The sequence below is a fragment of the Hemiscyllium ocellatum genome, chromosome X (genome assembly GCF_020745735.1).
Source record: "Hemiscyllium ocellatum isolate sHemOce1 chromosome X, sHemOce1.pat.X.cur, whole genome shotgun sequence".
NCBI classification, from domain to species: Eukaryota; Metazoa; Chordata; class Chondrichthyes; order Orectolobiformes; family Hemiscylliidae; genus Hemiscyllium; species Hemiscyllium ocellatum.
The window spans coordinates 22566852-22638940 of record NC_083453.1 but is presented as its reverse complement, the minus strand read 5'-3'; the positions used below and the strand labels follow the sequence as shown (position 1 = coordinate 22638940).

General features: G+C 43.1%; 2 protein-coding genes across 2 annotated transcripts; both read right to left on the bottom strand.

The window, feature by feature from the left end:
• Window positions 1–23649: 23649 nt before the first annotated feature.
• On the bottom strand, window positions 23650–38226 carry tsfm (Ts translation elongation factor, mitochondrial). Its single transcript, XM_060820912.1, has 6 exons — window positions 38059–38226; window positions 31684–31839; window positions 27379–27507; window positions 26786–26908; window positions 25436–25520; window positions 23650–24168 (listed from the first exon to the last, which is right to left on the bottom strand). Exons 1-6 carry the CDS (start codon window positions 38116–38118, stop codon window positions 23750–23752), a joined length of 972 nt encoding a protein of 323 aa, XP_060676895.1. The 5' UTR covers window positions 38119–38226; the 3' UTR covers window positions 23650–23749.
• A 5327-nt stretch (window positions 38227–43553) lies between these two features.
• Window positions 43554–55507, bottom strand: LOC132805762 (EEF1A lysine methyltransferase 3-like). Its single transcript, XM_060820994.1, has 4 exons — window positions 55467–55507; window positions 53652–53924; window positions 51125–51236; window positions 43554–45775 (listed from the first exon to the last, which is right to left on the bottom strand). The coding sequence occupies exons 2-4, from the start codon at window positions 53820–53822 to the stop codon at window positions 45372–45374; spliced, it is 687 nt and encodes a 228-aa protein (XP_060676977.1). The 5' UTR covers window positions 53823–53924; window positions 55467–55507; the 3' UTR covers window positions 43554–45371.
• Window positions 55508–72089: the final 16582 nt, after the last annotated feature.

Here is a 72089-nt window from a genome sequence, read left to right as displayed (position 1 = left end):
TAGATTAGATTAGATTAGATTACTTACAGTGTGGAAACAGGCCCTTCGGCCCAACAAGTCCACACCGACCCGCCGAAGCGCAACCCACCCATACCTCTACATTTACCCCTTACCTAACACTACGGGCAATTTATCATGGCCAATTCACCTGACCCGCACATCTTTGGACTGTGGGAGGAAACCGGAGCACCCGGAGGAAACCCACGCAGACACGGGGAGAACGTGCAAACTCCACACAGTCAGTCGCCTGAGTCGGGAATTGAACCCGGGTCTCAGGCGCTGTGAGGCAGCAGTGCTAACCACTGTGCCACCGTGCCGCCCACTGTGCCACCGTGCCGCCCCCTGTGCCACCGTGCATGGTAGATTCATTTAAGGTGCGTCTGAACAGATGCATGAGGAGGTGGGGAGCAGAGGGATACAGATCTTTATGAATTGGACAATAGGTTCAGACAGTGGATTTGGATCGGCACAGGCTTGGAGGGCTGAAGGGCCTGTTCCTGGGCTATAAATTTTCTTTGTTCTTTGTTTTTCCCAACTTCTATCCCTCACAGAACGAAATTCTGGCCGTAAGCTTGTCTTACACACCAGCATGTATTCATCTGCTAATTCTGCTGCCCTTCTCACTTCCTGAACTTTCTGTTCATCCGTGTGAATTCTTACCATCTCTGGAAGTGCGTTTTTAAACTCCTCCAGCAGAATAATCCCTCTTAGAACCTCATAGGTCATATCTATCTTTAAGGCCCGCACCCATCTATCAAAATGACTGTGTTTAATTCTTTCGAACTCAACAAAAGTCTGAATTGGTTCCTCTTTTATGTTTTTGAACCGCTGTCTGTACACTTCTGGTATCAATTCATAAGCACTTAAAATAGCCCATTTGACCTTTTCATAATCTCTTAACCCCTCATCTGACAGTGCGGCAAATACCTCATGAGCTCTGTCTACCAGTTTAGTCTGAACTAGCATTATTTATAAATTCTCGGACCACACCATCTGCCTAGCCAGTTTTGCAAATTAAATGAAGAAGGCTTCAACAGCTTTCTCATCAAAATGTGGCAGAGTTTTGACATACTTGTACATATCACTATCTTACTTTTAATCTCCATCCTGTTAACTTGACTTTGATGATTAAGTCGCAACTTCAAATTCTCTCTCTTTTTGCTCAGCTAAGAACCATCTCTCTCTTTTTCCTCTCTCTCTTTCTCTCTCCCTTTTTTCTCTCTTTGCTCAGCAAAGAACCTTCTCTGTCTCTCTCTATCCCTTTTTTCCCTCTCTCTCCTCTCTCTGTCTTCTCTCTCCCTTTGTTTATCTTCTAACTCCATTTTCCTCAATTGTAATTGTAAGTTTTTTTTTACCTCTACTGCGCTTGTCTGTTTCTCTGACACACCTAAGTGTTTGAGTAACTCCCTTACAATTTCAGCTTTACTTCTGTCCTTAGTTAAACCCAAATCTAACTTATTTGCTAACTCTAAAAGTATGACCTTTCTTTCCTTCTAAACGTTCTTGGCAAATTTGAGAATCATCTTTAAACCCTAGAACCTCTTTAAGAGCCATTTCTCTCACTTTTAATTGAACCAACTACAAGTCACTGAAATTAAACAATTTGTCTCACCTACGTTTTACTTAAAGATCTAGGACACTAACCTGCAAGTGTTTAAACCTACTGGGCTTTAAAGTACCCCAAATCTATTCAAATCTCAGACTGGATCTGTCTAAACCTGTTCAAATGGTGGACAAAAGCCCTGAAACTGTTATGACATGGGGTAAACCCCTCTGCCTATTTAAACCTAACACACAGAGAATCTTACCTAGCGCCATAACCTGTTGAAATTCGAGAGGCAAAGAACTGTCCCAGATTTAAAGTAAAAATTAACAACTTTATTCTTTAAGTCCAACAGAGAATATTAAAACCAGCAACTATTTATACCTCCTTTCTCTTAAACCTATCTTTTACTTCTAACCTACAATACTGGTCCGATTTTTTAAAAAATCCCTAGTAAGATTTACAAAAAAAAAATCACGTTTCAAAAAAACCGGTCAGCTTTGTCGATTCTCCTTTGTATATTTTCCTCTGTAGATTTTCTCTATGTCGGTTTCGATGTTCTGTTGCACAATCTTCTTATAGACAGGTACTTTTCAGAGAGCTCTTCAGCAAGCAGTCTATATTTGTGGATGTCCTTGGCAGTTCTTTATTTAATGGTTCAAAATGTCTGGTTTTATCCCCAAAACATTGTATTGTTTCATTGATTTTAATATTATCCAAATATTAAATTCAAATTTGATTGGATTTTGGTATTTCAGCGCATAATTTAAATTGATTTGTCGAATTTGACTTTGTTTTTGTTTCATGGCAACTCACTTGCAGCTATTTGTTTCGACCAAGTGTTACTTTTTTACATTGTTCAGGACTCTCTGTGTTTTGTCAGTCCTTGCTAGCTTTTCAACTCTCTTAAAGGCACATGCACACCTGCATCTTCATAACACTCCAATGCGAAAAGCCCTATAGTTCCCTCATGAGACATGAGACTCTTCGTGAGACATGCCTTCCAATCCAGACAGCATCCTGGTAAATCCCCTCTGTACCCTCTCTAAAGCTTCCACATCTTTCCTATAATGAGGCAACCAGAACTGAACACAATATTCCAAGTATGGTCTAACCAAGGGCTCTAGAGACCTGCAGCATAACCTCGCGGCTCTGAAACTCAATCCCCCTGCTAATGAAAATCAACAGACCCTACGCCTTCTTAACAACCCTATCAACTCGAGTGGCAACTTTGAGGGATTTATGGACATGGACCCCAAGCTCCCTCTCTTCCTCTACACTGCCCAGAATCCTGCCTTTACCCCTGCATTCTGCATTCAAATTTGACCTTCCAAAGTGAATCACTTCACACTTTTCCAGGTGAAATTCCACCTGCCACTTATCAGTCCAATTCTGCATCCTGTTAATGCCCCGTTGTAATCTACAACAGCCCTCCACACTATCCAACACTCCACCAACCTTCACATCATTGGCAAACTTACTAAACCACCCTTCCACTTCCTCATCCAAGATGTCTATAAAAATCACAAAGAGCAGAGATCCCAGAACCGATCCCTGCAGAACACCACTGGTCACCAAGCTCCAGGCTGAATACTTTCCATCTACTAACACCCTCTGTCTTCTGTGGGCCAGCCAATATCCAGACAGCCAGATTTCCCTGGATCCCATGCCTCCTTACTTTCTGAATGAACCTACCATGGGGAACCTTATCAAATGCCATGCAAAAATCCATGTACACCACATCCACTGTTCTACCTTCATTAATATGTTTTGTCACATCCTCAAAGAATTCAATAAGGTTTGTGAGGCATAATCTGTCCCTCTCAAAGCCATGCTATCTCTAATCAAATTATGGTTTTCCAAGAGGGAATAACATTTGCCACCCGCCAAACATCTGGCATTACTCCAGCAGACAGTGAGGAGGCAAAGATCATGGCCAAAGGCGCAGCAATCTCTGTAGTAACCAAGGGTATATCCTGTCTGGCCCAGGGGATTTATCTATCCTCATGTTTTTCAAAATCTTCAGCACATTCTCCTCCTTAAAATCAACCTGTTCGAGCATATCAGTCTGTTTCAAGCTGTCCTCAGAAACTTCAAGGTCCCTCTCAGTAGTGAATATTCTTCCGACTCCAGGCGCAAGTTCCCTCCACTATGCCTGATCGGTCCTACCCTCACTCTGACCATCCTCTTGTTCCTCACATGCCTTAGGATTTTCCTTAATCCTGCCCACTATGGCCCCCTTCTAGCTCTCAAGTCCATTCATCAGTTCCTTCCTGGCTACCTTGCAATCCATTTGAGCCCTGTCTGATCCTTGTCCCATCAACCTTAACTCGGTTTCCTTCCTCCTCTTGACTAGATGTTCCAGGTCCCTTGTCACCCAAAGTTCTTTCAACTTACGATCCCTTCCTTGCCTCAGTGGGACAAACCTGTTCAGTCCTATCAGCAAGTGCTTACTAAACAACCTCCACATTTCTGTTGTGCATTTTCCTGAGAACTTCTCTTTTCAATTTCAGCTCCCCAGTTTCTGCCTTATAGCATTATAATTTCCCCTCCCTCAATTAAATACTTTCCATACCGTCTGCTCCTGTCTCTCTCCATGACTGTAGTAAAGGTCAGGGAGTTGCGATCATTATCACTGAAATACTCTTCCACTGAGAGATTGACACCTGGCCTGGTCCGTTGCCAAGCACCAAATCCAATATGGCCTTCCCTATCTACATATTGAGTCAGGAACCCTTTCTGGATACACATGACAAAAACTGTTCCATTCAAACTCTTTGAACTAAGGAGGTTCCAATCAATATTAGGGAAGTTAAAGTCACCCATGATAACAACTGTTCCAAAATTTTCCTCTCAATCTGCTCCACCATGTCTCTGTTGCTATTGGGGAATCTATAGAAAACTCCCAATAAAGTAACTGCACCTTTCCTGGTTTGACTTCCACCCATACTGACTCTGGAGACAACCCCTCAATGACCACCTCCCTTTCTGCAGCTGTGATTCTATCCCTGATTAGTAATGCCACTCCTCCACCTGTTTAACCTCCCCCACCACCACCACTCCATTTCTTTTGAAACATTCCTTTTGTGTTAGTGGAGAGGGAAATGAAACAGTGACTTCAATCTTGCTAACATTTAATTAGAGGAAACGTCTGCTCATCTAGTATTGCACTGGTTGAATTGTAAAGGTCCCTTCATGATATCCTTGTTCACTGCCCCCCTGGACAGGTACAACCCTGCATTAGAGTAAAGATCCCTGTTGTTTTTGTTGATCAAGTATGTGAACTAAAACGGCTGAAGAAACATGCTCTCCAGTTGACCATTCTGATGTATAATGTCTCAATTCACATGTGAAAAATGGGCACTGGGTTAGATGCCAGAGAGACCGCTCACAGAAAATGAACTTGAACATCATCCCGAGATGCAGCCCCCAAAGTTTTAGTTGCAGCCTCAACAAAATCTCAATTGAGAAGTGTAACTTCAGTATTGATTTTATCACTGGATTTGATGGCAGTGTCTTTCCAAGGAATCTCTGGGCTGCTTTGGGTGTATTTATGTGGTGAGGAGGAATGTGATTTAAAGCACAAAAGCTACATTAAATACGTGAGATGCTCATTTAAAGCAACTGCAACTCATTCTGGCTGCCATTCTGTGTAAGCGACTCTGGCATTTATTCTTGGGCCCGCAGCACTCCCTGGTGGAACCTAGTATAATATCACTCTGAAGACTTGACAATAATTTACACTGTAATTCAAGTTGCACAGGAACAAGCAGATGCTATAGAACTGAGTAATGTCTAATCAAATATAGGGTGGGGAAAAGAAGCATTGCAAGGATTTATTGTAAGATGCATCTACTCCCTCAAGTTAAAGAGACTACCCTTTATTTATTTAGTGTGTGCATAGTCACAGAGTTGAACAGTAGCCTCATCAGTAGCTAGATGGCATTCTTTAGATCTACCTTTAAATTTAGTAAGTGGACACTCTACAACAGCGAGAGTCATTGTTTGGTCTGTTCCCGAACTGCAGTCTGGATAATCTTGGCAACCCCACTGAAGGGTGGCTACTCAAAGGCTTTGGTCACTGTGGAATCAGTTTAACAGGGTCCATTGATGCTGTGGAAAATCAAGGCAGGTGGTTAAGTTGCCTCGACTACAATAAGAGAGTGGTTTCTGATGGATATTTTCTATTGCTAAACTTTCTACCATATGTCCTCAGCTATTACTCCTTGGTGCAGTGGGTTTAACTGTATAGGATGGTGTGAGGGAAGGCATAGTATTGGTGAATTGAGGTAGTCATTGAATAAGGGTAGACTTGCGTTAGCACAGGCTTTCTCCAGCATACTTATTTCAGTCACCCTTCTGGTCTGGGGAGGTGGCAGTTTTACTCACAATTCTGTATGCAGTATTCTAAAAATGGCCTCACCAATATCCTGAACAGCTGCAACGTGACATCCCAATTCCTATACTCCATGCACAGACCAATTGAGGCAAGAGTGCATAACGCCGCCTTGACCCCCCTGTCTTCCTTCGACTCCACTTTCAAAGAATTTTGCACCTGCACCCTCGGTCCCTTTGGCAACATTCCCCAGGGCCCTACCATTAAGTGTATAAGTCCTGCCCTGGTTTGCCTTACCAAAATGCAACACCTCACATTTATCTAAATTAAACTCAGTCTGCTACTCCTTAGCCCATCAGTCCATCTGATCAAGGTCCCATTGTACTCTGAGGTAACCTTCTTCACTGTTCACTACACTACCAATTTTGGCCCATTCCCCCTCCCCCCCACCTCTCTAAATGAGGGTGTTGTAGGAATTTGCAAGTCTTCCCCCTGAAGACATGGGAGCAGAAGTAGGTCCATTGAGCAGCAGCAGTGCCCACATTGATTATCTTTGTCCATCTCCCAGGGTGGTGAAGTGTTCAGAACATGTTCCAAATTTCTGGTGCCTACGGAAGAATCACCACTTGCTCTGGATTTTCTTCACATGAGAATGGCACCTCTGGTGGGGGTGGAATCAATAAAGCAGATTGTTGGCTGCCTAAATGGCATTTGCAGATATGAGGCTTGGCATTAATAGCCTCTAGACTGCTTTGAGGCGGTGGTGGACTCTCCAACCTTCCCAGCTGAGGGGGTGAAGTCTTCCTCATCTGGTGTGGTGAACACAATCCAGAAATTTAGTCAGATAGTCTGGGTCGTCTGGAGGACTCATTATTGGAGTAAAGAGGTAGACTCCTCATGCACAAGACATCACCGTTGAGTTGTTCTGCTGGATCTGCAGAAATGACTATTCCAGCAGTAATGGGATATTTTGGGATGATGTTGTAAGTTTGTAAATGTAATTATTTCTTCGAGTAACAGAACTTTTCATAAGCACAAAATTTGCAAAAGGATTTGTAACCAAGCAGTGGTGGGGAAGTGTTGGAGCAGCTGAGCATGGAAAGGGTCAAATGTATTGTTTTTGGGAGACTTTAAAGTCTGGTTGTACTTTTAATTTACTAGGATTAAGGTTAGGTTAGTGTTCTGACATGGAGACAGACAGCCAAAACAGATGGACCTTTCCATCTCTTTATTTGCAATACAGTAAAATTAAAAACAAAATTGGTATAAATAATGAAACATCTGTAAGGATCTTAATACTGCTAGATTTCAGGGTTTTTTTCAATCTACCTAAGTTGTTTTGGTTTATATGCAGGTTCAGCACAGAACCAGTTTATAGCCAAGTCTTGTGGAGGAATATCTTCTGTTTGCTCTTCTGCTGCTTTCCCATTCAAAACGTAAGCCAGTTTCCAGAAGATTCCAAACTTGCAGTCCCACCAAAGGAAAGTAGAGTTGTCTCCAAGGCAAGTGCACCTTGCTCCTTTTTATGGTCGGTCTCCATCATTCTTGCTCTTCCTGTCCTCCACCAGATTCCTCCCCTGCCCCCTCCTTAGGGTCAGCTATGGCTCAGTCAGTTGCTCTCTTGTCTGAGTCATAGGTTCTGGTTTTGAATCCTACTCCAGAACTAAAGCACAAAAATCAAGGCTGACATAGTGATATATTGAGGGAGTGCTGCACTGTTGGTAATGTAGCTTCTGAGATGCTAAACCAAGGTGCTGACTCTGGCTTTGTGAACACTCGTACCTCAGTTAAGTGGTACCTCAGGGGAGGAAAAGTTGGTTGAGCCTTATCTTCTACTGTCCCAATAGAGATTCACTTACTCTGTACAGATTGGGACTTGAGCCTGGAACTTTCTAGGTTTATAGAAAGTTGCAGCATGAAGAGAGTCCATTCATCTCAGTAAGACTGCCCCAGCTCTTTGCTCAAGCCATCCAAACCTAATCCTACTGTTCTGCTCTCTCCACACAACCCTATACTAATGAATTTTTGTTCACACAGTCTCTCCATTCTGGTATCTTTCTTGGCTGTAAATAGCTATCTAGCTTTTCATTTGAGATTCAATAGTTTCAGCATCAACTAGTTTTTAAAAAAATACTTGTCCATAGGTTGTGGGCTGGCTAGGCCAACATTTATTGCCTATCCCGAATGGCCCTTAAAGTTGGTGATTAGCTGCCACCTTGAACGGTTAAAAGTCCATGAAGGATAGATGCACTGTCTGTGACAAGGCAATTATACTCCAAATATCCTCTGTTTGAAACATTTAAGTAGAGAAAGATTGCAGAATTTGGCTGTACAGAGAGATTTGGGTGTTCTTTTAAATGAATCTCAAAGTTAGTTTGTGGGTACAGCAAATGATTAGGAAGGCAAATGTAATATTGGCATGTTTTGTGGGGCAACAAGACTATAAAAGCACCAATGTTAAAGATGATGTGAAACTTGAAAGGGTTCAGAAAAGATTTACAAGGAAGTCGCCAGAGTTGGAGGATTTGAACTACAGGGAGAGGCTGAACAGGCTGGGGCTGTTTTCCATGGAGCGTCGGAGGCTGAGGGGTGACCTTATAGTGGTTTACAAAATTATGAAGGGCATGGATAGGGTAAATAGGCAAAGTTTTTTTCCCTGGGGTCGGGGAGTCCAGAACTAGAGGGCATAGGTTTAGGGTGAGAGGGGAAAGATATAAAAGAGATTAAGGGGCAACCTTTTCACGCAGAGGGTGGTATGCATATGGAATGAGCTGCCAGAGGAAGTGGTGGAGGCTGGTATAATTGCAACATTTAAGAAGCATTTGGATGGGTATATGAATAGGAAGGGTTTGGAGGGATATGAGCCGGGTGCTGGCGGGTGGGACTAGATTGGGTTGAGATATCTGGTCGGCATGGACGAGTTGGACCGAAGGGCCTGTTTCCATGCTGTACATCTCTATGACTCTACAGTTGTACAATATATTGGTAAGGTGACATCTAAAATGCTCTGGTTTCCTCCTACAGTCCAAAGATGTGCAGGTCAGGTGAATTGGCCATGCTAAATTGCTAATAGTGTTAGGTGCATTAGTCAGAGGGAAATGGGTCTGGGTGGGTTACTGTTTGGAGGGTCGGTGTGGACTGGTTGAGCTGAAGGGCCTGTTTCCACACTGTAGGGAATCTAATCTAATCTAAAATAGTGTATGCAGTTTTGGGGTCTCAACTTCTATTCACTGCTTTTAAACAAAAAGAGGTTTATTCAACTTCATCCTGGAATGATGGACTTATTTTATGAATAAATGTTGGTTTTTGGAATTTAGAAAAATAAGATGCATTTATCGAAATAAGGTCCTGAGGGAACTGAATTGGGTAGATGCCAGGAGAATGATTCCTCTTGTGGAGGAGACTAGAAATAGGGGCAATAATTTTAAAATAGGTGGGCTCCTTTTTATGAGAGATGTAGAGATTTTTTTCTGCAGGTTGTTAGTGAGTGGAAAGCAATAGTCATTTTAATTTTTTTAATTCATTCATGGGTTTTGGGCATCGCTGGCTCAGCCAGCATTTATTTCCCATCCCTCGGTGCCTTTGAGAAGGTGGTGGTCAGCTGCTGCCTTGAACTGCTGGAGTCCATTTGCTATAGTCACACATGCTGTCAAGCAGGCAGTTCCAGAATTTTGACCAAGTGACAATGAAGAAATGGTGATATCCTTCCAAGTCAGAATGGTGTGTGAGTTGAACAGAAACTTGCAGGTGGTGATAGTGTTCTCAAGTAACTCCTGCCCTTGTCCTTCTAGATGGAAATGGTGGTGGGTTTGGAAGTGATGGGGGGAAAATTACCAGCCTCTGAGTCAGAGTCGGGGTTCAACGACAGAGTTTATTGTACAAGGAAATACCGGAGCTCTGGGGAGAGAAAGACACCAACAACACAGTGGTCAGCTGTGATTCTTCTCTCAACCTGGAGCACATGTCAAGATACTTTTATACATTTTGCGATATAATAGGTCAGTGATGATGTTATTGTCTCTGTAACATTGTTTATTGTAAACATTGCAGAATCGTTGATAGTTTTGATGCAGTCATTGTCCGTTCTAGCGCAGCCTGTGTTAATTTCAGTGCAGTTGTTGTCACTTTCATTGCAGACATTGTCAGTTTCAATGTCTGTGCAGAAGTCCATTGCTGTAGTAATGGGTGTTGATTGCTCTTCCTGAGAAGGATGATTACTGCAGCCCTGGCTATTAGCACTTTGTATTGAGTCCATATCAAAGGACCCAGACACTTCAGCGAGCAGCATATGCTACTATGTGTATTCTCTCCCCCACCTGCTTTAAACTAATCAGCTAGGTTGTGAGTGTATTGTGCTGGCATTCTGGTGGTCCCAGGCAGTATCTGTGTTTGCTTTGCTGTCTCTCTCCATAATGTGGTCTGGTGGCCATCTTGTGTGTCAAGTGGCCAACTTATGGTTCAGCAGCATCTTGTGTGTCCATGTGCCTAGTGTCACCCTGCCCCATGCTATCTCCCACTTCAGAACATACTGTCTGAGGAACTTTGTTGAATTTCTAAAGTGCATCTTGTACACATTGCTGCCACTGAGTATCGATGGTGAAGTGACTGACTGCAGATGTGATGCAAATCAAATGGGCTCCTTTATCTTGGGTGATGTCAAACTTCTGGAGTGATGTGGAAGCTGTACCCATCCACGCAAGAGGGGAATGTTCCATCACATTCCTGACTTGTGTTTTGAAGATGGTGGACATGCTTTGGGGAGTCAGGTGGTGAATTACTCACTGCAAGATTCCTTGCTTCCAACTGGCTCTTTAGCCACAGTATTTATATCGCAATGCAGTTCAGTTTCTGGTCAATGGGAAGTTCCCAGGATACTGATAGTGGGGAATTCAGTGATGGTAATACCATTGAATGTCATGGGGCAGTGGTTAGATAGTTTTTCTCTTATTGGCGATGGTCATTGCCTGGAATTTGGTGTGAATGTTTCTTGCCACTTGTCAGCTCTAGCCTGGTTACTATCTGAGTCCTGCTTCATTTGGACATGGATTGCATCAGTATCTGAAGAGCTATGAATAGTGCTGAACGTTGTGCAATCATCAGCGAACATCCCGACTTCTGGCTTTGTGATGTAGGAAAGATCATTGATGAAGCAGCTAAAGATCGTTTGGCCTAGGTCACTACCCTGAGAAACTCCTGCAGAGATGTCTTGGAGCTGAGATGACTGACTTTCAATAACCACAATCGTCTTCAGATGAGGCAGTTATGAATCCAACCAGTAGAGACCTCCTCTCCAAATACCCATTGATTCCGGTTTTGCTTAGGCTCCTGGATGGCACATTCGGGGAAGCTATGTTAGGCCATGTGGTTGCAGATTGTGTTAGACTACAGTTCTGCTGCAGATGGTTCACAGTGCTTCATAGATGCCCAGTCTTGAATTGCTAGATCTGTTCAAAATCTGACTCATCTAGCATCTCAACACAATGAAGAGTATTCTAAATGTGAAGATGGAACTTCATCTCTTTAAGGACTTGTGCAGTGGTCATTCTTATTGATTTATTATCCTGAACAGATGCAACTGTTGCAAATTTAGTGAGAATAGGATCAAGTATGATTTTCCCTTGTTGGTTTCCTCACCACCTGCCACAGTCCCAATCTATCAGCTGTGTCCTTCAGGACTTGACTACCTTAGTAGTGGTGTTGCCAAGTCACTTTTGGTGATGGACATTGGACATTGAAGTCCCTCGCCCAGAGAATATTCTGCACCCTTGTAATATTAAAAGATTAAATTGTACTCTCTCTCTGGACATTAGTGTAATATTACAGGGTTAAACACTGCACTGTTTTTGGGTGGGGACGACATTCATGCAGGAATGCAAATGACTCCCACTCCAATTAGACAAGTGATTTGCTACTACCCTTCCCCCCTACTATTAAACTATCATTCAATCTCTTCCATTCAGAAATGCTTTCGAGCCATCCTCTGAAGGTACATTGTCTTGGGGAATCACTGAGTCAGGAAATCGTCTGCATAACAATTCCCCAGGATTAGGCATTTACATTTGCATTATCTCTGAGGATGATTTCATCCTACCATTGTACCTGGGGTAACATGTGACTGAAGGAGTGGCTGGGGGGGGGGGTTGTCTTGAGTGGCCAGAGTATCTGTGAGCATGACCAACTGATCTGGATAAAGGGGATGTGTTTTCTTTGTTCAGGGCTTCACTTTGACTCGACTTCGCATGCATGCGAAGAGGGTCAACGGGGTCACCTAGTTTGTACAAGCTTTAATAAACTTTAGCTGTTTGCTGAAGATGGAGTGTGTGAATTGCATCTTGTGTGTAAAACCTCGGGAAAAGAACCTAACACCCTTGGTGCTTCCTCCAAATGGCCTTCAACATGGAGTACTGATTCACCAGCCAAAGGAGGCTTCCTTGTTTGTATTGGCCTGTTGCTATGAGACTTTGTGGGGTCTGGAGTCATTGTTGAGGACTCCTAGGGTAAATTCCTCCCATTTGTATAGCACTGTGCCATCATCACTGTTGGGTCTGTACTTCTGATGGGACAGGACATACCTACAGCCGGTGTTATCTGGAACATAATCATAATCACAAAACTGTACCCTACAGACAACGTCAGGCTATTGTGTGACTAGTCTGAGAGAGCTCTCCCAATTTTGGCACCAGCCCCTAGTTAATGAGGACTTTGCAGGGTCAACAGAGCTGTTTACCATTGTTGGTCGATGCCAGGTGATCAGTCTGGTTTCAATCCAAGTGGTTGATGCAACTGGTGTTCCAGAAGGCAGTTAAGAATCAATCATATTGCTGTGCGTGTGGAAGCCAGACTGGGGAAGGATGGTAGTTTCCTTCTCAAAAAGACATTAGGGTACTGGGTGGGTTTTTTTATGATAATCAACCATGGTTTCATCACTGATCATTAAATGTCCAGTTCTAGATTTTTCTAAAAAAAAATTTAAATTCCACCATCTGGCGTGTTGGGATTCAAACTCGGATCCCCAGAACATTACCTGTGTAATGGATTCTCTGAATTAGACATTGTGCAACAATACCATGAGGTCATTAGCTTCGCGTTATTCATGCCTAAACTAGATGGACTTCTGATGAACCAGGGAATTGAGTATATGTGTGTGCCAAACAGGAAACTTGAGTTGAGACCACTGCTATATCAACTATGTTCTAATTAAATAGCAGAGCAAGTTTGAGGGATCAAATTTTCCTTTTTTTTCCTAACCTACTCTTAAATAACTATTTTAAATTGATCGTTCACCATTGCCTCCCTAGCTACTGTTCTATTCACCTCGGAGTTTCCAAAAACCTCTTGATTTTTGAGAAGTACTTTTCGGATGATTGCTACTTCTTTCAGTTCTATATGTGAAATACTGGTCCATCCAGACTGTTCCATATGTGACATAAGACGCAACAAAGTAAGTTTTTAAAAACCCAAGAAAAAATTCTCTTCAACCCATGCTTAAGGTAATTGAAGTGATCTTCTGGACTCATTTAATTCTATCCTTATTGTTGAGGTGCAGATTTATGCTCACCAGGTGCTCATTTATTTTCTGAAGTGAGCCTCAACTATATGTATCAAAGGCAAGCTTGATGCTGTGTTTCTTCAACAACTGCATGCAATCCACTGTCACAGGGAGTGATCAGCTGAGACATACATGGCTCAAGGGTGCTGTTCAATCCCATCTGAATACTTGGAGCACTTGAGTGGAATCTTTTATGGTTCATGTTCCTGCTTAAACAAAATCTCTGGCTTGAGGGCTTTTTTTTCTGCTAAGGAAAGGACTCATTGGGAAAGATGTTTCTCACATCACATCATGTGTTAGAGGCGTTATTATATTGGGAGGCCATGAAGTTTAAAAAATGAATTCAAACTTCCACTCTCTCTCTCCCTGTCTTGCTTCTCACCCAATATATTAACAATGTCTGTTGCTTGTTGTCTACAGGTTTGTTTTAGACTTCGTATTTCCTCCTCAGATTTCAGGTATTTGGCTTCTGCCCACGATTGAGCCACAGGTTGCAGGCAAGTTTTGTCTTGTCATTGATTTAAATGAGTCATTGAATCACACTTCCTTTGAGGTGAGTGTAATAGCTCTGTCTTTGAAAACCTCTCAGACATTCTGGTTGATTTTTGGATCTCCAGGGTGTCTTAAACTTCCAATGATTTCTCCAGTTTCCTCATTTCCCCTCCCCCCACCTTGTCTCAGTCGGTTCCCTCAACTCAGCAACGCCCTCCTAACCTGCAATCCTCTTCCTGACCTCTCCGCCCCCACCCCATTCCGGCCTATCACCCTCACCTTGACCTCCTTCCACCTATCCCACCTCCATCGCCCCTCCCCCTAGTCCCTCCTCCCTACCCTTTATCTTAGCCTGCTTGGCTCTCTCTCTCTCTTATTCCTGATGAAGGGCTTATGCTCGAAACGTCGAATTCTCTATTCCTGAGATGCTGCCTGGCCTGCTGTGCTTTGACCAGCAACACATTTGCAGCTGTAATCTCCAGCATCTGCAGACCTCATTTTTTACTTAAACTTCCAATTCTCTACAACCTCCTTTGACTTAGTAAAAAGCAGTCAACCGAATGTATCCTGCCTATCTATCCAGTCACTGGAAGTGTGCAGAGAGAGAAAAAAGTGCTTTGTGTCTGTGATGCTCCATATGTATACTGGATGGAGACTGTTCACAAGGGGAATTGTATTTCAATGAGTAAGGTGACTGTGCTTTCTAAGGAACAGTAGAAAATTGGGATAAATCTCACCAATTCCCACTGAATATGGGAAATATAATTTTTCTTTTCCTTCTTTGGTGGCTTGCTCTCTCCCAGTCACGTGCTCTGTTTTTCATTTTCACTTCAGTTGGTTTAATTAGTTAATTTGGGTTTTCAAACAAAAAGCTTATGGCACAGCAATAATCATACAGTATGGAAACAGACGATTTGGTCCAACTAGTCCCTGCTGACCATAATCCCAAATTAAACTAGTCTCACCTACCTGCACTTAACCCATATCACTTCAAACCTTTCCCATTCGTGTACATATCCAAATGTCTTTTAAACCTTGAAATTGCGCCCACATCCACTACTTCCTCTGGCAGTTCATTACACACATGAAACACTTTTTAAAAAAATTGCTCATCTTTTTTTAAAATCTTTTTCCTCTCACTTAAAACAAAATGGCCCCTAGTCTTGAAATCCCCCACCCTAGGGAAAAGACACCTGACATTCATCTTATCTATACCCCTCATGATTGTATAAACCTTTATAAAGTCAATCCTTGACCTTCTACGCTCCACTAAAAAAAAGTGTCAGCCTATTCAGCCTCTCCTTATAACTCAAACCCTCCATTCCTGGCAACATCCTGTTAAATCTCTTCTGAACCCTCTCCACCTTGATATCCTCCCTATAACAGGGAGACCAGAACTAGACAGTCCACCAGTTTAGAATCTGTGATAGACAGTGTCCCTATCTTGGGGCCAGAGGTCATTGGTTCTAATCCCACCTGCTCCAGGGGTTGTCATAACATACCTGAACAGGTTTTTTTTTTAAATGATGTATAGTACAGAGGAAATTTCTATATAGTCTGCTGCTGTACACTACTGATTTGCCCACTGTCTGAACACGCTGTGGCGTTCTGTTTTGCTGCAGGGCAGCAAGGACCACCAGTGGAGGGCTCTCTGTTGCGAACTCTTATTTGCATCAGAGTTATCAGAGGTATTTGCATATTTGTTTGCAGGAAACTATATCACATGTTTAGTTACTTGAAGAATCTTTTGGCTATACTTCAGCTGCATTCTTTTTATCATCAGGTACCCGGTGCAGAAAAGGGCACTTGTGGGCGGCGCGGTGGCACAGTGGTTAGCACTGCTGCCTCACAGCGCCTGAGACCCGGGTTCAATTCCCGACTCAGGCGACTGACTGTGTGGAGTTTGCACGTTCTCCCCGTGTCTGCGTGGGTTTCCTCCGGGTGCTCTGGTTTCCTCCCACAGTCCAAGGATGTGCGGGTCAGGTGAATTGGCTATGCTAAATTGCCCGTAGTGTTAGGTAAGGGGTAAATGTAGGGGTATGGGTGGGTTGCGCTTCGGCGGGTCGGTGTGGACTTGTTGGGCCGAAGGGCCTGTTTCCACACTGTAAGTAATCTAATCTAATCTAAAACAAGGTGGAGGACTCCCTCGTGGGTCTGGCTAAAGTAGCCAAAAAATGGTCCAGGCAGCATGCTGTGGTGGGAGTCCAAATTCCTGACCAAATGCCCCTCTTCTGCAGCTACATTTGCACCTGGGTATCTTTGGAGAGGGAGTACACGGCATCAAGCAGGACCTTCAAAGCTTTTAGAATTGGTACTGCAGGGGTGGGATGCATTATCTACCCCCTCCAACACTGTTTGCATTTAATTCAAATGCCTCCTTTCTCCACACCCCCCTGGTTTTGAAGTTTTAGTTTTTATTTCACTGCTGAGTGGGCAACGTATGATATTTGTTAATTGGGTAATTAGTTAATTTGTTGGGTTTTATTGCATTTTTTAAAAATGGATTCTGTCCCAGTGGGAAGGGAAAGGTCCAGAAAGAAGAGGTATAAACTGGTGTTTGTGCTGGAGTATAGATGCGCAATGAGACTCTTGGAAATCTGTGAAAGTCTTTTGCTGTGTAATTTAACATATGGAATGTGATTTTTGTGAAGATTTGTGGTTCCGACTGTAAGTTTGCTCACTGAGCTGGAAGATTTGTTCTAAGACATTTCGTCACCATGCCAGGTAACATCATCAGTGAGCCTCTGTTGAAGCACTTTTTGTGTGTCTTGGTCCGTTGTGGTGGGTGATATCACTTGTGGTTCTTTTTCTGAGAGTTTGGTAAATGAGGTCCAAATCAATGTATTTATTGATGGAGTTCCGGTTTGAATACTAGGCCTGTAGGAATTCCCATGTGTATCTTTGTTTACCCTCTCCCAGAATGGATGTATTATCCCAGTCGAACTGGTGTCCCTCATTGTCTATAATGTATGGATACTCATGATAGTTGGTCATGTCATTTGGTGGCTAGTTGGTGCTTGTATATCCTAATGGCTAGTTTCCTGCCAGTCTGTGCGGTATAATGTTTGTTGCAGTCCTTGAAGGGTATTTTGTATATGACGTTCATTATGCTGGTTGTTGGTACAGGTTCATCAAGAGTTGTTTCAATGTGTTGGTAGGTTTGTGGGCTACCATGATGCCAAGGGGCTGGAGTAGTCTGGTTGTCTGAGATGTCTTTAATGTATGGTAGTCCAGCTAGAGTCTCTGGGCGTGTTGTGTGAGAATCGGTGGACTGTGCTTATCGGGCACCCTTTGTTCCTGAATACATTGTATAGGTGTTTTTCTTCGGCATCCTGTAGTTCCTGGGTGCTGCAGTGTGTTGTGGTTCATTTAAATGTCCTGATGCAGCTCAGTTTGTGGGCGTTGGGATAATTGCTCCTGTAGTTGAGTATCTGGTCTGTGTGTGTCGCTTTCCTGTAGATGCTGGTTTGCGGCTCTCCATAGGCTTTTTGTTCTCCTTTTACATCTCGGAAGGGGAGTCTGTTGTTGTTCTCTTCCCCATTGGTGAACTTCATACCGGTAAGGATATTGTGTGTGTTTATGGGCTGCTTCTAATTTGTTGCGTTTCATGATGACAAAGATGACATAGCGGACCTAAAGCTTGTGCTGGATCGTGAGGAGGGCTGATCGTTCCAACCTCTGCATAACTGCCTCTGCCAAGAATCCTGATATTGGTGATTCCATGGGTGTCCCATTGGTTTGTTTGTAGGTCTTGTCATTGAAGCTGAAGTTGGTTGTGAGGCACAGGCCGACCAAGTTTGAGGATGCTGTCCTATCTGATGGAGTTGGTGCTGTCAGGTGTTTATGACCTTGGTTTTTCTAGTAGTGTGGCCAGTGTTTCTTTGACCAAGATGATGTTTATTGATGTGAATAGGGCCATAGCGTCAAAGAAAACCATGCCCTCAGTTGTCCTCCACCTTGGTGTCTTTCATGATGTTCAGGAATTCCAGGGTGGAGTGGATGGACGCCGAGCTGGGAATTTGTGTTGCAGACGTTTCGTCTCCTGTCTAGATGACATCCTCAGTGCTTGGGAGCCTCCTGTGAAGCGCTTCAACGAGCACCCGAGCTACAAATCTTCTCACAAACTTTGGAGTGGATGGAGTTGGGTGAGTCATCTTCTAGGTATTTCAGTTTGCGTTGAAGTTCCTTTGCACGTCTCTGTATTGGTGTGCCGGAAAGTGAGACTATGGATCTGAGGCGGGTGGAGGGGGGGGCCTGGATTGTGTACCTTTGGTAATCCGTAGAAACGGGGAGCCTTAGCAATGATGACAAAACATCTGAGAACAGATCTTCCAGCTTAGCAAGCAAACTTACAACCTTAACATATGGCTATCGGTCTTGTTTTTATTTAAAAACTGGTTCCTAATGATGCCTCAACGGCATATAGTTGGCTTACATCTGTTTGTTGGAAGAGTGAACATTGAATAGGAGGGAAAATTCCAATCGTTCCGATTTTATTAAATTAATGCACTTCACAGGAATTCCAAAACCTTTTGGTTTTTGTTGAGACATTCTGTAATTTGGATGGCACAGGGATTGTTTGTAATTTTCGGAAAATTTGTAGCTCAGGTTGTGGATCAGGTCAAAGAAACAGTGGCCTCACTACTAGACGAACCAAGGTCACAAACACCTGACAGCACCAAGGACAGCATCCTAAACTCGTAGACCTATGCCTCACAACCCACATCACCTTCAATGACAAGACCGGCAAACAAATCACTGGGATGCCAATGGGACTCTTAGCAGAAGCAGTTATGCAGAGAGTAGAATGAACGGCCCTTCCCACGATCCAGCCCAGGCTTTGGGTCCGCTGGGTCAGCTATGTGGATGACACCTTTGTCATCGCGATACACAACAAATTAGAAAAAGCCCACAAACACATAAACAACATCCTTTCTGGGATAAAGTTAACCACAGAGGAAGAGAACAACAACAGACTCCCCTTCCTCAGCGTCACAGCAGAATGAAAATCCAGTGGAGAGCTGCAGACCGTTTGCAGGAAAGCGACACACACAGACCAGATACTCAACTACAGGAGCAATTATCCTAACAACCACAAACTGAGCTGCATCAGGACATTATTTTAAAAAGCCACAACACACTGCAGCACCTAGGAACTACAAGAAGCTGAGGAAAAAACGTATACAATATATTCAGGATCAATGGTACCCACAGACCTATGGATCAATGATAAGGACAGTCTGCCGATTCCTACACAACAGACCTAAATAAGAGACAATGTGCCCAGAGACTCTAGCCACCCTGCCATACATTAAAGACATCTCTGATATGATGACTAGACTACTCCGGCCCCACGGTATCACGGTAGCCCACAAACCTACCACCACACTGAAACAGCACCTGATGAATTTAAAGGACGCTGTACCAACAACCAGCATAACAAATGTCATATACAAAATGCCCTGCAAGGACTACAACAAACACTACATAGGACAAACTGGCAGAAAATTAGCCACCAGGATACACGAGCACCAACTAGCCACCAAAAGGCATGACCAACTATCACTGGTAACCATACACACACACAAAGCGGGACACCCGTTCGACTGGGACAATGCATCACTCCTGAAACAGGCTAAACAAAGATATGCCCGGGAATTCCTAGAGGCCTGGCATTCAAACTGGAAATCCAATAACAAACATATTGATTTAGACCTTACTTACAACGTTAGAAAAAGAAGCGGAAGTGATATCACCCACCACAACACACCAAGACAAATAAATAGCAAGTGGGACAGAACACCAGCGCTTCATCAGATGCTCACTGATGATGTTACCAAGCATGGTGATGAAACATCTGAAAACAAACAAATCTATCAGCTCAGTGAGCAAACTTACAATCTGACAGGCAATGTGTTGCTGGAAGTTAACAGTGTAAATGTATATTTAACCTAAATCAGATTCTCGCCGTTTCAGCCAGTCGGCAATGCTGACTTCATAGTTCCTGTTGAAATTGAAGGAGAGACCCAACAGTTGAGAAACTGTTCAATTTAGTTTCAAACTAATCAGTGTCATGATTCTCTGCCCTTGTTAAAACTACGACTTCTGTGATAATGTGGACAATGACGAGAGTTGTGAGCCTGTGTGCCAGGGATGAATTCTTGAGCATGGATTATCTGCATGAACTGAGTATGGGGATCATTCCCTGTGCTATATCAGGTAAACCTAAGGTTCACCTGGTTTACATGAGCTTGGTCTACTGGCAAATTAAATTTGTCAAGTAACCTTTGTTGTGGACCAGACCAGACCCCCCCACCACAAAGTATACTATGAAGGTGGTCTGGACCCAACGTTTGGATTTTTTTAAAAATGGCAAGTGTATGGAGCTGTATTCCACATATGATTTAATTGGTCCATCACTGATCTTTCACCAAAACACTTTATTCTTATTATGCAGTTAAACTACAACAAAATTGGCATAACTCTATGGAAATATTTAATGAGGTAATGTATTATTTAACGACTAATCATCAACTGTTCCAATATAGGCAGCATCCCATAAACACAAGCTTTGGCAAAAATGCAATTCAGCAAAACAGGTGTTATTCTCACATGTTGCCTCTTCAATCAAGCATTGGATACCACAAGCTTTTAGCTCCAGCAGAAACCTTGAACTAACTGAAAGCAAAACTTAGAGCCTTCCTAGGTCTATGAAGCCCTGACCCTGCCCACTCATGATTATTTTGTCTTAAAAAAACACACAAGGATGATTCCAACTGCTTATCTGAAGAAGATATTTCGACAACACTGAGAAAACACCCCTCTGGAAGAGAAACAAGACTGAACACATCTCAAAGTCAAAGTACTGTCACACTTTCTGCTGTGTTCTATAGTGGGCAGAGTTTGAAGCCTCAGGAGTTGAAAGTGAACCTCTTGAACTCTGCCGTAACCAAGGAGGTGGAAATGGAGTGTTTCACTGGGTGGGCTAGTTGAACAAACAAGTGAGGACTGCAGATGCTGGAGATCAGAGTAAAAAATTGTGGTGCTGGAAAAGCACAGCCGATGAGGCAACATCCGAGGAGCAGGAGAGTTGACGTTTCGAGCATCAGCTGACAAAGAGCTTATGCTCGAAACTTCAACTCCCCTGCTCCTCTGATGCTGCCTGACTGGCTGTGCTTTTCCAGCACCACACGTTTTGACTTTCGGCTAATTGAAGGTCATATAATGAAAGCTGCGAGAATACGTCCGACCTGAGAGAAGACGGAGTTGGTAGAGTAGTGGTCAGTTCAAGTTGTCTTCACTACTGTGGAGTTGTTTCTTTTCTCACTATATTCAATCAAATATTCTTTTTAAAACATAGCCCTTTGGTTGTGGCCTGCAGAGGTCCCTCTTAAGGACTGTTAGAGTCTGAAATAAGCCTTAGTTTAATGCAACAGTCCAGGCAATGTTCAAAACAGATCAATTTCAGGAAGGATGTCTTTAAAAATGGTCAGGGCTCTTTTATATATGCAGTGACACACCATTTCAGTCCCTGGACATCTATCTGTCTTTTTGTTAATACTGTGAGCAATACACCTTTCAGATGAAATGTATGTGTTCACTCATCACAATGTTAATGTGTTTTTATACCTGTACAAATTGGATTGTGTTGATTATTTGCTTGGAAACAGGAATTAGTTACAAATACTTTGGCTGTTATATTACAGAATCATAGACATTTACAGCACCAAAGGAGGACACTTAGGTTATCATGTCTGTGCTAGCTAATGAAGAGCTATTCAGCCTAATGCTACATTCCAACTCTTGAACTGCAGCTTGAGTATATATCCAAGTATTATTTACTCCTACAGTGGAGATTCATTTTGTATTCACTAATTTTTAGCTTACTTGAAATTTTGTTTTTCAGCTATTGGAGAGCTTGATTTTAACCAAATGGAGTGTCTGTCTAGCTAAGACCTGCTTCAAGTAATCCAGGATAGGCGGTGTTAATTTAAATTGGCCTATTCTTGATGACTTGTTTCAGGAAATAGTCTGTTTCACGTCGACGAGGATTGCTGATGGGATCTTCAGTTATCTGTTGTTCATTGTGTGGGAGAGGAAGTGAATGGAGGTGCTGACCCCATGATACCCTAATTTGAATCATTGAAAATCAATGAGCCACCAGTAAAGGGAGACAAAAGTTAATACAGAATAGAAAGTGGCCCAGAGCTGTCTGAATGGGGGAAACAAAGTTTAAAAAAAATCACATGACAGCAGGTTATAGTCCAACAGGTTTATTTGAAAGTACAAGCTCCTTTGTCAGGGGGAGGAGATGGGGCAGAGAGGGGAGAGAAAGGAATGTTAGTGTGCTGGGTCTGTTACTGCTTCTAACTAGCGTGCACTTCTTTCAGGTTTGTGTTCAAGAGGCCGTTTGTTAATTTCTTCAAAGAACGGGAGAACTGTTTGAATGTATACTATTTACAGGCAGTTTAGCAAAGGTACTCTTCTCTTTTAGTGTCACTGAGCTGATAAATTTTATATTTTGGAAAAAAGTGGAAGAGGAATCTTCCATTGGAAAATGTAATTATTCTTCTCATTACTTAATTTCAAGCACCATCAAATGGCTAGTTGCTAGGCCCCTGCCAGAAGTTCTCTGGAACCAGTCACTCTTCTAAACATGTGTTCACAGTGAGAGAAAACAATCTGTTCCACTTCACTCTGAGCATTTTCATTACCTTCCTGAGGCCACTCAGATTGCCTGCCTTACCCACACACTCCTGACATTAGCTGGCTGTGATTCCTGCTTGATTTTTCATGGCAATGTAACAAGAAATCAAAGGGTAATGTTTCTATTAGCATGTGTAATGCCTGCCAATAAGTGGATAAGGAAAAGGAAGGTTGACAGTGGTCTGGTTATGAGTGGGGAAGGGTAAAGGACAATTGAAGTTGATACATTTAGGTGGCAGTGGACCATTTTGTCTCAATTTCTGATGTTAGTGCAATCAATTTTGGTCAGGATTGTTGAGAGGAAGCCAGGCCCAGATCAGAAATGCAGTGTGAAATCAATTCTTCAGTGTGCCATGAAGGTGTTTTACATTCTGCCTGAGGGTGACTCCCATGACTGTGCACGTACCATGATATTTTGCTAATCTATCATGACTGACAGCTTGTATGAGTTGAACATCAAATTATAAATGGGGGAGTCTGAAGTCAACGCTCTACTTGGGCCATAATTCCTTGTTATAGGAAAGACTTATTCCTTTTGATAAATCTGGGGTCATGGATTTAGGTTAAGTGTTAGGAGGCTCAGAGGACAATTTTCCACTCCGAGGGTGGTGGGATCTAAGACTCACATGAGCTGTAGGTAGACCTACAATGTTGTTCGGGACTGACTTCCAGAATTTTGATCCAGCCATCTGATATTTTAAAGAAGAGCAGGGGGATTATCCTCAGTGGCCTGACCAATATTTATCTCAAACAAGCAGATGGTCTAGTCATTATGGGGCTGGCCACACTTCCAATGTACTTCATTTGCTATAAAAGTGTTTTGGGATGTCATTGACAGAGATTGTATATAAAAGTCCTTTCTGTGCCTTGATTGCAATGAAGAATGACCGCTTGCATGAACTAAGTGTACAATGCCAAAACCCATGAAACTGCATCCTTGTCAGAAACAACTGATTTATCATAAGCTTGCTCAAGTAACAGTTTAATAGAGGAGCGAAGAAAGACACTATAAATATACCCCTATTCGATGTGTTGGAGATCATTATTTTATTCTGATATCAATAAAGAGATTTTCACAATGAAAAATGGTACACATTCCTTTGAACGCACCAATGCATTCCAACTATACTTTCTCTGCCAATTCAGTTACCTCACCACACTCGTACCGTACAAAGTCCAGCACTGACACCCCCCTTGTAAGCAGGAACTGCCCTACAGTTGTGTCAGGGTCCAGCAGAAAAGGCTGTGCCAACATCTTGGTCTCTGTGTCATCACCAGGTGGGTCCTCCATTGAGCCCACAGACAGTGGCATCATACCCACAATGTGCTGACCTAACCTGCGGCCCAGCTCCGAGAAGTTTACATTTGAATTATGTTCCGTGGGCTTGCAAATCACTAGTGCACCATATTTTCCAAATGTCATCTTTGAGAGGTTTTTGTTGTCCACTGGCAACATTCCATGAACATACGTGCCAATATAGCAATCAGTTGGTACAGCCACCCAGGAAGCTCTTCTTATAGTCATGTTCTCACCAAGGTTACCTTTTAAAATATTTTTAAAAAAAGGGCGAATCAAAATGTGTTTGTAAAAAGCAGGGTTCTTATTCTTGAATTAAGACACGAAAACCAAATTCTTCAGTGAGGGTGCCCTTATTGAAATACACTAAACCACAAACCAGCTTTGGGATGTAGGCAGTGATATATTACAGATCATTTAGGGTGTTAGATTTACTGTAGGACATCCATTTTTGCCTGCGTGTCGTCATCTGGAGCAATGCATTGTGATGGTCGAGATTCCAATTTTCTTTCTGTCGTATAGCTGACTAAGAATCTCTTCCATTCTTACCAACTGCCGCATCATAGGGTGGAAGGAATTACAGGTTGGTATGCAACCTATTTGGCTGTGCTATGAAAACATCTTCCTTGACAACCAAGTCTCAAACCTACAGCTTCAGGTAGGAACATCACCCACTCTGCCACAAGCCCTCCTAATGAGTTAGTTAACAACTTGAGTGTGTAGTAACTGGAGAATTAGTGGGAGATCAAGGTGAAAGTCAGTTCTGAGGAATAGATACTTCAGCATTTGTTACACTCCAGCACCAGTAGCAGGCACTGCCACGCAAAACAAGTCATGCTAAATTGCCCATACGAGTTAGGTGCATTAATCAGGGGAAATGGGTCTGGGTGGGTTACTCTTTGGAGGGTCAGTGTGGACTTGTTGGGCCAAAGGCCTGTTTCCACAGGAGGTGAGGAAATCAAATCAAATCAAATCTAGACATTTCTTCCTTTGCCTCTGATCATGCTCTCTTTTACCATCTCTCCATTTTATATGTGTTATGATCATTGCAGCTCTGAGCTTTCTTCTCTTCCTTCTCATAGGCTCCAAATCCAATCCTATAGACTTTTCTTCTGGCACCCTCACTGTGCTGACATAAACATGATTGCAGTCTCCTACTCCAACTCATTTCCTCGCAGTATCTCAAAGCTGTGCATGGTTTTGCCTCCCTTGTGTTTTCTAAATTCCAGCAGTGATGACACAAAGTACTTAATTGATTGTAATGCACTTAGGATGTCCCAAAGCTTGTGAAAGGAATACTATTACCGGAAAGCTTCCTTTTCTTTCTCCTGCAGTCTTTTTCCTCTGGCAGTTATCTGGACTAGACTACAGAGATGGTCATACTTATATCAAAAATGTTTACTGAGGAAACTTTAATTTTAAGAAAGAATAGATAGCTATGCCATTGCACCTCCCTGCCAAAAAAAAAGGGCAAAGCAACTCAGCAGGCTATGATTATACTGCTGATCTTACCAATAGCCAAGGCAAGCTGGTCAGCAAGGGGACGACTGTCCAAACTGGTTTTCAATTGTGTTATTTCTTCAGTCGTAAGGAAATTCTGAAAAGTAATTGTGAAATGTTAATATACATGAGAATTATAAGGTTGTTTATTAATCAGAATCACTTTCTCAACCCATCCTTTGGGCAAAAATTTAATTTGAATCTACAAGACATAATGATAGAAGGAGATGGGGTTTTTCCCCCCCCTCCAATAGCAATGAAACATAATCTGTGCTACCATTTTCTCTCTTGCTCTTCCTAGCTGGCAGTGCTAGGCTTCCACTTGCCACCTCAGTTTGACACTTCTGTCAGAAGGAAACCCTCACCAATCTGGTAGTGCTGCCTAAATACAAGATTAAGGAAGAGTGGTGGAGTGAGTGGAAGATGTCATTGAACCCTGACAGTAGAGCAGATATTAGGACCATGCTTTTTGGGAAACCCACAATAGCAAACCTTTCACTAATCGATAGGATAATATGTCTTGGATGGCACAATGTCACAAGATGGTACAATGCAGGACAGGAAAATATTTGTTCCAGCAATGCTCCACTTGCTGATCCTTAATGGGGCATAGAAAATAGAAGAACAATCCTTGCTGATTCTCTTGGTGAATTTTATAGTTCCTGATAACAAGACAGACAGGAGTGGGATATGTCAGCAGATACAAGCAACAGCAGGTAGCTGCTGTGGCAAATTCAATAATCCAATATTTGAAGTAGAACTCCAAGGCATTGTTGATGGTTAAGCAGCCAGTCTGTGTTACAAGTAAAACACCAAGCATTGAGTGGTCAATGGAAAATGGGATTATTCTGATTTAACTACTCTATGACTATGTGACTGAACATGACAATGGGGTAAAGTGAGGACTGCAGATGCTGGAGAGTCAGAGTTGAAGAGTGTGGTGCTGAAAAAGCACAGCAGGTCAGGCAGCATCCGAGGAGCAAGAGAGTTGACGTTTCAGGCATAAGCCCTTCTTTATGCCCGAAACGTTGACTCTCCTGCTGCCTGACCTGCTGGGCTTTTCCAGTGCCACACTGCACATGATAATACCCTAATTAACTGTATCGTCCTGGCTGGATCAACAATGAGAAATTTTCTCAATGCTCTCAGCAGCTAGACTACCTGGGTTTAGCAGGTTAAAACTCGAGTAGCCCAGGCATGTTGTAGGATTTGCTCCTAATGGGAAAGATCTATAACCAACAAAACAAAACCTAGCAGATATAGTCTTCTCAGTTGTTTAGTTTGGAGACTCAAACAATGGTGATGAGCTTCAGCTGACAAACAAGATTCCAGTTTTATTGTAAATAGGAAATAAAGACAAACCTTGTTGTAATTGATGATGTTTGCATGCTTGGAGTGACAGTGCGACATTGTGGCAGTGGCTGCTTGCTGCACCAGCTGTTGGAACTTGACATTTCGGGCAACAAAATCTGTTTCACAATTCACCTGTCGTGGGGGAGAAAAACCCATTTCTGTCACAAGGACCATTTTATTTATAGGATTATTGATTTATATGAAATCATATAGCACAGGAGACTGTTCAGCCCATTAGGCTCTACTGGCTCTTTGGAAGATCAAATATAAAACTAATTAAATTAGTTTTTTTGCCCACACTGCTCTTTCAGAGATTTTAATTTGCTAACTGATTCATACATTAATTCTATCAGGCTAGGACACAAAATGACTCTGGTGAATGTAGATTCCATAGTAAATTTTAAGAGATTAGATATTATATATAAAAAGGAGAGATTTGTAGGGCTCTGATGAAACAGCAGGAATGGGATGAGGTGGTGGTGGGGAGTGGATATCTCTTTCAGCGAACTGATGCAGGTACAATGGGCTGGATGGCCTCCTGTGCTATAAATGCCATGATTTAACATATGTGTCACTTCGGATCAAACATTCTTCATCTTTACCTCCACCAGGACAGCTGAGTTTCCATCTTTCAGCAGTCCAATGAGGCCCTCCTTTGTTTTTCGGCCTTGTAGTTTAGAAGCTTTACTCCATCCTTCCTTATGGGCCTGTCTGTGCAGCCAGGCTTCAGCCTTTGAAAAGAAACAACTTTAATTACCTTGGACAGTATCAAATTATTTCATCCCTGGGAACCATGAAATTTCCCTCATTAATCCTTTGGAGTCTGTACCCTTTTTGCCAACCACCCTCAAAACTGGCAAGCAAAGTAATTAGTTTACATTTCAAATGCATGAATATTCTTTCATAATCTGTCTTGTTTTGAATTGGGATATTGTGCTTGAATACATTTTCTACTCTACTCCTGAATCACGTACATAGGGAACAGGCTCGTGCATTTTGTAATGAATATTACAAAGGTGCTGTCATGTTGCTTAAGACAACTAGTTGAAAATGGCGTCAGGCCTGATTTTTTACATGTATGAACAATCAGATAAGATGATGTATTACGAAAGGAGTCATAGGGTCATTGTCATAGAGATGCACAGCATGGAAACAGACCCTTTGGTCCAACCTGTCCATGCCGACCAGACATCCCAACCCAATCTAATCCCACCTGCCAGCACCTGGCCCATATCCCTCCAAACCCTTCCTATTCATACATCCATCCAAATACCTTCTTTTTTTTAAAGATATTTTTATTAGAAATTTAATATTTTGACAGATTTACAAAAATAAACAGAACTTTCAAGCACAAATATTAATATAAAAATAGATCTTAAATATATAATCATCAAAATTCAAAGGAATGATACTAAAGAAGAAAGAAAAACAATGAAACTCAGTTAACTACTAATCTAATCCACAATTATCCAGAGTGTATAGTTGAGTCACTTACATCCTTCAAACAAGAGAAAATGTTCTCTAATACACTCATAACAGTATAATAAAAAGGAAACTATTTCCAAACAATAAGAACAAAAAAAAACATGTTTGAATGGAGATCCTCCCCCTTGTTCTCAGGGGGCCTTACTTCCTTTCTAAAGGTCCACCATATCCTCTCCCAAACAGTGTCCCACCCTTGACCCGGGCGCTCCTTAATAGGATTTAGATATAATACCGAGCTAGAGTTAACAGAAGTAAAGTAGAGTAAAGTATCCACTTCTCCCCACGGAGTGTGGAAGAGGCAAGCCAACATAAATTGTCTCTTACGATTTATTTAAACGAGTCTAAAAGTTCCTTAGCCTCTTCTGGTGATCTAAAATTATACTCGGATCCTTCGTGGGTAAAGCATAACGTCGCTGGGTAGCGTAAGGTGTATTGAATATTTAAGTTCCTTAGACATTTCTTCACCTCATCAAACGCCTTCCTCCTTCGTGCCAAAGCCAAGGAGAAGTCCTGAAATAACATAATCTTGGATCCTTCATGGATCATGGCTTTAGGATCCTTTCCAAGATTTCTGGAGGCATCCAGGAGTATCTGCCTCTCCCTATAACTCTGCAGCCGGAACAGGACCGGGCGTGGGCGCTGGTTTGGGCCAGATCCGCGTACTGCGACCCGGTAGGCCCACTCCACCCTTACCCGGTCAGTTTCAGCCCCCGGGTTTAAAAGCTGGGGCAGCCATCGCTCCAGAAATACTGCTAACTGTCCTTTCTCTTCTTGTTCAGGGAGGCCCAGAAGACGGATATTCTTTCTCCGATTTCTATTATCCAGGTCATCCATGTAGATTTCAAAGGCCCGGACTCTCTGCTCCAGAGCTCGCACCTGTTCTGCAGCTGTTTGTGCTGCAGCCTCGGAGGTTGTGGCCTTTAGCTCCGCCCCCTTCACTCGGCCCTGCAATTCCTCAATAGCCTGGCTGTGTTTCTGCAGCTTTTCTTCGAATGAGTTCCATCTCTGTCTGGATTCTGCGATGAAATTGACGAGTGTCGTTTCCAGCCTGGCAATCATCTCTTCAAGGCCTGTTTTTACATCAGCTGCAGCCGGAGGAGGAGAGGAGGGTGGGGGAGGGGTCTTTGTTTTCTGAGAGCTGCGGGATCCCTTTGGTTTACTCATTATCCACTTAATATTAAACTGCTTAAATATAATAGTAAGCAGCTAATTAAGGTTAGAAAATTTTTTTGGGTGGTTTGGTAAGTGTGGTGGGGGTGAGTAACTCACTTTACCCAGGTTTTGGGAAGAGCACTGTAAACTCAGACTTGCTGAGTCGCCGCCATCTTGGATCTCCCCAAATACCTTCTAAATGTTGCAATTGTACCAGCCTCCACCATTTTCTCTGGCAGCTCATTCCATACACATACCACCCTGTGTGTGAAAAAGTTGCCTCTTAGGTCTCTTTTAGATCATTTCCCTCTCACCCTAAACCTATGCCCTCTAGTTCTGGACTCCCCGACCCCAGGGAAAAGACTTTGTCTACTTACCTTGTCCATGCCCCTCAATTTTGTAAACCTCTGTAAGGTCACCCCTCAGCCTCTGATGCTTCAGGGAAAACAGCCCCAGCCTGTTGAGCCTCTCCCTATAGCTCAAATCCTCCAACCCTGGCAACATCCTTGTAAATCTTTTCTGAACACTTTCAAGTTTCACAACATCCTTCCAATAGGAAGGAGACCAGAATTGCATGAAATATTCCAACAGTGGCCTAACCAATATCCTGTACAGCCACAACATGACCTCCCAACTCCTGTACTCAATACTCTGACCAATAAAGAAAAGTATACCAAACGCCTTCTTCACTATCCTATCTACCTGCGACTCCACTTTCAAGAAGCTATGAACCTGTATCCCAAGGTCTCTCTGTTCAACAACACTTCCTAGGACCTTACCATTAAGTGTTTAAGTCCTGCTAAGATTTGCTTTCCAAAAATGCAGCTCCACTTTAGAATACTTTATCCTGTAAAGCACTTTGAGACATCCCAAGGTTATGACAAGTGCAACATAAATATTAGTCTTCTTCTATCAGCAGAGTTATCACTGATGCAAAGGATTTGAATATTAAGAAATATGTCATCATTGCATCCTTTGCTGAATTTCATTCACGATTCTATACCAGAAGCTGTGAGAACACGAAGTCTCAGCTCAGGTACTGACTTATAGAAACTAAATGTTTATGTTGAGCATAAATAAAAAGTCCGAGGAACAAGACCAAGCTTTAAGAGGTAGAACTTTTATATGATGCCTTGAACAGTTGGAGAGCCTGCCAACACCAAAAATATAGGCTCTCTCATAAAGAATAGCAGTGTAGATGACAAATATGAGGTTATGTTCTTTGGTAGAAAAAAATAAAGGAGCTGAATATAATTTAAATGGAGAAATATTGCAGCAAGTTAGAGCACATAGGGATTTGGGAGTCCTCATGCACGAATCACAAGCAGCTTCCATCCAAATTCAGATAACAAGGGAGCTAAATGAAATATATGCCTTTATTTCAAAGAAAATGGAGTATAAAAATAAGGAGTTCTTGCTAAAACTAGCATACTGTGAACAACTTTGGTCCTCTTATCTGAGGAAAGATATGCTGATATTGGAGGCAACCCAGAGAAAGTTGGGTAGTTTGGGGCTTGTACTCATTGGTGTTTAGAAGCATGAGAGGCGACCTTATTGAAACATGCAAGATTCTCTGGAGCTTGACAGGGTGGATGTAGAAAGGTTGTTTTCCCTCAGTGGGAGAGTCTAAAGCCACAGGGTATAATCTCAGAATAAAGGGTCATCCATTTAAGACAAATGAGGTATTTCTACGCTCAGAGTTTAGCGAATCTGTGGAATCCTTTACTGCAGAGTGCTTGTAGAGGCTTTATTGTTAAGTATATTCAAGGCTGAGACAGACAGATTTTTAATTAGTAAGGGAATCAAGGGTTCGAGGGAACAGAGTGGGAAGTGAATCGGCTATGATCTCACTGGTGGAGCAGACTTGATGAGCTGAATGGCCTACTTCTGCTCCTACAGCTGATGGTCTGATGTGATCTATACCCAAGGAAGTCCCAGTTTAGTTTCTGGTCTGTGTTCAGTTTGCTGCTGTAATCAAGGCAACTGTGGAATGCTGCAACATCTCAGGAATAGCAAAGAGGTGACAAAAATAATTAGCTTGAATTTCCTACGCACTATCCAAACAACTTGGTGTGCTCATGATGTCCCCAAATTCAAACGGTCAGCTAAAGCTTACAATTCAAGCTGTGGATCTGAAGAATGCCCTCGAAGTAAGATATCAAAAGGCTGCCTTTACCTATGAAACCATATCATACCATCAGGTTGGGGCTTGAAGGGAAACATACATTGGGGTTTCCAGCAGCAACTTTCACATTATAATTTCCACCTACCTGCTGAAGGTCACTGCTAAACTTCTCTAAGGCCTTCTTACAATTTGTAAACGAGTATCCTGTCTTCTTCCGGAGTTTCAGGAGGAGTTCTTTATCAGCTGCCATTAATCTAACCCCAGGACAGTGCAGAAACTGGGTTGACTGTGCAGAAAAAACCTAACAAAAGCAAACAGAACTCTTACGGAACTTTGTAACACAATCTACATGTTGACACATTAGTTCCACAATGTTGCTTTACTAAGATTCTATCAAAAGGTCACAATGCTATCTCCCTTGAGGTGCACTCTCAGGATTGCTCCAACCCAATACTTTGTGATGGAGAAATATAGTTTCTGTGTTTGCTCCTCACCATATAGCAAGCCTGTCAGTTCAGTCACATTACAGTGGGCAGCTATCACGGGAGACCAGGCATTTCACCACAAGGAGAAATAACTTGCAAGGGCAATGGTTGTGTTCCAAAGAATGGAATTTAAATGGGGCCCTTTCACCTGTATGGGAGCTGGAAGGTTCGATGTGATCGGTAGCTTGTTCTTGGTTTTTTTATTAAATGGAAGAGGGGCAAAAAAAGGAAAAGAACTGAGTCCTTGCTGTCAAAATCCCATAGTCAGGCAGGCTGCAAATTTAGGAGGCGAAAGTGAGCACTGCAAATGCTGGAGCTTAGAGTCAACAGTATGGTGCTGGAAAAGCACAGCAGGTCAGGCAGCATCCGAGGAGCAGGAAATCAATGTTTTGGGCAAAAGCCCCTAATCAGGAATGAGAAATCTAGGTCACAATCGATCAGCATGGGAGTAAAGCTATATCATAGCTATGAGTTTTAGGACGTGCACACATTTCCTTGTTGGCACTTGGATTTGCTTGAAAACCACCCACCCCCCAGACACACCACAATTTGCTGATTTCTTGTAATCACTGTGCAATTCAGTACTGTACATAAACCAATAAATGCATTTTGGCAGGAGTTTCATGGTCATTTTACACCCTTCCTGAAACTGAGTGACCCAAATGAGTCTTTTCAATTTCTTATTATAATGCATGATTGGAAAGTCATAAGCACCCCCAGTTCACTGGCACATGATTAAATTTTTAATAGATAGTAATTAATACATAATTAGGGGCAAGAGAGAAACTTGGCTGTTCAAGTGTATTGACAGACTATCCAAATTTTAGAGGTTAAAACCTAACCTGACAGTGAACTGCAGATCCTGAAAACCAACAGACTAAATAAAATTTTATTTGAAGTATTTATGATTTTGAGGTCAGTGCGCGAAATGGGTCAGACACAGTTGAGGGCTGTGCCACAGTGGTGGGGACTTCTTGGTTGAAGAAAAGATGAACATTTCTGAGAGCCTCTTGCAGAAGGTTGCATTATCAAAATAGATGAAATGGAGACAAAGAAACTGGGAGAATAGAATGGAGTCTTTATAGGAAGTGGGATGTGAGCATACATAGTTAAGGTAACTGTGGGAATCAGTGGGTTTGTAGTGGATATTGGTGGCCAGCCTATCCCCAGAAAGGGGAACAGAGATATCAAGGAAGGAAAGGACAGAGTCAGAAATGGACCAGGTGAAGATGGGAGCAAGGTGGAAACTGGAAGGAAAATTGATAAGATTTCCAATTCTGGGTAGGAGAGGGAAGCAGTACTGATTAATCAATGTACGGAGGGACCCAAGTAGGACTGGAACAAGGAATGTTCCATGTAACCCACAAAGAGGGACATGTGCAGTTACCCATGGCCATGCCTTTGATTTGAGGAAAGTGAGAGGAGTTAAAGGAAAAGTTGTTCAAAGTCAGGACGAGCTCAGCCAGGCAGAGGAGGGTGAGTGTGAATGAGGATGGTTCAGGCCTACTTTTAAAAAATTTGTTCATGCAATGTGGACATTGCTGGCTAGACCAGTATTTACTGTCCATCCCTAATTGACCAGAGGGCAGTGAAGCATCAACCACACTGCTGTGGCACATGTAGACCAGACCAGGTAATGAGTAAAAAGACCCCACCGAACTCATCTCCACGTACCTCGACACGGTTCTGTCCCCTTTAGTCCGAGAACTCCCCACCTACGTTCGGGACACCACCCACACCCTCCATCTCCTCCATGATTTTCACTTCCCCGGTCCCCAACGCCTTATCTTCACGATTGACATCCAGTCCCTGTACACCTCCATCCCCCATCACGAAGGACTCAAAGCCCTCCGCTTCTTCCTTTCCCGCCGCACCAACCAGTACCCTTCCACTGACACCCTCCTTCGACTGACTGAACTGGTCCTCACCCTGAATGACTTCTCTTTCCAATCCTCCCACTTCCTCCAAACTAAAGGAGTTGCCATGGGCACCCGCATGGGCCCCAGCTATGCCTGTCTCTTTGTAGGATATGTGGAACAATCCATCCTCCTCAACTACACTGGCACCACCCCCCACCTTTTCCTCCGCTACATCGATGACTGTATCGGCACTGCCTCGTGCTCCCACGAGGAGGTTGACCAGTTCATCAACTTTACCAACACCTTCCATCCCGACCTCAAATTCACCTGGACTGTCTCAGACTCCTCCCTCCCCTTCCTAGACCTTTCCATTTCTATCTCGGGCGACCGACTCAACAGACATCTACTATAAACTGACTGACTCCCACGGCTACCTGGACTACACCTCCTCCCACCCTGCCCCCTGTAAAAACTCCATCCCATATTCCCAATTCCTTCGTCTCCGTCGCATCTGCTCCCAGGAGGACCAGTTCCAATACCGTACAGCCCAGATGGCCTCCTTCTTCAAGGACCGCAGATTCCCCACAGACGTGATCAACGATGCCCTCCACCGCATCTCCTCCACTTCCCGCTCCTCCGCCCTTGAGCCCCGCCCCTCCAACTGCCACCAAGACAGAACCCCACTGGTTCTCACCTACCACCCCACCGACCTCCGTATACAGTGTATCATCCGCCGTCATTTCCGCCAACTCCAAACGGACCCCACCACCAGGGATATATTTCCCTCCCCTCCCCTATCAGCGTTCCGCAAAGACCACTCCCTTCGCGACTCCCTCGTCAGGTCCACACCCCCCACCAACCCAACCTCCACTCCCGGCACCTTCCCCTGCAACCGCAGGAAATGCAAAACTTGCGCCCACACCTCCTCCCTTACTTCTCTCCAAGGCCTCAAGGGATCCTTCCATATCCGCCACAAATTCACCTGCACCTCCACATCCACACACATCATCTATTGCATCCGCTGCACCCGATGTGGCCTCCTCTATATTGGCCGCCTACTTGCAGAACGCTTCAGGGAACACCTCTGGGACGCCTGAACCAACCAACCCAACCATCCCGTGGCTCAACACTTTAACTCTCCCTCCCACTCCACCGAAGACATGCAGGTCCTTGGACTCCTCCATCGCCAGAACATAACAACACGACGGTTGGAGGAAGAGCGCCTCATCTTCCGCCTGGGAACCCTCCAGCCACAAGGGATGAACTCAGATTTCTCCAGTTTCCTCATTTCGCCTCCCCCCACCTTGTCTCAGTCGATTCCTTTGAACTCAGCACCGCCCTCCTAACCTGCAATCCTCTTCCTGACCTCTCCGCCCCCACCCCACTCCGGCCTATCACCCTCACCTTGACCTCCTTCCACCTATCACATCTCCATCGCCCCTCCCCCAAGTCCCTCCTCCCTACCTTTTATCTTAGCCTGCCTGGCACACTCTCCTCATTCCTGATGAAGGGCTCTGGCCCGAAACGTTGAATTTCCTGTTCCTTGGATGCTGCCTAACCTGCTGTGATTTAACTAGCAACACATTTTCAGACCAGGTAATGATAACAGTTTCCTTGCCTAAAGGATGGGTTTTTCTGATAATTGACAATGGTTTTGTGGTCATCATTAGACTCTAAATTCCGGATTTTTATTGAATTCAAACTTCGCCATGTACTGTGGTGGGATTTGAACTCTGGTCCTCTGTTACCTAGGTTTCTGAATTAATAGTTTAACGTTAATACCACAAGGCCAGTGCCTCACCCTTGAGAAAGAGACAGGCAACCCTCAGACCATCCTGATGGGGGATGGATATGTAGAGGGATTGCATGTCCATGGTGAAGAGGTGGTGGCAGCTGCTAGAAAACTGGAAATTCTGAAACTGACACATCGCGATTCTTCTGATATCTTATGAAGTGGAAAGCAATTGGACAAGGGGAGAGAAAATAGAGTTAAGGTAGAAAGAAAATAGTAATCTCAGGATTGCTACTGGTGCCATGTGCTAGTAAGTTGAGAGCCAGAAGGGGGCATGAAAAAGACATAGCAGGTAGGATTAAGGAAAACCCTAAGGCATCCTACACTTACGTGAGGAACAAGAGGATGGTCAGAGGGGTAGGGCCAATCAGGGATAATGGAGGGAACTTGCGCCTGGAGTTGGAGGTGGTAGGGAGAAGTCCTTAATGAATACTTTGCTTCAGTATTCACTACTGAGAGGGACCTTGTCGTTTGTGAGGACAGCGTGAAACAGACTGATATGCTCAAACAGGTTGATCTTGAGGAGGAGGTACTGAAAATTTTGAAAAACATAAGGATGGATAAACCCCCTAGGCCAGATGGGGTATACCCAAGGTTACTACAGGAAGTGAGGGAAGAGATTGCTGTGCCTTTGGCGATGACCTTGGTGTCCTCAATCTCCGCTGGAGTAGTGCCAGATGACTGGAGGGTGGCAAATGTTATTCCCTTGTTCAAGAAAGGGAATACGGATAATCCTGGGGATTACAAACCAGTCAGTCAGTCTTACATCTATGGTGGGCAAATTATTGGAGAGGGTTCTGAGAGACAGGATTTATGATAAACTATGGTTTTCCAAGTTAATAGAGATAGTCAGCATGGCTTTGTGAGGGGCAGGTCATGCCTCACAAGCCTTATTGAATTCTGAGGATGTGACAAAACACATTGATGAAGGTAGAACAGTGGAATGTGGTGTATGTGGATTTTAGCAAGGCATTTGATAAAGTTCCCCATAGTAGACTCATTCAGAAGGAAGAGACATGGGATTACAGGGAAATTTGGCTGTTTGGATACTGAATTAGCTGGCTTACAGAAGACAGAGGGTGGTAGTAGATGGAAAGTATTCAGCCTGGAGCTCGTTGACTAGTGGTGTTCTGCAGGGATCTGTTCTGGAACCTCTGCTCTTTGTGATTTTTATAAATGACTTGGATGAAGAAGTGAACAGTGGGTTTGTAAGTTTGCCAATGACATGAAGATTGGAGGAGTGGTGGATAGTGTGGAGGGCTGTTGTAGATTACAACAGGACATTAACAGGATGCAGAACTGAACTGATAAGTGGCAGATGGAGTTCAAACTGGAAAAGTGTGAAGAGATTCATTTTGGAAGGTCGAATTTGAATGCAGAATACAGGGTTAAAGGCAGTATTCTTGGCGGTGTGGAGGAACAGAGGGATCTTGGGGTCCATGTCCATTGATCCCTCAAAGTTGCCACCCAAGTTGATAGGGTTGTTAAGAAGGCATATTTTCATTAGCAGGGGGATTGAGTTTAAGAGCCGCGAGGTTATGCTGCAGGTCTCTCCAGCCCTAGTTAGATCACACTTGGAATATTGTGTTCAGTTCTGGTTGCCTCATTATAGGAAATATGTAGAAGCTTTAGAGGGGGTACAGAGGAGATTTACCAGGATGCTGCCTGCATTGGAGGGCATGTCTTATGAAGAAAGGTTGAAAGAGCTGGGGCTTTTCTCATTGGAACAAAGGTGACTTGGAAGTCTATAAGATGATGACAGGGTGAATAGCCAAAGTCTTTTTCCCAAGGCAGAAATGGCTATCACAAAGGTGCATAATTTTAAGGTGATTGGAGGAAGGTTATGGGGAGGTGTCAGAGGTAGATTCTTCAAACTCGAATGTGGTGGGTGCATGGAATGCACTGCCAGCGGTGGCAGTAGAGTTAGAAACATTAGGGACAATGAGTCCCATTCCCCTATTCTCCCAATAAAAGCCCTGCAATTTCCTCCTTTGTAGATCCAATTTATTTTTAAAGTTACAACTGAAACCAGCTGCCCTTGTCTTGTAGATTATTCAAATTATAATTGCTGTTAATTTTCTAATCCTATTGGATTTTTTGTCAATTATCTGACTATTCTACCATCTTCTATTTTTATGTCGAAATAATTAAAGTGCATATCTAAATGATACAAACAAAATTTCAGTGGTCAGAGGTTAGTTGTGCATACTGCTCATATTCAAATATCATGCTGTGAAGGTTCAACCTAACTTGCTGGTCGAGTGTGAGCTGGCTTCCAGCAAATTAGTTACCTCGCACAGCCTGCGGCCTTCGAAAGATTATCCATCGGTACTTTAAAACGCGAAAAGCTTATCAGGATCAGAATCATAAAGGATTTGCTTTACCTTGGAAATATCGATCCGAATGCTCCGCAGAGCAGAGAAGGCAGCCATGGTGCTGTGCATTCTGAGAGGTTCAACGTTACAGACAAAATGTTACCATGCCATTCGGCGGAAAGCCCACACGAGCTAACTACAACGACGCCCGTTCAGAGGAATGAAGCAAGAAAAAACTACTCTGAAGGTTGCTCTGCAGCTGAAAGTTTCAGTTGGCGCCTACTGGTGGCTGAAGTAGGAGACGATGATACGCTAGATTTATTGCCTGCCCAACTGTTTAAGGAATATTTTTGAAAAGCAGAAACATTATTTAACTGAATGCACGATTCATGTTTCCAAATTAGACTAGGGGGTGGAGTCATAGAAACATAGAAAGTAGAGCAGGAGTAAGCTGTACAGCCCTTCGACCCTGTTTCGTCTTTTATTATCCTCTACGTCAATAGCCTTTTCCCATTTTTCCCCCCATATCCTTTGATCCGTTTAACCTTAGTGCTGTATCCAATTCCTTAAAATCATGTTTTGGGTCTTGACTGCTTTCTATGAAATTCCACACTCTGGGTGAAGAAATTTCTCATCTCAGTTATAAATAGTCTACCCTGCATTCTTAGTCTGTGACCCTTCGTTCTGGATTCCAGCATCATCAGGAACATCCTTTCTGCATCTACCCTGTTTAATCTTGTTAAAACATTTTATAAGTTCCTATGAGCTCACCCAGCAGAGACGTCAGCCCCATAGTCCAGGCTGACACCTCCAGGTGATGTCTTTGTAGTTATGTTCCTGGACTTAAACAGTGCTAGCAGATATTTTGTATTTTATCCTGGCCAACATGTCGTCTTCAACCAACACCACCAAAACTAACTGATCATGTATCCACTGTGAGAGCTTTATGTGCATAAATTAGCTGCTGTGTGCTTACATCAATTAGCTTTGAAAGAAGAAAAGAAAATTGTAGCTTATAAAGTAATCTGTTACATATGATAACAATAGAAATAGGAGTGGGAGCCTTCTTTTACAACAATCCATGATAGACCAAATCTAGAGATAGTTTATTCATCTTGGCCTCCTCCAGTGGGCCCCATCATTGCAGATACTAGTCGTTAAGCAATTTGATTCACTCCACATGATATCAAGAAATGGATGGAGGGACTGGATACTGCAAGGGCCCTGACAATAGTACTGAAGACTTGTGCTCCAGAATTTGTTACTCCCCTATCTAAGCTCTTCCAGTGCAGTTACAACACTGGCATCTACAGAACAATGTGAAAAATTGCCCAGGTATGTCCTGTACACAAAGCAGACCAAATCCAACCCTGCCAATTATCACGACAACAATCTACTCTCAATCATCAGTAAAGTGATGGAAGGTGTCATCAACAGTGCTATCAAGCACACCGGCTCAATAATGCCCAGTTTGGGGTCCTCCAGGGCCACTCCAAAAGAGGTGAGGTGAGAGTCACAGCCCTTGACACCAATGCTACATTCGACTGAGTGTGGCATCAAATAACCCTAGCAAAATTCAAATCAATGGATATTAGGGGTAAACTCTCCGCTGGTTGGAGTCATACTTGACATAGTTATACCTCATGGTAGTGTTCAAAACCCAACCACTTACACCTGCTTCATCAATGACTTTCCCTAAATCATAAGGTCAGAAGTGTGGATGTTCACCATATTTGCACAACATTCAGCACTATTTGTGACTCCTCAGATATTGAAGTAGTCCATGTTCAAATGCAACAAATTCTGGACACTATCCAGCCTTGGGAATGATAAGTAGCAAGTAACACTTGCACTACGCACATACCAGGCAATGACCATCACCAGTAAGAGACAATCTCATCACTGACCCTTTGCATTCAACAGTGTTACCATCAATGAATATCCTTGGGGTTACCATTGACCAGATACATGACTTGCCACATAATCACTGTGACTACAAGAGCACATCAGAAGCTAGGAATGCTGTGGGTAATTCATCTCCTGACTTTCCAAAGCCTGTCCACCATCAACAAGACACAAGAATACTCCCCATTTACCTGGATGGGCACCGCTATAACAATACTCAAGAAGCTTGACACTATCCAGGACAAAGCAGTCTGCTTGACTGGCACCACATTCATAAACATCCATTCACTTCACTACTGATGCTCAGTAGTAGCAGTGTGCACTACCTACAAGATGCTCTGCAGAAATTCACCAAAGATCCTAAGACAGTGCTTCCCAAACAGACGACCACAGCTACCTAGAAGGACAAGGGCAGCAGATACATGGTAACACCACCACTTGCAAGTTCCCCTCCAAGCCACTCACCATTCTGACTTGGAAACATATTACTGTTCCTTCAGTGTTGCTGGGTCAAAAACCTGTAATTCCCCCCACTAAGGGCATTGTGGGTCAAACCACAGATGGACTGCAGCAATTCAAGAAGGCAGCTCACCACCATCTTCTCAAGAGCAACTAGGAACTGGTAATAAAAATGTTGGCCAGCCAACTTTGCCCATGTTCCATAAGTGAATAAAAAAAAAGCAGGACTTCCTTGTTTGTGATTTTCTTGTGATCAATTTGGAATTTAGTCACACAGATCAGATGGTCCTGGGCTTGATCATGAGACCCTGATGTATTAGTTATTCTTGGAGAGGATTGGCAAAATGATTCTGGGTAGGAGTGAAAAGAACAGGGTGGACCTTATGGGTGACTTGAACTTCTCCAACATTGACAGGAAATGCTATAACTCTAGTAGGCAAACTAGTGGGAAGAGTTAGCAGTAAGAAATGAAGTCATGTTGAATATTTCACAGAGGACAGTATTTCACACATACACTGGGAGGTTTTTTCCTAGATCTCTGCAAAGTTCTAGGGATATGGAAGAGAAGATTGGCAAAATAATTCTGGGCAGGAGTGAAAGGAACAGGGTGGTCATTATGGGGGACTTTAACTTCCCCAACACTGACTGGAAATGCCATAACTCTAGTACGTTGGATGGATCAGTTTTTGTCCAATGTATGCTGGAGGGTTTCCTGACACAGTATGTCGAAGGGCCGACAAGAGCAGAGGCCACACTGGATCTGGTACTTGGTAATGAACCAGGCCAGATGTTTGATTTAGTGATAGGGGAACACTTTGGAGAGAGTGATCATAATTCAGTTATGTTTAGTTTAGCAATGGAAAAGGATAGGTACATGCCACAGGACAAGAGTTATAGATGAGTGAAGGGCAATTAAAATGCAATTAGGCAAGACTTAAGAGGCACAGAATGGGGTAGCAAAATGCAGGGTATGGGGAATAAATGAAATGTGGGGCTGGTTTAAGGAACAGGTATTGTCCTTGATAGGTATGTCCCTGTCAGGCAGGGAGGAAGTGATAAGGTGAGGGAACCGTGGTTTACTAAAGGTATGTCTTGTTAAGCAGAAGAAGGAGGCTAATGTGACATTGAGATGAGATAGTTCAGATGAGGCGATGGAGAGTTATAGATTAGCTGGGAAGGATTTAAAGAGAGAGTTAAGACGAGCGAGGGGACATGAGCAGTCTTTAGCAAGTAGAATGAAGGAGAACCCTAAAGCTTTCTACAGGTATGTGAGGAATAAAAGGATGACTAGGGTAGGAATAGGGCCAGTCAAAGACAGAAGTGGGAAGTTGTGTGTGGACCCTGTGGAGATTGGAGAGGTGCTAAATGAATATTTCTCATCACTTTTCACTCAGGAAAAGGAGAATATTGTAGAGGTGAAGAATGAGATACGAGATATTAGACTAGAAAGAATCGAGGTTAGTAAGGAAGAGGTGTTATCAATTCTAGAAGGAATGAAAGTAGACAAGTCCCCGGGCCAAGGATTCTCTGGGAAGCTAGGGAGGAGTTGGCGGAGCCTTTGGCTTTGATCTTTGAGTTGTCATTGTCTACAGGTTTAGTACCAGAGGACTGGAGAATTGCAAATGTGGTGCCCTTGTTCAAGAAGGGCAATAGAGATGACCCAGGTAATTATAGACCAGTGAGCCTTATGTCTGTTGTAGGAAAAGTTTTGTAAAGGACTATGATAGGATTAGTAATCATCTAGCCAGCAACAATTTGATTTCACATAGTCAACATGGTTTTGTCAAGGGCAGGTCATGTTTCACAAACTTAATTGAGTTTTTTGAGAAGGTGACCAAGCATGTGGATGAGGGTAGGGAAGTTGACTTCGTGTACATGGACTTCAGTAAAGCCTTTGATAAGGTTCCACATGGTAGGCTGTTGGAGAAAATGCAGAGGCATGGTATTGAGGGTGATTTAGCAGTCTGGATTAGAAACTGGCATAAATAACTTAGACACAGGCATAGATGAATGGGTTAGTAAGTTTGCAGATGACACTAAAGTTGATGGAGTATTGGACAGTGTGGAAGAATGTTGCAGATTGCAGGGGGACTTGGATAAACTGCAGAATTGGGCTAAGAGGTAGCAAATGGAGTTCAGTGCAGCTAAATGTGAGGTGATTCACTTTGGGAAGAATAACAGAAAGGCAGAATATTGGGTCAATGGAAAGATTCTTGGTAGTGTGGATGTGCAGAGGATCTTGGAGTCCATGTACATAGATCCCTGAAAGTTGCCACCCAGGTGGATAGTGCTGTTAAGAATGCATACAGCGTGTTAGGTTTTATTGGTAGAGGGATTGCGTTCCAGAGCCATAATGTTATGCTGCAACTATACAAAATGCTAGTGCGGCCACACTGTGTCCCACTATTACAGGAAGGATGTGGAAGCATTGGAAAAGGTGCAGAGGAGATTTACTAGGATGTTGCCTGGTCTGGAGGGAAGGTCTTATGAGGAAAGGCTGAGAGACTTGGGTCTGTTGTCATTGGAGAGAAGAAAGCTAAGAGGGGATTTGATAGAGACATACAAGATGTTCAGAGGATTAGATAGGGTAGGCAGTGAAATTCGTTTTCCTAGGATGATGACGTCAACTTGTACGAGGGGACGTAAATCTATCACCCCTCGATTTGTAGTTAAGACAAATGTCAGAGGCAGGTTCTTTACTCAGAGTGGTAAAGGCATGGAATACCCTGCCTGCCAATGTAGTTAACTCAGCCACATTAGGGAGATTTAAACAATCCTTGGATAAGCACATGGATGATGATAGGATAGTGGAGGGGGATGAGCTTAGATTAGTTCACAGGTCGGCGCAACAGCGAGGGCCGAAGGACCCGTTCTGCGCTGTATTGTTCTATGTTCTTACCTAAGATAGAATAAGCTCTACAATTTCCCTCAGCACTTATTAACTAGAGAGGAAAGACAAAAAATATCAGTATAGGACATCTTCTACAGTCAAATGGTCTGTCTCATCTCACACATGAATGAATACTTGGGCAAGGTATCAGAGGTTTTCTGGTATCTGTTGAACCTCGCTTAGCAAGAGATATTACATTTATAGCAACAGTGACTATACTGCAAAAGTGCCTCTGAGTGAAACCCTTTGGGATATTCCAAGAATATGAAAGGTGTTTGTTCTTTCAATTTAACAAAATGACAACAAGATGTTTGAAATATTGTGTTTATGATTTTTTTTTGCTTTTTACAGACTAAAAATACTGAACAAGTTTCAAAGCATAACTGGTTGGCTGTCTGTTTTCCTTTGGCCACTGCAATACACTTTCTTGGTTCGGGAGTTAAAGCAAAAATAATACAAAATGGTTAACATACAGAAACTTGGTAACTGCATCTACACAAAATGCTGATACACAGTACAGAGAAAGAGGTATAGTTAGCTTGGAGGCACTTTGATACTCTACTCATTTTTGAGGAACTATTTATGTTCAAGAAACAACCCTGAAAACAATTTCCATAAACATGATCATAAATATAATTATTTTTGGCAAGTGTTAGTTGGATAGCACTGCATCACAAAGTTGGTCTTTCAACTAACTTGTTTAAATCCAGCACAGAACAGTGGAAGCAGTCCTTCCAATTGACATTTGTGAAATGAATATTGTGGACCCAGTGAAAGCCGACAGTGTAAATTACATTGTAAAACAGAAAAAGTCAGGCTAATGGATTAAGGATACTTGCGTGAAGCATGATTTAAGGCACAGTATTGAAAGGCATGCAAAGTCAATATCAGACAGTTAATCGATTCTCTTAAGGTGAGCTGCCAGTGAAGATCCAAGGCTCATAGCATGTTTTGGATAAAGATCAACCATTTAATACAAGTATGGAAAATATTCTCTTCTCCAGCATTGACATTCCTCACTGCAGCATAATTTCAACGTACATAATTTTGTTGTTTTCTGCATCCAAAATATATCTTCCTTCGATTAGAAAGATGGTAATGTACATAATTATTATCAATGTTAGCTCTGAGAGTTTTCCAGGGAGTTCCTATTTTTACAATCTCAAGGTTACAACTTTACTTAAATGTTAAATACATAAAAAGAAGTGTTCATACAGAGTCATCCTCGGCAGCAATGGAGATTTTGGGGGGGGGTGTGGTGGTGGGAGATGTCAGGTGAGTACAGCTTCGGGCTTCATTCTGATCTCCACCCCTTTATCAAACCATCCACTGTGCTTTTCCACAATATATTCTCGACACCTGAGCTATGCTATCCACATATTAATGCTGCCTACTTCATTGAGATTTTAGAGGGCATGCCTTCCACCTAATCTCCCAAACTAGCACCCTCACTACAGACAGAGAAATGAGTTTTATGTTGATATATTTTGTGTACTGCCAGCATTAATCTCTGCTGAAGTGCAACTGTGAGAGACAACTGAATAACTGGCAGCAGGCAGACAATACTGAAAAATGTCGTTTCAGCCATCTGTGTTCATTCAGCTGGCCTTGTCACTCTGCAAATTCACTCTCTCAGTAATGTCTTGCTATTTAAAATTAAACCATTGTGTTTTTTTAACAAAGACACACATCTGACTACTCTGAGTTATTACAGCAAGGTTCTTAGCCAAAGAGGCAGTTACAACACTTTTTTATTAATTTCAGTCGCCTTAGGCCAAGGATAGGGTTGGAGAAGGAGAAACAACCAGCCAGGGATGGTTGAACTGCATGGGCGTTGGTTGCAATACCCTGAATAGTCAAATGACCCTTAAATTCTTGTAGCTGATGTGAAGAGTAGCCACTTAGCTAAGTTGCCATTGAAACAGACTATCAGCGAAATCCATTGAACTGCATCCTAGGAAATGCTACTTACTTCAAGAATTAAACAGGTTTTCACAAAAGGGGTCAAAAGGAAATTAGAATTATTTTCTATCTTGTGATAAGGATATTTCTTCAAACCAAGTGTTACAAGGGTCACCTACAGACGGTCTGCCTCATCTTGAGAGTAAATGACAGATTTTTCTTGCTATTACTGCTCTCTGACACTCTGTTCTTTTTGGGTTATTTTGTACAGGTTAATATTTTTCTCTTCATTCCTGTGAAGAAGTTGGCACTGAAAATGCTGGGGCAGGATCTCCTCATAGAAAGAAACAGTTGCATGCTCCCTCCGCATTTTGGAAGAGAGATAAATGGTGGCCCTCTGTGCACTAAGATGTCGCAAAGTATGGATGAGTGAAGTGTAGGTCTCAGGGAGATACACAATGTCAGAGCCCAGAACAAAGTCATAGTCAGTGGGAAAGTGACTATGGTTACTGCCCCAGGATAGGGCACGGACCCGGAAGCGATGAGCGCAGGAAGAGGGGATGTTGGCCAAGACGTTGTTCTCTATTTGTTTCAAAGCTTGTGGTAGGTCTGTGATGGTTACATCTCCACCTGATAAATAAAAGAAAAAAACATTTCTCCACTTATAATTACTCCTGAGGTTTTTGAAATCAGCAGTTTTTAAAGAGTCGCCAAACCTAAAAAACAGCTTGCAATGATATAGCATTTGTAACATAGTGGAGAAAGTGAGGACTGCAGATGCTGGAGATCAGAGTTGTGTGTGGTGCTGGAAAAGCACAGCAGGTCAGGCAGCATATGCCCAAAACATTTGACATTGAGCCACATAAGGAGAAAGTTGGAATTGGTAACCAAGAGGTTGATCAAAGAGAGGTTTACAGGATCCTTAAAAAAAGGAGGAAAGAGATGTAAAAAGATAGATAATTTTAGGAAAAGGAATTCCAGAGCTAAGGATGCAGGCAGCATGAAGGCAATGGCAAAGTCATAAAAATCAGGGAGCTATGAGGGGCCAAACCTGAGAGAGGAGAGGGGTCTGAAAGGATTGTAGGGCTGGAGGAGGTTATAGAGGTAGAAAATGGGGTGTGTTCAGGGAGTAATTTGAACAGAGAATAAGAATTCAAGAAATCCATAAAGTTTATTTCTTCTGGCCCAACACACTTTCTTCCTTTGCAGACACAAACCGCTCAGACAAATCTAGAAAGAGGTGACACAGATTTAACAATCAAAGCATAGAGACTTCCAGATTTAGACATGTTGAAGTTTAACCAGACAGTCTGTGCAGTCCATCAGCACAGAATATGGGTAAGTGTACCCCTGCCTCACCGGCATGGATTACCCTTTCAGAGTGCTGGCTTCTGAGTTGAAGGGGAAAGAATCCCAGCTTCCGGTGACAGATCTATCTTTTCTCAAGTTTCATTAGTTTGGCTAGTCAATCGTCAGCAATGTCAGAGTACCACACACCTGTGTAGTTCAAGTACTGGGTTAATAAAGAAGAGGATCAAGTTGGTTGTAGTCTCCTACTGTGAACTGTACCAACCGGGAGCCATTACACCACAGGAAGGCATCTGTCACTGGTTAGTCAGCATTCTCATCTCCACTGTGGCTGGGGAAGGGCAGAGTGGCAGAGGAAAGAAACCCAGTCTGGTTCAGAGATGGGACTGCGCAGCACAGGTACCAACACACACAAACATGTCGATAGAGCTTAGTGCCTTAATCAACGAAACCATCAGGAGGGATGACAATAACACATAGATTATTGGAGGGAAACTGTTTAGCAAGCAAACATTTCCTTTATCATAGTCCCCTCTTCCAGCAACACAAAGCATGTCACTACTAAAAAAGCAAATGCTGAGAATCTTAAATAAAACGGAGAATGCTGAACCTACTCAACAGGTATTCAACATCCTTTGTGGAGAAAGAAACAGTCCAAAGATTATTGACCTACAACGTTAGATCTCTTACTTCCTCCACAGAAGCTGCCAGCTCTACAGATTTCTTCAGCACTCTTGGTTTATATTCCGTACACCTTGCTTTCTGTTTTCCTGATTATTATGTCTGCATAAGTGTGTTTGGTTGTGAATCCTATTAGATCGCATGGATCGGTTGGAGCAGTAGTTAGAGGCAATGAGGAATTTACAGGAGCTAGGGGATGTGATGGATGGCAGTTATAGAAAGGGGGAAAAACCGCAGATATAGTCAGCTAGATGGGTTACCACCAGGAAAGGTAAGAGAGGTAGGCAGATAGTGCAGGAATCTGCTGTGGCTATCTCAAACAAATACTCTATTTTAGAAAATGTAAGGGGCGATGGACTCTCAGGGGAATATAGTACAAACAGCCAAGTTTCTGGTACAGAGAATGGCTCGAATGTAGTAAGGGGTACGTCACGTTCCAAGTGATTGATTGTGATAGTCAGAGGCACAGACAGACCTTTCTGTGGCCAACAGCAAAAAAATTAGAATGGTGTGTTGCCTTCCTGGTGCTGGGATCAAGGATATCTCTGAGAGAGTGCAGAATATTTTCAAAGGGGAGTGGGACCAACAGGACACCATTGTACACATTGGAGTGACTTGGAAAGGGAAAAGGATTAGATTCCGAAGAGAGAATAGAGAAGGTTAGGCAGGAATTTAAAAAGGAAGTCCTCAAGGGTAGTAATATCTGGATTACACCTGGTGCTATGAGCTAGTGAGGGTAGGAATAGGAGGATAGAGCAGATAAATGAGGAGCTGGTGCAGGGGAGACGGGTTCACATTTATGGATTACTGGAATCTTGACTAGGGTAAAAGTGACCTGTATAAGAAAGAAGAATTGCACCTGAATTGGAAGGGGACTAATATACTGGCAGGGAGATTTCCTAGAGCTGCTTTGGAGGATTTAAAAGTCATAAGGTGGTGGTGGTGGGGTTACTCAGAGACAGTGTGAGGAAAGAGATTTAGTCCGAGATTGGTACAGTTGGGAAAAGGAGCAAGTCAAACAGTCAGGGTAGGAAGGAACAAGTCAGAGAATAAGGCAAGAGTGATAAATTAAACTGCATTTACTTCAATGCAAGAGGCCTAATAGGGAAGGCAGATGAACTCAGGGCATGGTTAGGAACATGGGACTGGGATAGCAAAGCAATTACAGAAACATGGCTCAGGGATGGACAGGACTGGCAGCTTAATGTTCCAGGATACAAAATGCTACAGGAAGGGTAGAAAGGGGGGCAAGAGAGGAGGGGGAGTGGTGTTTTTGATAAGGGATAACATCAAAAACTTAGGGAGAATATTCCTGGGAATACATCCAGGGAAGTTATTTGGGTGAAACTGAGAAATAAGAAAGGGATGATCACCTTGTTGGGATTGTGCTAGAGACCCCTTAATAGTCAGCAGGAAATTGAAAAGCAAAAATTTGTCAGAGCTCGGAGTTATCTATAAGAATAATAGGATGGTAATGGTAGGAGATTTTAAACTTTCCAAACAGACTGTGACTGCCACAGTGTTAAGGGGTTAGATGGAGAGGAATTTATTCAGTGTGTACAAGAACATGTTCTGATTTAGTATATGTATGTACCTAATAGAGAAGGTGCAAACCATGACCTACTCTTAGGAAATAAGGCAGGGCAGGTGACTGAGGTGTCAGAGGGGGAGCACTTAGGGGCCAATGACCATAATTCTTTGTTTTAAAATAGTGATGGAAAAGGATAGACAGAATCTAAAAGTTAAAGTTCAAGTTGGAGGAAGGTATTAGGCAAGAACTTTCAAAAGCTGACTGGGTGCGGATGTTCGCAGGTAAAGGGACGGCTGGAAAATGGGAAGCCTTCAAAAAAAAAAGAGTCCAGAGAAAGTATATTCCTGTTAGGGTGAAAGGAAAGGCTGGTAGTTGTAGGGAAAGTTGGATGACTAGAGAAATTGAGGGTGTGGTCAAGAAAAAGAAGGAAGCATGTCAGGTATAGACAGCAGAGATTGAGTGAATCCTTAGAGTAAAAAGGCAGGAGGAATATACTTAGAAGAGAAATCAGGAGGGAAAAAAGGGGACATGAGATAGCTTTAGCAAATAGGGTTAAGGAGAATCAAAAGGGATTTTATAAATACATTAAGGACAAAAGGGTAACTAGGGAAAGAATAGGACCCCTCAAAGTTCAGCAAGGCAGCCTCTGTGTGGAACTGCAGGAGATGGGAAAGATACTAAACAAATATTTTGCATCAGTGTTTACTATGGAGCAGGACATGAAAGATGTAGAATGTGGGGAAATACATGGTGACATCTTCAAAAATGTCCATATTACAGAGGAAATGGTACTGGATGTCTTGAAATGCATAAAAAAAAGTGGATAAATCCCAGGAGCTGATCAGGTATAACCAGGACTCGATGGGAAGCTAGGGAAGTGACTGCTGGGCCCTTTGCTGAGATATTTATATCATTGATAGTTACAGGGGAGGTGCCAGAAAACTGGAGTTTGGCTAACATAGTGCCACTATTTAAGTAAGGTGGTAAGGAAAAGCCAGGAAACGATAGACCAGTGAGCCTGACATCAGTGGTGGGCAAGTTGTTGGAGGGAATCCGGAGGAACAGGATTTACATGTATTTGGAAGGGCAAGGATTGATTAGGGATAGTCAACTTTACTTTGTGCGTGGGAAATCATGTCTTGTGAACTTGAGTTTTTTTGAAGAAGTAACTGAGAGGATTGAGGAGGGCAGTGCAATGCACGTGATCTATATGGACTTCAGTAATGCGTTCAACAAGGTTCCTCATGGTAGACTGGTTAGCAAGGTTAGATCACCTGGAATACAGGGAGAAGTAGTCATTTGGATACAGAACTGACTCGAAGGTAGAAGACAGAGGGTGGTGGTGGCGGGTTGTTTTTCCAGACTGGAGGCCGGTGACCAGTGGTGTGCCACAAGGATCTGTGCTGGGTCCACTACATTTTGTCATTTATATAAATGATTTGGATGTGAACATAGGAGGTGTAGTTAGTAATTTTACAGATGACCCACCAAAATTGGAGGTCTAGTGGATAGTGAAGAAGATTACCTAGAATATAACAGGATCTTGATCAGATGGGCCAAGGAGTGACAGATGGACTTTAATGCAGGTAAATGTGAGGCGCTGCATTTTGGAAAGACAAATCAGGGCTGGACTTATACATTTAATGGTAAGGTCCTGGGGTGTATTGCTGAACAAAGAGACCTTGGAGTGCAGGGTCATAGTCTCTTGAAAGAGGGGGTCTTTCAAGTAGTATCGCGAAGAAGGTATTTAGTATGCTTTCCTTATCTATACAGTACATTGTCCCAAAAGTGGCCTAACCATTGTGTGCAATTCTGGTCTCCCTGCTATAGGAAGGATGTTGTGAAACTTGAAAGGTTTCAGAAAAGATTTGCAAGGATGTTGCCAGGTTTGGAGGGTTTGAGCTATAGGGAGAGGCTGAATAGGCTAGGGCTGTTTTTCCCTGGAGCATTGGAATCTGAGGGGGTAACCTTATAGAGGTTTATAAAATCATGAGGGGCATGGATAGGGTAAATAGAGAAGGTCTTTTCCCTGGGTTGGGGGAATCCAGAATTAAAAGGGATAAGTTTAGGGGAAAGATTTAGCAGGGATCCAAGGGACAACGTTTTCACACAGAGGGTGGTACGTGTGTGGAATGAGCTGCCAGAGGAAGTGGTGGAGGTTGGTACAATCACAGCATTTAAATGGGTACATGAATAGGAAGGGTTTAGAGGGATATGGGGCAAGTGCTGGCAAAGTGCTAGATTAGGTTAGGATATCTGGTCAGCATGGACGAGTTTGACTGAAGGGTCTGTTTCGGTGCTGGACACCTCTATGACTTTTATGTATAAATTAAGAGCTGGAGTTGGCTACTCAGCCCCTCTCGCCTGCTCCATCACTTGATGAGATCATGACTAATCTGATTGTGATGCCAAATCCCCATTAATTGTTTGCCCCAGATAAAGTTTGACTTTAAACTTACCCAAGAGAACAGCAAGAATCCCCACAATTCCAGTGCCTGCACCCAGTTCAATCACCTTCCTCCCACAGAAACTCATCTTCTGTTTCTCAAAGTACTGACAAAGAGCCAGACCCTGAAAACATCACACATTTATATTAGAACAAGTTAATTTTGAGGGTGACGAAGCATTGCAGTACCAATAGATAGTGCCAGAAAACAAGAGAAAGAACAAAAGGATTTGCATTTATGTAGCATCTTTACAACATCAGCACGTCTTAAAGTGCTTTGCAGCCAAGTAAACACTTTTAAAATGCAGTCACAGTGTGATGTAGGAATTGTAGTAGTCAATGTGCACACAGCAAGCTTCCACAAATAGCAATCTGATAAGAGAAACATCAGAAGACAGGAGCAGGAGGAGACCATTTGGCCCTTCGAGCCTGCTCCACCATTCATAACAATCATGGCTGATCATCCAACTCAGTTTAATCCTGCTTTCTCCCCATAGCCTTTGATCCCATTCACACCAAGTGCTGCATCTAGCCACCTCTTAAATACATTCAATGTTTTGGCATCAACTATTTCCTGTGGCAATGAATTTCACAGGCTCACTCACCACTGAGTGAAGAAATGTCTTCTCATCCCCATCCTAAATGGTCCACCTGGAATCCTCGGTGTGACCCCTGGTTCTGGACACACCCACCATTAGGAACATCCTCCCTGCATTAACCTGGTCTCGTCCTGTTAGAATTTTATAAGTCTCTGCGAGATCCTCCCTCATTCTTCTGAACTTCAGCAAAAACAATCCTAACTCAGTCAGTCAATCTCTCCTCTTACATCAGTCCTGCCATCCCCAGAATCAACCTTCACTGCACTCCCTCGAGAGCAAGACCATCCTTCCTCAGAAGAAAACCAAAACTGCACACAGTATTCAAGGTGTGGCCTCACCAAGGCCCTGCATTAACTGAAACACATTCCTGTTCCTGTACTCAAAACTTGTTGCAATGAAGGCCAACATACCATTTCCCTTCTTTACCACCTGCTGCAACTGGTGCTCAAGGACTAATAAATCAGATTATCTGATCATTAAGTGTTGGCTGAAGACTAACTGTCGAGGCCACTTTTAGAATACTGCGTTCAATAATGGTCCCCCTGCTAAAGGAAAGATATTGCTAAACTTGAAAGGGTTCAGAAAAGATTTACAAGGATATAACCATGATTGGAGGGTTTGAGTTATAAGGAGAGGCTGGATAGGCTGGGCTGTTTTCCCCTGAAGTTTCAGAGGCAGAGGAGTGACCTTATAGAGATTTATAAAATCATGAGGGGTATGGATAGGATAGATAAACAAGGTCTTTTTCCCAAGGTAGGAGAGTCTAAAACTAGAGGGCACAGGTGAGGGAGGAATAGATTTAAAAGGGACCTGAGGGGCAACTTGTTCATGTAGAGGGTGGTCCGTGTATGGAATGAACTGCCAGAGGAAGTGGTGGAGGCTGGTACAATTGCAGTATTTAAAAGGCATCTGGATGGATATATGAATAGGAAGGGTTTAGAGGGACTAGATCAGTTTAGGATATCTGGTCGGCATGGCAAGTTGGGCTGAAGAGCCTGTTTCCATGCTGTACAACTCTGACTCTAAGTATTGGCCTGGACACTGGGGATAATTCCCTTGCTCTTCTTCAAAACAGTGTCATGGAATCTTTTGCGTTCATCTAGAGAGGGTCAAACTTGGTTTGACGCCTCATTCAAAAGGCAGCCCCTTTGAAAGTGCACTACTATACTGCAACTGTCAGCCTCAACTTTATGCTGAAGTTTTTGGGAGTAAAACTTTGAATCTTCTGATAGAGGCAAGAATGCTTCCACTGAGTCACTGCTGATACCTACATTCAAACAGCTCCATATAATGAGAAGGAGTGATTGGTGGGGAACAGAAGTAACCAGACTGATTTCCCACTGGTTAGTTCAGTGCAGAATTGACTGAAGTCAGGTAAGAAATAACTTTTATTTTTATATAACCTTGTCGTGACTTCAGGATGTCACAAAGTGTTTCACAGTCAACAATTTACTTTGAAACACATTCTGATGTATGAAAATGTGGCAGCCAATTTGTGTATAGGAAAGTCTCACAAAGACCAAAGATGAATGGGTGCATTGGAAGGGGAGAAAAAAGGGAGACATTTTGGCTCTATATTAGGACAACCCTCCCCACCCCCAATCTTTATTGGCTAGTGGTGTGGAATCCCTTTTATCCATCTGAGCAGGCAAACAGGGCCTCGGTTGGATGTCTTTTCTGAAAGATTTCACCTCCAATAGTTCAGCACTGCAAGGAAATGCAAGGCTAGGCTACAATTGTGTACCAAAGTCCTAGACTGGAGCTTGAAACCATACCTTTGCCACTTAGAGAAAAATCCAGCCAGCCGATAAGTTAAAATATCAATGGGGCAGATAAATAAATGAGATGTAACTAGCTTGATTTTTCCTCTATACAAGATAAATGGACAAAGTACGGACAATAAATGCTGGCCTGCCAGCAACGTCAGGTCCCAAAACTTACGGCATCCCACACGAGAGCAGCAACTCCCAGACTGGCGCTGAAGTTTTGGGTGATCTTTAAAACATGCCCACAAAAGTTGTAACTGCTCTCTTCTGTGTAATAATCTGAAAAAAGACCATCATCCTTGGGGAAAACAGAGCACAAATGCTCTTCCACCTGGGTTTGCATCATCTTCCCTAGCCGAATGATCTTCTGCTGATCGATGAATACTTTTCAGTCTCCCTTGCCTCCACACCAATTGCAGGGTGAATTAGTTCCAAGTTGTGTTTCATTCTGTGAAATGTAAAACAGGGAAAATATGAACATGTCACAATTCACTTTGGAAGAGGGACAAATTTTAAAATATTCAACCTGATCCTATGTTTAACACAAAGAGGTTTGATGGGGGTATCTGTGTTTCGTTGCTACATTACTGGTGTTTCAGGCTACTGTTGGGTAAGCAAGAAAAACAACTAAACAAGCTGATCCTGAAACATTTAGAATTTCCATAAGTCCTATGGATCAGTAGCTGCATGTACATTTCTAGCTCTTCCCAGGGTGAGGCCAGGAGATTAAGTCAAAACTACCATTTTTTAAAAAAGAATCAGGAGATCTTGAAGTATAACAGATTCACACTAACTGCAAGATTTTGTTAGCAAGTTTGCAGGATAGCTCTTCAAAAGCTCAAACTATTGCTTTAATATACTATTCATGTTTTGATTTAGAATATCAAAGGATGGATGTGCTGGTATTGGAGGGGGATCCAGAGGAAATTTATAAAAATAATCCCAAGAATGAAGGGTTTATCACATGAGGAGCATTTGAGGACAAAGGGTCTGTACTTGATGGAGTTTACAAGAAGTGTAAGGGGGATCTGGTTGAACCTTAAAGAATTTGGAGAGACCTGGAAAGAGTGGACATGAAGATGATGTTTCCACAAGGACCCAAGGGCACAGCCTTAGCATGAAGGGATGACCCTTTAGAATTGAAGTGAGGAAAACTTTCTTCAGCCAGAGGGTAGCGAATCTGTGGAACTCATTACTGTGAAGGCCAAGTCATTGCATTTATGACAGCGAGAGATAGATACTTGATTAGTGAGGGGGGTCAAGGGTTACAGGTAGAAGGCAGAAGAATGGGGTTGAGAAACATACTCGCCATGATCAAATGGCAGAGCAGACTCAATGGGCCAAATAACCCAATTCTATATTTTATGGTCTTACTCAGCTTGTTGAAACAGACTGTCAAAGCTTTTCACCTTGTACTCATCAGAACATAATTGTAATCTCAAATTGGAGCAATTTATACAGCATGAGAAGATGGTACCAATTGGTTGGAAAGTGTACTACGATTGATAAGGGTATTCAGAAACACACAAGTCTTACAGTGTAGAAGCCATTGAGCCTGCACGAGCTCTTCAAACAAGCATCATTACTAAATACCAATCTCCTGCTTTTTACTTGTATATTTGCATGTTACTTTTAGCTAGATACTGATCCAATACCCTTTTAAACGCCTCAACTGAACTAGCTTTTACATTTCTAGGCTGTGGAGAATACCCCAGGCAACAGTTAACTACAACCGTTCTCTCATGCTATATAAACTTTTCTTCCCCCTGAAGTTTGATATTCTTGTGATTTCGTCCTAACAAGCGCAAGACGGGAAACCTCAAAAGAATGCCTCTTTATTTCACCAATGCTCAAGTTATCTAATACCAAGCAACAAATTAATATGCTTAAATACGTTCTGGAACACTTCTACCACAAATCTCTAAACACAATAATTTGTAATTCTACGATTAAACTGCATCCAACATGATACTAAAACAGTCCGCCAAACCTTACACACTGAAGCCCACTGTAGGCGGGTTTACCTCCGATTGATCCGTTCAAGAGACTGTAAGAGGCCAGCTGCCGTTTCTGATTGGTTGATCTGGCTGCCAGTCACCCGCCACTGATGAAGTACGGCTGACCTTCCAATCAGCCCGGCCAATTCCAGATGCGTATGTAAATTTGTTGGGTTTGTTTTGGTATTTAAAGTGGAATCTCAGTTCGTGAAACGCTGATTCGCTGGTGACAAACCGAGCCAACGGAAAGCCGATAGGATCAAACTTTCTCTGCTAAGAGCTTTTCGAAATCGCATCACGCGAAGATGCAATGTAAACAGCTCCTACTGGTGGCTGAAGCCAGCTACCGACAGGACAAGAAAATAATCTCTCAAAATATGACGGTTAGCTCATACATCTTCCTGGCGTTTATGGATGTAGTCTTCAGATGATTTGGAGAAGGGTCAGAGGGTACAGATAATTGCTTCGTTCACTCCCAAACCTTTGCCTCCTCACTTCAGATGCTCCTTAAAACTTATCTCTTTGATCGAGCTTTTGGACACCTGTCATAATAACTCCTTCTTAACTGATGGTGTGAGGTCAGTACTATATGATTCTCTGAATCTTTTGAGGTTATTGGGGACACTGATCTAACATTTTGGGGAAAAGGAGACAAATCTGCAAGTATTAATAAAGGAGAAAAGACCCAGATGGGAATGGGAGTTATGCACAGGCCTCCGAGCTGTCGTTAGGATGTGGGGAAGAAAATAAATCAGGAAATAGAAAAGGCATGTAAGGCACTATTACATTAATCATGAGGGATTTCAATATGTAGGTGATCTGGGAAAATCAGATTGATACTGGACCCCAAGAAAAGGAATTTCTGGAATGTCTACGAGACTTTTTTTGGAGCAGCTTGTGGTAGAGCCCACTAAGAAACAGGGAGAAAGTGAGGACTGCAGATGCCAGAGATGGGAATCGAGAGAGTATGGTGCTGGAAAAGCACAGCAGGTCAGGCAGCATCTGAGGAGCAGGAGAATCAATGATTTGGGCATAAACCCTTCATCAAGAATGAGGCTTGTGGGCTGGGCTTGGGGGTGGGAGGTAGCTGAGAGATAAGTTGGGGGGGGAAGGGAGCTGAGAATGCGATAGGTAGACAAAGTTTGGGCAGATGGTGATAGGGTGGAGCAAATAGATGGGAAAGGTGACGGACAGGTCAAGAGGGCAGTGCCGAGTTGGAGGCTTGGGAGTGGGATAATGTGGGGAAAGGGGAAATGGTGAAATCCACATTGATCCTGTGTGGTTGCAAGGTTCCAAGGCGGAATATGAAGTGTTCTTCCTCCAGGCATCGGGTGGTAAGGATTTGGTGATGGAGGAGACCCAGGACCTGCGTGTCCTTGGCAGAGTGGGAGGGGGAATTGAAGTGTTCAGCCACAGGGCGGTGAGGTTGGTTGGTGTGGATGTCCCAGAGATGTTCTGTGAAACAGTCCGTGGGTTGGCGTCCTGTCTCCCCGATGTAGAGGAGACTACATTGGATGCAACGGATACAGTAGATCACCTTCCACCCCACCAACCTCCATATACATCACATCATCCTTCGCCACTACCGCCACCTACAAATGGACCCCACCACCAGATATATATTTCCCTCCTCACTCCTATCAGTGTTCTGGAGAGACCATTCCCTCTGCAGCTCCCTCATACGATCCACACCCACGCCCCCACCAGCCCACACCCCACACCCGGCACCTTCCCCTGGTACCGCAGGAAGTGCAAAACATGTGCCCACACCTCACCCCTCATCTCTGTCCAAGGCCCCAAAGGAACCTTCCACATCCGACAAAAATTTACTTGTACCTCCACCAATGTCATCTACTGTATCCGTTACACCTGATGTGGTCTCTTGGTCTGTCCAAGTCCTTCTGCAGTCTCCGCACTTCCTCAATACAATCCATCTCTCTACCTATCTTTGTGTCACTTGCAAATTTGATGAAGATGCCTTCATTCTTTCACCTAGGTTGTTAATGTATAATGTGAATAGTTATGGCCCCAGCACTGACCCCTGCGGAACTCTACAAGTCACCAGCGGCCATCCTGAAAAAGACACCTTTATCTCCCCCTCTGCCTTTTGCCAGTCAGGCAATCCTCTATCCATGCCACTGCTTTGCCCTAATACCATGGGCGCTTATCTTATTCTGCAGCCTCCCATATGGCACCTTGTCAAAGGCCTTCTGGAATCCCAATAGATCACGTCCACTGGCTCTCCTTTGTCTCACTTGCTTATTTCCTCCTCAAATAATTCAAATAGAATTGTCAGGCATGATCATTCCTTGATGAAGCCGTGCTGATTCAGCCCTATGTTACCATATACTTTGTATTTCACAATCTCGTCCTTAATAATGGACTCTAAATTCCTACCAATAACAGAGGTCAGGCTAACCAGCCTACAATTTCCTGTCTTCTGCTTCCCTCTCTTGTTCAACAGGGGTTATACATTAGCCATTTTCCAGTCCTCTGGTACCCTCCCTTATTCCAGTGATTCCTGACAGATCACCACAAATGCCTCCACAATCTCTTCAGCTGGCTCCTTCAGAACTCTGGGATATCATCCATCTGGTCTGGGTGATTTATCCACCTTCAGACCTTTCGGCTTCCCCAGCACCTCTTTAGTGATGGCCACTCCACTAATTTCTGCCTCCTGACCCTCTTGAAGTTCTGGCATGCTACTGGTGTCTTCCACTGTGAAAATGAATGCAAAGTATCTATTCAGTTTCTCTGCCATTTCTTTGTTCCTTATTACTATTTCTCCATCCTCATTTTCCAGTGGTCCAATGTCCACTCTTGCCTCTTTCTTATCTTTTACATACCTTTTAAAAACTCCTACAATCTTCTTTTCTAATACTAGCTAGCTTAACCTCACATTTTCATCTTCTCCGTCCTTATTGCTTTTTAATTGTCCTCTGCTGGTTTTTAAAGATTTTACAATCCTCTGGCTTCACACTAATCTTCACCACGTTGTTTGTTTTTTTCTTTTGTTTTTATGCTGTTCCTGACTTCCCTTGTCAGCCATGTTCTTCCTTCGCCTCCCATTAGTAGGTTTCCCCACCCCACTCCGGCCTATCACCCTCACCTTGACCTCCTTCCACCTATCCCACCTCCATCGCCCCTCCCCCTAGTCCCTCCTCCCTACCTTTTATCTTAGCCTGCTTGGCTCTCTCTCTTATTCCTGATGAAGGGCTTATGCTCGAAACGTCGAATTCTCTATTCCTGAGATGCTGCCTGGCCTGCTGTGCTTTGACCAGCAACACATTTGCAGTTGTGATCTCCAGCATCTGCAGACCTCATTTTCTTCTTCCTTGGGGTGAGTTTCTACTGTACCTCCCAAATTATCCCCAGAAATGCATGCCATTGCTGCTCCACTGTCTTCCATCCTGGGCTCCTTCATAATCAACTCTAGCCAGTTCCTCCCCCATGCCTTTACTCAATTATAATACGAATATATCTGATTCCAGCTTCTGCCTCTCAAACTGCAACATGAATTCTACCATATTGTGGTCACTGCCCACAAAGGGTTCCTTCACCTTAAACTCCTTAATCCAGTCTGCCTCATTGCACATCACTAAATCCAGAATTGCCTGTTTCTTAGTGGGGAGAGTGTGGTGCTAGAAAAACACAGCAGGTCAGTAGTGATTAGTTTTGGGTTCCATATCTGACGAAGGATGTACTGGCATTGGAGGGAATCCAGAGGAGATTTATGAAAATGATCCTGGGGATGAAGGCCATGTCATATGAGGAGTGGTTGAGGGCTCTGCATCTTTACTTGATGGGGGAATGGGATCTGATTGAATACAGAAACAATGTTTCCACTAGTAGGAGAGACTGGGCCCCAAGGGCACAGCCTCAGATTGAAGGGACGACGTTTTAGAACTGAGATGAGGAAGAATTTCGTCATTCAAAGGGTGTTGAATCTATGGAACTAATTGCCAGAGAAGGCTGTGAAGGGCATTTAAGAAGCTAGATAGGTCCATGATTAAGAGGATCAAGGGTTATGGGGAGAAGGCAGGAGAATGGGATTGAGAAATATATCCGTCATGATTGCATGGTGGAGCAGATTTGATGGGCCCAATGGCCTAATTCTGCTGCTATATTTTATGGTCTTAATAACTTGGAACTCACTTCTAATCAGGATGATATGAGTGGAGGCATTGAATGATTTCAAAAGGAAAGTGGATAAGAGCTTAAAGCAAATAAACTTACAGGACTACAGGGACAGAGCAGGGGAATGGGTTTGACTGGATTGTTCCACAGAGAGAGCCAAATTATCTCCTCCTGTGCTGTAAATGACACTGCAACATCGTGTGGCTTATGTCAAAATCTAAATAAATTGCACCCTTGCCTTGGGATGTTTTAAATTTGGTAAAGACACTGTATAAATGCAGGTTGTCATAGAGAATGTGGGCACAATTCTGCCATCCATTTTAAAGTCATACCTTTTGGTTCTGATTTTATCAATATACAGTTTGCTTTTTGAGTGAGTTTGAATCTTGCCCCAATCAACATCTAGTTATTCTTCCAATATAAATTGCTGTGTCAAAGTTGACAATGGAATGTTACCATGAAGGTGGTGGGGTGCCGGGGTGATGCCATTATACAGATTAAGATTAAACGTCATGTTGAGTAACTTCCTAAACAAAATATGGGTAATTGACCTGAGGACAAATACCCATCACGATGGTGTCATGCTGTCTTGCATGCTGTGTGCACTCACTGTAATGGATAGCTGCCAGTACGGGCGAGGACTCAAGTGAACCCATTGTACTCGGAAATGTCGGTTTATTTAACACATAAACTGTATTTATATCAGGAACTAACAAGAATATCACTTCCAAGAATATTCTTCAATTAAACATGGTAATGTAAATAATAAATATTAAGATAGCTCCTTTCTGTTCCCTGGTAATGAAGGGCTATTCTTTCACCCTTGTTCTGGTTGACCAAGGTTCCTGATGTCTTGCACCCAGTCTTATCTTATATTGCTAGGTTCTCACTTTACAATTATTCAGTGCTCAATGCTCAAATGGCAGAGTAGACTTGAGAGGTTGAATGGTCTGCCTAGTTCCAGTCTTAAGGACTCTACTAATTTGTAATCATGGAGTTTCGGTGACTGATACTGACACCTGATTCTAAACTGTTCAAAATTACCCAAGACCTAATGATAAGATCCCCATGTATTCATTTAATTTGGTCGCTGGCTGTTTTCTGTTACTTCTGTCCTTTCTCCACTCTGATCTATCAGAGTTCTCACTGTAACTCTGATATATCCACATCCCACATTGGATTCCAGCCCATAATGTCTTGCCAGCCTGTCTGAACTCAGCATGAATTGATTCTGCTATGTCTCCACTGAGTTCTTCTTGAAGAGCTGTCACGATTACACTGGCAGCATGGGATGAAGTAAGACAGTGGGACAGTTTGCATTGTTTGCAGTTTGAGAGATGTGCTGTTCTCAATGGGTTAAGTTTCTTTTAGTGTACAGTGAGACTGATTACATTTACTGCTCCTGAGGGACAATGTTCACTTGTATCTTCTGGCCATGGACTTCCCTCTCAGTTCCCCTGCCACGTAGGCAGTTCTTGCTTCACTTTGCTGCTGGCCATCTGAAATCAACTGAGCTGTACCTTGGCAAAGCCAAATAAGCAGAAACACAATGATGCTGACTTGCTGGATGTTGATTAGCTCACTCAGAATGTCATGTTTTTTTTGGCTTTCAAAACTGCATGATAAAGTATGGAGTTTAAACGGTGTCCCGTGTTCAGTGAACTGTACAGTCTGAAATGTGTTATTATTGGTCAGTGGTTCAGCCATATTGACGGCAAGCTAAAGGCCTGGCAAGCTCTCACTCTGAGTATGGCCTGTAAAATCGAGATGCACCAGAATTAAAATGTCCAGCTCTTTCACACTGTGCTGCGGTACTAAAGATGGAATCTTTAGTCATGTAGTTCTTTGAAATGGTCATGGCATTAATCAACTCCAGCCTCCCCACTATTCTTGACCCACTCCAATTTGCCTATCGGACCAACAGATCCATGTCAGATGCCATATCACTTCCCTTCACTCCTCCCTCAGACATCTTGACACCAAGAGCAGCTACATAAGAATCCTACTCATTGACTACAGTTCAGCCTTCAACATTATTATCCCCTCGAGACTGATTACTAAACTTAGTGATCTCAGACTAAGCCTCACTCTCTGCAACTGGATCCTCAGTTTCCTGACCCACAGGCCACAATCAGTGAAGATTGGGGATAATATTTCATCCTCACTAACACTCAACACTGGAGCCCCCCCAGGGTGTGTATACTGTACTCACTGTATACCCATGACTGCGTCGCCAAATACCTGACTAATGCCATTTACAAGTTCGCTGATAACACCACCATAGTCAGTCGAATGTCAGATTGTGATGAAACAGACTACAGACGGGAGGTGAAAGACCTGGAAAAATGGTGTATTGAGAAAAATAGACCAGCAAAACCAAGGACCTCATTATTGACTTTCAGCAGGATGTTATTCATACCCCTCTACACATTAACAGCACAGAGGTGGAACGAGTGGGGAGTGTCAAGCTCCTGGGGTGGTCATCCACAACAAGCTTTCTTGGACTCTTCATGTGGACGCACTGGTTACAAAGGCCCAACACCATCTTCTTCCATAGGCAGCTGAGGAAATCTGGCATGACGGCAAATACTCTTACCAACTTTTATAGTTGTGCCATCGAGAACATTCTGTCTGGATGTGTCACTACTTGGTATGGCAGCTGTACCATTCAAGATCAGAGACGGTTACAGAGAGTGGTGAACCCGGCCCGGACAATCAAAGGCCAACCTCCCATCTATAGAATCCATCTACCAGGCCCACTGTCAAGGAAAGGCCGCCAGCATTCTCAAAGATCCATCCACCCTCGGAATGGTTTTCTACAATCTCTACCATCGGGAGAAGGTACAGAAGCCTGAACACATGCACCAGCCGGTTTCGAAACAGTTTCTGCCCTACTGTTGTTAGAATACTGAATGGACTCACAAACTCTTAAACACTCACCTGTACCTGTGTTTTGGTTTTTGCCGCTATTTACCTATTATTTACTTGTCTATGCTACTTAACTCTGTGATCTGCCTATATTGCTTGTAGGACAAAGCTTTTCACTGTGCCTTGGTACACGTGACAATAAATTCAATTCAGTTTCAATCTAGGCTTCAGGACATGGTTTGTTCTGAGTCTGTTGTGGTTCAACCTGAATCACATATTTGCTTGTGCTAAAGCAAAATGTTCAGATTTGCGGACTTCACAAGTGTAAGGCAGGTTGTGAGAGGGCTACAAACAGTATACAGAGATATATTGATAAGTTAAGTAAGTAGGCAAAAAGTTGTCAAGAGGAATATAATGTGGAAAATGTGAAGTTGAGTGTTTTTGGAAGGGAACAAAAGAATGGAATATTTATTTAAATGGAGGAAAACTTACAGACAGCTGTAACAGAAAGGGATTGGAGGTACTTGTCCATGAAACCCAGAAAGCTAGCACACATGCAGCAGGTAAGACTATAAGACCATAAGACAAAGGAGCAGAAATTCGGCCATTCAGCCCATCAAGTCTGCTCCACCATTCAATCATGGCAGATAAGTTTCTGAACCCCATTCTCCCTCTAACCCTTGATCCCCTTGATATTCAAGAACCTATCTATCTCAGTCTTAAATATACTCAATGACCTGGCCTTCTATGGCAATGACTTTCATCAATGCACCACTCTCTGGCTGAAGAAGTTTCTCCTTAAAGTTTCTCTGTTTTAAAAGGTCTTCCATATACTCTAAGGCTGTGCAATCAGGTCCTCGACTCTCCTACCAATGGAAATATCTCCCCAACATTCACTCTGTCCAGGCCATTCAGTATTCTGTAAGTTTCAGTTGGATCCCCCTCATACAATCATAGAGATGTACAGTGTGGAAACAGACCCTTGGGTTCATCTTGTTCATGCCAACCAGATATCCTAACCTAATCTAGTCCCATTTGCCAGCATTTGGCCCATATCCCTCTAAAATCTTCCTATTTGTATACCCATCCAGATGCCTTTTAAATGCTGTAATTTTACTAGCCTCCACCACTTCCTCTGGCAGCTCATTCCACACAAGCACCACCCTCTCTGTGAAAAGGTTGCCCCTTGAGTCCCTTTTATATCTTTCTCCTCTCACCCTAAACCTATGCCCTCTAGTTCTGGACTCTTCCAACCCAGGGAAAAGCCCTTGTCTATTTGCCCTATCCATGCCCCTCATGATTTTATAAACCTCTATCAGGTCACCCTTCAGCCTCCAACACTCCAGGGAAAATGACCTCACACTATTCAGCCTCTCCCTATAGCTGAAATCCTCCAACCCTGGCAACATTCTTGTAAATTCTTTCTGAACACTTTCAAGTCTCACAACATCCTTCCAATAGGAAGGAGACCAGAATTGCACACAATATTCCAAAAGAGGCCTAACCAATGTCCTGTACAGCCGCAGTGTGACCTCCTAACTCCTGTACTCTATACTCTGACCAATAAAGGAAAGCATACCAAATGCCTTCTTCGTTATCCTATCTATCTGTGACTCTACTTTCAAGGAAGTATGAACCTACACTCTAAGATCTCTTTGTTCAGTAACACTCCCCAGGACCTTACCATTAAGTGTATAAGTCCTGCTAAGATTTGCTTTTCCAAAATGTAGCACATCACATTTATCTGAATTAAACTCCATCTGCCACTCGACCCATTGGCCCATCTGATCAAGATCCAGTTGTAATGTGAGGTAACTTCTTCACTGTCCACGACACCTCCAATTTTGGGTTGTCATCTGCAAACTTACCAACTATGTTCACATCCAAATTATTTATATAAATGACAAAAAGCAGTGGACCCAGCACCAATCCTTGTGGCACTCCACTGGTCACAGGCTTCCAGTCTGAAAAGCAACCTTCCACCACCACCCTCTGTTTTCTACCTTCGAACTAGTTCTGTATCCAAATGGCTAAGTTCCTCTAGGATTCCATCCTTCTAAACTCCATCGAGTATGGACCCCAAGTCCTCAAACGTTTCGCGCATGTGAAGCTTTTCATTCCTGAAACCCGTTTTGTGAGCTTCCTCTGAACACACTCAAGGGCCAGTACACCCTTCCTGAGATATGGGACCCAAAACTGCGCGCAATACTCCAAATGTGGTCTGACCAGAGCTTTATAGAGCTTCAGAAGTACATCCCTGCTTTTATATTCAAGCCCTCTCAAAATAAATGCCATCATTGCATTTGCCTTCCTAACTACTGACTCAACCTTGAGAGAATCCTGGACAAGAATTCCCAAATTTCTTTGCACTTAAGACTTCTGAATTTTCTCCCCATTTAGAAAATAGTCCATGCCTTTTTCCTTCCTACCAAGGTGCATGACCTCACACTTTCCCACACTATACTCCATCTGCCACTTCTTTGCCCACTCTCCTAACCTGTCCAAATCCTTCTGTAGCCTCCCTGCCTCCTCAATGCTACTTGTACCTCTACCTATTGTTGTATCATCTGCAAGTTTAGCCAGCATGCCCTCAGTTCCTTCATCCAGATCATTAATTTATAAAGTGAAAAGTTGTGGTCCCAACACTGAGCCTTGCAGAACACCATTTGTCTCCAGCTGCCATCCCTTTTATCTCCACGCTCTGCTTTCTGCCAGACAGCCAAGCTTCTATCCATGCTAGCAACTTGCTTCTGACACCATGGGCTCTTATCTTACCCAGTAGCCTCCTGTGCAGCACCTTGTCAAAGGCCGTCTTAAAGTCTGGGTAGATAACGTGCATTGGCTCTCCTTGGTTTAACCTGCTTGTTACTTCATGAAAGAATTCTAGCAGCTTTGTCAGGCATGACCTCCCCTTGATGAAACCAGGCTGACTTAGCCCTCTTTTACCATACGCTTCCAAGCATTCAGAAATCTCGTCCTTCACAATGGATTCCAGGATCTTACCCATGACTGAGGTTAGGCTAATTGATCTGTAGTTTTCCATCTTTTGCTTTACTCCCTTTTTAAACAGGGATGACACGTTAGCGATTTTCCAGTCCTCTGGTACCCTCCCTGATTGTAACGATTCCTGAAAGATCACCACTAATTCCTCCACTATTGCTTCACCTATGTCCCTTAGAACTCTGGGGTGTAGTCCATCTGGTTCAGGAGATTTATCCACCTTCAGGCCATTCAGTATTTCTTGCACCTTCTCCTTGGTGATGGCCCCCATACTCAGCTGTGCCCCCTCACTCCCTTGAATTTTTTTGGGATATTACTCGTGTCTTCTACCATGAAGACTGACCCAAAGTAATTATTCAGTTCCTCAGCCATTTTCTTGTTCCCCCTACTATCTCTCCAGTGTCATTTTCCAGCAGCCCAGTGTCCACTTTTGCCCTTTATATATACAAAGAAACTCGTACAGTCTTCCTTTATATTACTGGCTCGCTTATCCTCCTATTTAATCTTCTTCCTCCTTATTTCTTTTATCGTTGCCCTCTGTTGATCTTTGTAAGCTTCCCAATCCTCTAGTTTTCCACTGTTCTTCGCCAAGTTATATGCTTTCTCTTTTGCTTTTATGCTTCCCCTGACTTCCCTAGTCAGCCGTGGTTGCCTCACCCTCCCTGTACCATGCTTCCTTTTTCTCGGGATGAATCTCGGTGTCTCTTGAATTACTCCCAGAAACTCCAGCCATTGCTGTTCCACTGTCTTTCCTGCTAGGCTTTCCTCCCAATCAATTCTACCCAGCCCCTCCCTCTTGCCTCTGTAGTTGCCTTTGGTCAGCTATAATCCGGTTACCTCTGATTCTATCTTCTCCCTCTCAAATTGCAGAGTAAATTCAATCATATTATGATTACTGCCTCCTAAGTGTTCCTTCACTTTAAGCTTCCTTATCAAGTCTGCCTCGTTGCACCACACTAAATCCAGTATTGCCTGTTCCCTAGTGGGTTCCACCACAAGCTGCTCCAAAAAGCCACCTCGTAGACATTCCACAAATTCCCTTTCTTGCAATCCACTACCAACCTGATTTTCCCAGTCCACCTGCATATTGAAACCCCGCAAGATCACTGTAACTTTGCCTTTCCAACACATCTTTTCTATCTTTTGGTGTATCTTGCGCTCTAGCTCCTGACTACTGTTTGGAGGTCTGGACAGAACTCCAACTATGGCTTTTTTACCTTTTGGCTGTTCAATTCTACCCACACAGATTCTATACCAGCTGACCCAACTTAGTTTCTTACTATTGATTTAATTTCATTTCTTACGAATAAAGCAACCCCATCCTCTCTGCCCACCTGCCTATCTTTTAGATAGGAAAGTACTTTACACAGAGGGTGGTAGGTGCCTGGAACATATTGCCAGCAGAGGTAGTAGAGGCAGGCACGATAGATTCATTTAAGGTGCGTCTGGACAGATGCGTGAGTAGGTGGGGAGCAGAGGGATACAGATGCTTAGGAATTAGGCGATGGGTTTAGACAGTGGATTTGGATCGGCTCAGGCTTGGAGGACCTAATGGCCTGTTCCTGGGCTGTAAATATTCTTTGTTCTTTGTATATCCTTGAACATTCAGCTCACAATCCTGATCCCCTTACAGCCATGTCTCCGTGATTCCCACCATGTCATACATGCCAATTTCAATCTGCACCACAAGCTCACTTATCTTATTCGTTAGACTGCGTGCATTCAGATATACTTAACACCTTCAGTCCTGTATTAACAGTCCTTCTTCTCATAGTCATTCGTTTGTCCACTGCGCTTCAAGTTTGATTGCTAACCCTTTCCATACACTCTGCCCTATTGGTGTCTGTACTGGAGACTTTAATAACCTCTCCTGAGTCTGCACTGTTACCTCCTCCGTTAATTCGGATTTTCTCATTTCCCCTCCCCCGCCCCTTTCATTTAAAGCCCTGTCTACAGCCCTAGTTATGCAATTTGCTCGGACTCTAGTCCCAGCACGGTTCAGATGAAGACAATCCCATTGGAACAGATCCCTTCTTCCCCGGTACTGGTGCCAATGTCCCTTTAATTCAAACGCATTTCTCCGACACCAATCTTTGAGCCACACATTTACCTGCTTAATGTTATTGACCCTTTGCTAATTAGCTCATGGGTCAGGTAGTAATCCAGAGATTATTATCTTTTTTGGTTCTGCTTTTTAATTTAACTCCTAGCTATTCGTACTCCCTTGGCAGAACCTCTGCCCTAATTTTAGCTATGTCATGGGTACCTATGTGGACCACAACCACTGGATCTTTACCCTCCTACTCCAAGTTCCTCCAAGCCCAGATGAGAAATCCTGAACCCGAGTGCCAGACAGGCAACACAACTTTCAAGACTCTTGATCCTGATCACAGAGAACAGTGTCTATGCCTCTAACTATATTATCCCAATTACAACAACATTTCTCTTTTGTCCATCCACTTGAGTGGCTCCCTGCATCACGGTGTTGTGGTCAGTCAGCTCATTCTCCCTGCAGTCCCCATTCCCGTTCACACAGGGAGTAAAACTTGTGAACCTGTTGGACAAGGGCAGGAGCAGAACAAGGACAGGGACTGAGGGTCCTGCAACCCTATCTCCTGGATCCCCCGCCCTGCCTCATTCATATCCACACTGTCCTGTCCCTGACCAGTGGCTGAATTTGAGTTAGTTAGTCTAAGGGGTGTGATTGTCTCCTGGAACACAGCGTCCAGGTAACTTGCCTCCTCCCTGATGTGTCGCAGTGTTTGAAGCTCAGACTCCAGCTCATCGACTCTGAGCCAGAGTTCATCCAGCAACCAGCATTTACTATAGGCATAGTCACTGGGAACCACAATAGGGTCCACCACCTCCCACATTGTGCAGGAACAACACATCATCTGACCCTCCATCCTTATTTTGTTTAATTAATTGTGAATTTTTTAAAAAGTTTCACTTTTTTTTAATCTCTGCTTATTTAATTGGAGGCGGTTCAGTGAAGGTTCAGTAGGAAAATCCCTGGTATGGAGGGATTATCTTATGAGCAAAGGCTAAACTCAGTAGAGTTTAGAAGAATGTGAGGTGATCGTATTGAGCCACATTGGATTCTGAGAGGGCTTGACAGGGTAAATGCTGTAAGGATGTTTCACCTCATAGGAGAGTCTAGGACCAGGGGGCACAGTCTCAGAATAAAGGAGCACCAATTTAAAATAGGAGTGAGGAGGAATTTCTTCTGTCACAGGGTTGAGAGTCTTTGGAACTGCTTGCCATAGGGAACTGTGGGGGCAGAGTCCTTGTGTATATTTCAGACTGAGATAGATAGATCCTTTTTCAGTTGGAGAGTGAAGAGAAAGGGCAGGAAAGTGGACGTGAGGAGTGTTGGATCTGCCATAATCCTATTGAATGACCTACTCCTGTTCCTATTTCTTAAGGACTTATAGTCTTATTTTTGAAGATTTCTAAATGTCCTTCATACTCAGTTCCCAGTCAGCCAGTACCTCTCCCCCTGCCCTCATGTACAGAGTTATAGAAGATGACCATCTTGTCTGTCAGTGAAATTCTCCTCAGCTTCATCAGCCAGATGACTGTTGATTCATTATAATCAGCAATAAAGTATTCCATCCAGCCACAGACAGTGAACTGAACTGATATTCTTTTCTTTATTGCAGGAAACATTTGGACAGAATGTCACTGCCAGAAATAAAACATTTTGATTTTAAAATTCTCACTCCTACTTTCAAATCCTCCCACGGCCTCACCCCTTCCCATCTTTGTAACCTGCTCCAGCTCCACAACCCTCTGAAATCTCTGTGCTTATCCAATTGGGCCTTTTGCAGTCCTTTGATTTCCTTTGTTCCCCTATTCGTGGACATACCTTCAGCTGGCTGCGCTGCAAGCTCTGAGAATCCCTCCCTAAACCTCTTAGACACTGACTCTTTCCCCCTTTACAACTCTGCTTAAAATTGATCTCTTTGACCATAGCTTTGGTTGTGAAATCCTCAATTGTGGCTCAGTATCAAATTCAGTTTGTTAATCACTCCAAAGAAGTGTCTCAAGGCATTTTACTATGTTAAAGGTCCTATACAAATGCAGGTGGTGATTATATAGAATGTAATTGTCTTTACAGATAACACTTGGTCCACCTGATCATCTAGATTATTTTCAATCATGAATTTTCCAGTGTAGTTTTTCTCTTGGTGTTGACTTTTTTTCTCTGTTTTATTGCACCTCCCAGTTGATTTCATTTCTGGTGAGGTTTTGGGAGTAGGAGAGGACGGTGGTTTGGTGATGGTCTTTTCCTGCCTGTCGATTTTCATGTGATTGCAGCTGTGGATGAGTGTCAGTTGCAGTGGAGACAAATGGTTCAAAGCAGCTGTGGATTGAAGGAGGTTTCAGTCCAATTGAAACCCTGGATGACTGGCAGTTGAGTTGATCCCATTACCACATTGCATAGTGGAGTTATTAAACTGTGAACCAATACACAGCCAAAGGGAATGAACCCCACACCTCCAATTCTTAGTTTATCATTATATTTAAAAAAAACTTTTGTGAATTCTGTACAGGTACAGAGGGAAGTCATGCTGGGGAATGAAAACTTCAAATTCCATTTTGATTTAGTCCCTTAGCAGTCTCCTTACCACTCCCTCACCTTTGGATGGCATTGTCTGTAACGGTCTTTTCATGTAAATGTCTAATTGGCTACACAGGTGATTGCCGGTGTCTGTTAGTCGTTAAAAACAAAATATCTCTCAGTGATTTGGTGATGGGGCAAAAAACGTTCAGTTGTGTGTGATAACACTTCTGGATATGAAAAAAAAAGCTGTCCACAGCATGCTTCAAGATTTCATACAGTGTGGATCAAATGCGGGTTAAAGCTTCCTTTACTGAGCTTTAATTCAAATTAATTGCAATTTCAATAAGTTTTGGGTTTTCCCCATCTTTTCTCATGACACCTCAGATAAGACTACTAGTTTAACTCAAACAAAGGGCAGTTTGATGCTGTGGAGCCAATCGCCCACATTGGCAGTGCCCAAGGCTCGTTTCATACATTGTCAGAGAGAGAGTGGTCCTATTCATGTTGATGGGACTCAAACCCTCATTCCAGAACTAATCCCCTGTATGACCCCAGTACTCCCTTTTAACTGCATCCCACCTTCCTCCGTTTTTGCTAGGAGTTGATTTAAAAATGTTTTAAAAGTTTGTTTTTGTTTTTGAACCACAAACAGTGCTCTCATCTTTCAGCTTTACATTTTGTCACCCATTTCTATTTGCCTTCAAAATGCAGTGAGCCATCTAATTAAACCACGACAGGCCTGGTAGCAATTGATTGGCTTGGTAGGCCAGTTTTGCTGGGTTGGGCAATCTCCGTATCCTTGAGCTTGAGTAAGAGCTTTGCCTGTGCTCCTTATTCGCCTTGAGAAAGTGGCGATTTGCATTGACATGAACAACATGAAAACATGGCTACCCGGAGTGATATACAGGAGGATAGTATGTAATTGTAATCCAATTATTGAAATAATGTCACAGAGGCTGGTATGCTGTCACCAAGTCACCTTTTATTTACACATGCATGGCACTTGACATAGCCGCTATCAGAGTGAACAGAACCTCTGATTCTCCTGTTTATATCTGTCAGCCAGGGCTCCCTGATTGGGGCTGTTAATATGATCAAATCAGGGAACTTTTATTCTGTGAGGTCCACCTGGCTGACCTTGTTACAATCACTAAAGCTACATCTTCAGGAGTGGGAAATAGTGACTACATCCAGACCAAATGCAGTGAATGGTGTTTTAGTACGAACATCATTGTTTTCTACCACTGCTGACTTTCCTGATATTTCTGCTCCTGCATCTTGTAAGGAAACTTTGATGCAGGTACACTTCAGTGCAGGGGATGGTGGCTTGTTGGTAAATGTTACTGCATTAGTAATGCAGGAGTCTCAAACCATGCTTTGGTTTCATGGGTTCAAATCCAACCATGGCAGATGAGGGGATTTAAATTTAGTTAATAAATCTGGAAATAAAGACCTACTCTCAATAATAATGATCATAAAAACTACCGGGATGCCATTAAAGGTTCATCTAGTTCATTAAGTTAATCTAGTTCAAGCCAGAGAGTTGGGATAAAAGGTTCTTTTTCGTAACGGCAGCTAGTGACAAGTGGTGTCCCACAGGGATCAGTTATATATATGATCTGGATGAAGAGACTGGGGGCATTTTGGTGAAGTTTGCCAATGATATGAGGTTAGGTGGACAGGCAGGTAGGTCTGAGGAGGTGGGGAGGCTGCAGAAAGATTTAGAGAGTTTAGGAGAATGGTCTAAGAAATGGCTGATGAAATTCAATGGGAGCAAATGCGAAGTCTTGCACTTTGAAAAAAAGAACACAGACATGGACTATTTTATAAATGTTGAGAAAATTCATAAAGCCAAAGTACAAAGGGATCTGGGAGTGCTAGTATAGGATTCTCTAAAGGTTGACTTGCAGGTTGAATCCATGATTAAGAAAGCAAATGTAATGTTGTCATTTATTTCAAGAGGGTTGGAATGTAAATGCAGTGATGTGCTACTGAAATTTTATAAAGCTCTGGTTAGGCCCCATTTAGAATACTGTGTCCAGAT

Coding starts and splice junctions, on each gene's coding strand:
- tsfm (XM_060820912.1), bottom strand. CDS start 38,118: ATGCACAGCACCATGGCTGCCTTCTCTGCTCTGCGGAGCATTCGGATC. Junction 31,840..38,058: donor TTCGGATCGATATTTCCAAG/GTAAAGCAAATC, acceptor TGCTTTTGTTAG/GTTTTTTCTGCACAGTCAAC. Junction 25,521..26,785: donor ACATCATCAATTACAACAAG/GTTTGTCTTTAT, acceptor ATTACTTTTCAG/AATTTCCTTACGACTGAAGA.
- LOC132805762 (XM_060820994.1), bottom strand. CDS start 53,822: ATGATGCAAACCCAGGTGGAAGAGCATTTGTGCTCTGTTTTCCCCAAG. Junction 51,237..53,651: donor CTGCTCTCGTGTGGGATGCC/GTAAGTTTTGGG, acceptor TGATGTTTTCAG/GGTCTGGCTCTTTGTCAGTA. Junction 45,776..51,124: donor GATTCTTGCTGTTCTCTTGG/GTAAGTTTAAAG, acceptor TTTATTTATCAG/GTGGAGATGTAACCATCACA.